The 71,038-nt window shown below is 45.4% G+C and overlaps 2 protein-coding genes across 4 annotated transcripts; both read right to left on the reverse strand.

The window, feature by feature from the left end:
- Window positions 1–16,950: 16,950 nt before the first annotated feature.
- Window positions 16,951–18,884, reverse strand: ACKR1 (atypical chemokine receptor 1 (Duffy blood group)). Its single transcript, XM_008524715.2, has 2 exons — window positions 18,410–18,884; window positions 16,951–17,973 (listed from the first exon to the last, which is right to left on the reverse strand). Exons 1-2 carry the CDS (start codon window positions 18,506–18,508, stop codon window positions 16,972–16,974), a joined length of 1,101 nt encoding a protein of 366 aa, XP_008522937.1. The 5' UTR covers window positions 18,509–18,884; the 3' UTR covers window positions 16,951–16,971.
- A 1,192-nt stretch (window positions 18,885–20,076) lies between these two features.
- Window positions 20,077–51,650, reverse strand: CADM3 (cell adhesion molecule 3). 3 transcript variants are annotated; one of them, XM_008524713.2, is made up of 10 exons: window positions 51,069–51,338; window positions 33,294–33,395; window positions 31,074–31,214; window positions 30,396–30,548; window positions 29,584–29,721; window positions 29,052–29,222; window positions 26,640–26,730; window positions 26,034–26,203; window positions 23,495–23,620; window positions 20,077–22,545 (listed from the first exon to the last, which is right to left on the reverse strand). In XM_008524713.2, exons 1-10 carry the CDS (start codon window positions 51,148–51,150, stop codon window positions 22,427–22,429), a joined length of 1,293 nt encoding a protein of 430 aa, XP_008522935.1. In that variant the 5' UTR covers window positions 51,151–51,338; the 3' UTR covers window positions 20,077–22,426. The 3 variants fall into 3 exon arrangements, with proteins under 3 accessions (XP_008522935.1, XP_070464344.1, XP_008522936.1); XM_070608243.1 differs by lacking the exon at window positions 51,069–51,338 and adding an exon at window positions 35,310–35,367; XM_008524714.2 differs by lacking the exon at window positions 33,294–33,395 and having other exon boundaries at window positions 51,069–51,650.
- Between the last annotated feature and the right edge of the window lie 19,388 nt (window positions 51,651–71,038).

Consider the following 71,038-nt stretch of genomic DNA (forward strand, 5'->3'; position numbering starts at 1 on the left):
GTGAACTGTACTTATATAAATATTTATCAACATCAATTATGTGGCAGACACCGTGCAAATGCCTTGTCACTCAGGCTGTAGACTCAGGCATCATCCTTGACGGTTCCATCTTCTTCCTCTGCCCCTCTCCCAATCGTGTCCTGCTTATTTTACCACCTAAATATTCCTCAAATCCATCCCCTTCTCCCCATCACTGCTATCACTTTCCTAGTTCAGGCCATCTTATCTCTTATCTGCTGATTATAGCAGCTTCTTATACAACCTCCAAAGTGATTTATTTACAATATCTAAAAAACAAACTAGATCATCTCATTTCTCCGTTTAAAATCTTTCTATAACTCTACATTGCCTACTGAATAAAAGGCATGCTCCCTAACTTGTTCTACAAAGTTCTCCATGATCTAACTCCTCTCTACCTCTCCTGTCACTCCCTGCCTTTCCCTTTTCTCCAGGTTGCTTCAGTCTACCTCCTGAGTACAGATTCTTGAGCTCTTTACCCAGTGGATGGTGATAGAAGAAAATTCAAAACAATCCTTCCATCACTTTGTTAGGGCGACCAGAGATTTTCTAAAAATTGGAAGTGTCCAGGAGCATTGCTTAGATGAGCCAAATGAGGGAATCCATGATATTGCTGGATCCACTGCATTGACTGAAGAATTGTGGATGACATCTCTGAGGTAGAGACCAGATTGTATGCAGTGATTCTGAGTTCCCAGAGAACAAGAATAGACAGGGTTCCAGATATGGCCCAGCCAAGTACCCTTCTGGGAGGTCGGTCCCCAGTAGACACTGCCTGTCCTCTAACGTAGGCACTACTTCCAGGCAGCCTCCTCCCTAGTCTACCAATGCTGTCCTTTCCTGGCCCATTATCCTGGCTCTATAAACTGCTCTCTCAGGGACTCAGGACTCTGACACTTCTCCCTCCTGTGTCTCCCTCAGGTTCTCTCACCTCTTCTCTCAGATCTTCTCCAGCGAGGGCTGATTCCACCCTCCTTACATAATAGGGGTGTTGGCCTGTCAGGGCCAAGCCATTTCCCGAAAGCCTATTTAGGAGGTTATGATCTGGGCCATCCACAGCTTCCTGACCAGCCTTTCTCTTGTCCAGCCTTTAAATCCAAAGATCATTTTCCCAGTAAGGGGAAGAAGGGATTCATTTTGTGCCACAATGTTATCTCTCTAATTAAAAAGAAATCAATCACCTTTATTTACAACAGGACATTTTGCTAAGCTCTAAGACTTAGTTCAGCATCACTGTGGACCAGACCAGAAGCCACTCTGACAAGCAGTATTTCCCCCACGCCTCTCCAGCTGGGCTGGGTGCCTCTCCTCTGTGCTCTGTAATAGGCAGAGCAATATCTCTCTCACTTCACTCAACACACTGTGTTGCAATAATCTGTTTATGTGCCTAGCTCCACCACGCCTATGAGTTGAAAGCAGGGGCTGTGTCTTATTTGTCTTTGCATTCTTTAGCCCAACAACAGTGCCTAACACATAGTAGGTGCTCAATACGTGATAGTTGTTGTCTTGCTGCATTTCACTGACCTCCTTTGACATCTGGAGTAAATCAGAGAGAGGATCCCTGCCCTCATGGAACTTACATCCAATTTAACCTTGATTATTACTAATATGAATAGCAATCTTTTCCTGATATGAGGGGTAGCTGAGACATCAAGAATTACTATGCAGATGGAAGACACAGAGAAATATATTTAGCAAACGAACAACCAATAGCTCAGATCAGCTGAATGGCCAGCTGTGGTGATTCAGCATCAATCAGAGGCCTATGATAAGAAGTCTACCACGAGCCCAGGTATTTTACATCTCTCCAGGGTTATGGATGCGGTATACACTTTGCGAAGAGGTGGTAAGTACTATGACAGACAGAGCACAGAGTCAGTTACCAAAGGGGTGTTTAACAGATAGTTCTTTCAAAGCAGCTCCACGTTGAGGAAAAAATCCTAAAGTCTAGCTAAGACTTGATTTAAGAAAAAAAAAAACAACCTAGCAGAGTCTTAGGAATGCACAAAATGTGTTTAGAATAGGGAGTCTTCTGGGAACTTCCATTCTTACAGAGGAGATGAGGCAGGCATAAATACAATAGGCCTACAGATATCTCTCTAACTTCTTTTCTCCGAATTGCAAAAATTGGCAGAGAGGCACGATCTAGTGGTGATGAGGGACTTCAGCTAGCAGGACATCTGCTGGAAGTCTCATGCAGAACAGCTGATGAATTCTTGCCTTGCCTTGCTGACAACTTAATCTCTCAGTAGGCAGAAAAAGCAGTGAAGGGAAACTGCTACCAAGGACTTAATTATGACCAGTAAGGAAGACCTGGATAATGACGTGTATGTTATAAGAAACCGGGAGGAAAGTGGCTGTGGCATTTTGAGAACTAATAATAAATGAAAAAGTGGCCTCTTATTTTAATAAAATATGACAACCATCTCAATTCCTTTTGGGAAACAGACATTGTATAAATAAATTCATTAAAATATTCAGATCAGTGTACCCCAGACTCCAGGAGAGCAGATTTCTAAAAGTTTGGAGCAGAGGATTATGATCTTGTGATCCGTGAGGCAAAATAGTAATGGAGCTCCACTCTTTAATGGGATGGGCACTTCTAAGAAATGAAATTCAAGGGGCTGGCCCCGTGGCCGAGCGGTTAAGTTCGTGCGCTCCGCTGCAGGTGGCCCAGTGTTTCGTTGGTTCGAATCCTGGGCGCGGACATGACACTGCTCATCAAGCCACGCTGAGGCGGCGTCCCACATGCCACAACTAGATGGACACACAACGAAGAATATACAACTATGTACCGGGGGGCTTTGGGGAGAAAAAGGAAAAAAATTAAAAATCTAAAAAAAAAAAAAAAAAAAAAAAGAAATGAAATTCAAATAAAATAATCATGAGTCATACTGATAAAAAAAGAAGGCAGCTAACAAAACCCATGGGGCTTCATAAAGAGCTCTCTGATGAGCTAAGATTGAATAAAGACCTGCACAAAAGATACAGGAGGAAAGCATAATTTGTAACAAACCCAAAAGTTCACATGATCTTATAAGGGCAGTAATAGTACTAATGCCCAGTATTTACTGAGCACTGACTGTGTGCCAGTTTCGGTACTTGGTACTTTACATATATTAACTCATTGATTCCTCAGAAGAACGTTATGATGTAGATGTAATATTTATTTTGCTTTTACAAATGGAGAATCTAAGAAACACAGTGGTTAAGTTACTGACCCAGGGTCGAAAAACCAAGAAGTAGCAGAGTTGGGATTTGAATCCAAGCAAGCTGGCTCCAGAGCAGTTTTAACCTCTAAGTGCTACTTCCCTCTGCTTTACACCACTTCTCAAGACATTGTGTGGCAGGTTAAGTATCAAAATGCATAGGTTTTTAGCAAAATAATAATTTCATGTGGCTTTTAAAGGGGGTATTCCATGTAATAGAAAGAAGAAGGAAACAACGGGCTTCATGGAAACAGATGTCAAAAGAAATGCGGTCCTATTAAATGCTTATTTTGTTGCCATCTTCTCCAAAGACAAGATTTTTAAGTTGTAAAGGTAGATTAAACATTGTTGCAATATTGAAGCCAAAAACAAGAGGAAAAGCTTCCAGTTGTTCCAAAATAATAGCTGTCCTATGATTCTGGGGATTTTAGCTGGCCAGAAAGGAAATAAGACACCCATGTGTGCTGTGATTGCAGCATAAGTGCCCAGGTCAGGAGCGGTAAAGGGGTGATGGTCATGGAACCCAAGACCCTAAAGACCACCCCGTCCAGCTCTTTGTCTCATTCTACTCCATATAGTTGACTAGATTATGCTCACATCCAGGCGTAACATTTCGTGGGAAGCATTTACCAATGCTTCCATTCCATCCCTATCTAGAGCAGTAAAAGCTGATGGTGATGAGTGGACGCTATGCCGTATGGAGATCTCCTGATGGAAAGGGACCTCTCCTGTAGCTAAAGAAGTAACATTTGTGTGGCACTTCACCATTTACAAAGTGCTTTCACAGGTGTTATCTTTCTTGATCCCCACAATATTCTTTAGTAGTAGATGCTCCTAGCTGATTCAACAGAAGTTTAGAGGAAGAAACCAACACCCTCACAGGACTGGAACTGAGTTTAAACCAAAAGCTCTGCCCACTGTACAGGCCCCCTCATCGTTGCTGTCTGCAAAGATCTGAAGGGTAGTCGTGTAGAAGGGGGCTTAGATTTGTTCTGTTGGTTCTATCTGGGCTCTAATGGGGAAGGAATTTCCTACTAGAGACAGAACCCTGCGCCTGGAAGCGTTCAAGTGGAGCCGAGAGATTGGTATGTAAGATTACTCTACTGGTTGAAGGTTGGTCTGATAGAGCAGCGATCCTCAGGCTTAAATTTCATGAACAAAACAACAATAATAACAAAGGGAGGGATGACATAGGATTAACAATCTTACCATCTGCCTTTTACCAGCTCATTAAAAAAAGGAAGCTGAACACCAGAGAAAGAGTAGTCTACTGCTAATTGTTCTTTTGTTTTTACGTTTTGCTGCAGACCGGTAAAAAATTTGTCACAAACTGGCAATAATCCACAGATTATTATTTGGGAAACATTGGATTAGAGGATTTTTAAGGTTCTCTCTAGTTCTGAAAATTGTACAACTCTAAATCATTTTGATACCTAATTATGTCCTTCTTGCGTTTTCACTAACATCTTAGAAGCTTACTCAGTGCCAAGCAATGTGTTAAGTTCCTTACCTGTCAACCAGTTTCATCCTCCAAATAACTTTATGTAATAAGTACTTGCTGGTCCACTTTCAATGGAAACCGAGACTCAGAGAGGTTCTGTGACTTGTCCCAGGTCACACAGCTGGGAATTCAACTTTGGTCTCTGACCTCAGTGGGTTTTCTCTCAGCGACTGTATTATACGACTTCTATGATTAAATATTAATAAAACATTTCAAGTATCTTTGTAGACTCTGAGCTCCTAGATAGCAGGGTCTGTACATTTTTAGTTTCTCAATTCTGCAATTGCAGTTAGTACAGTTCCTCTAGTGCATTCAAATGAGCAAGCATTTATTGAATGCCTACTATGGTTCAGCTAGTAAGCTCAGGGCTTACTGAGGCACACAGAAGATACTTGCTGATTAGTTGATCAGCAAGTTCATGTAAGAGAATGTTGAATCTATGAAATTAGTAAAATAGTATTCTCATTTAATTTATATGCCATCTGAGTAGTCAATATCAGCAAGGAGAGACTTTTCTCTGATTTAACAACCCAAAGCAGAAAAGTCCTAGTGTTCTTTAGCTTCTCAGACTCTTCCCGTCAGTGCAGAGAGAACGGCAAGGACCCTGTCCTTTATTTCCTGTGTTCTCCAACCACCTAGCCGTACTTGTGACTGTCTTACTGCCCGAAAGACCAAATAGGCTCCCCTCTGGGTCTTTTTGAACCTCTGCACTATTAAAAGGCTGTTGGGAAGAACTTGCTGTGAGCCAAATAGTAAGAAAAGCTGGTTCTGTGAGAAAAGGTGAGAGGATTTGGAGTAATATGGACAAGAAGAAAAGATTCTAAAGGAACTGAGAGCCTGGCGTTTGACTTCACAGTTTCTATTCATATAAAGCTCATCCTGTGCCCACTGTCCTGTGTGCAGAAGCTATTTTATTGTATTGCACTGCCACCTTAATAGCGAAAAAGCATGTAACTTGCCAAGAACATCCAATCAGCGTAGTTGTTATGTTACTATGAGCACAGCAGATGTGTCTGAGCAGCCTCCATTGGCATGTTTTTGAGGAGAGGGGCTCAGTGAGGCCGCTGGAGCTGCCCTTGCTGCCCCTCTCTCTGCCACTGTGCCAGGACTGATGCTCCCGTCCCCGGGTAAGCACTGCCCTTCCCACAACACTCGCACACACTCATCCAGTGCGGGGCTCAGGGGCTGTGGGCGGGTGAGAAGGAAAGTGAGAAGAGCAAAATCTATCCGTGACAACCTGAAGGTGGCAATAATCACATTTGCTTGAAAATTGCCTGAGAATGAACTACATGTTCTTGTGTGGATATGCAAACATATGCAAATGTATGTAAATGTGCGACCCTCTTAACGATTTTCTCCATCTGGATGTGGCCCCTTGTGGTAAGGCCAGAAGGAAGCGGGCTCTAAGTGATGGATTCTGTCCAGTTCTCCCTTTGGGCTGAGGGGGTGGCTGGAGAAACATATTATTCCTTCTCCAGGCCACCTTTCTCCCATAGCTGGGGTTTTGGGAGGGGGCTATGGCAGCTGGGTAGGCTTATGGTCAATAAATTTATATTGCTTTGATTCAGTTTGATCTGGTCTAGGGAAGGTGGACTTTCTGTTCTCTGTCCCCTTCCTTATCCCCAGCCCCTCCCATCCCACCTTGGCCCAGACTGTGATATGATAACATGACAACATTATCTGGTTGCTGTGGGGATCACAATAAATGGGGAAGCTTCCACACCCCTGAGCCTCAGCCACCAGCTGGAAAACAAGAAGGCTGAACTGATTCACTTTCAGGTCCCTCCCAGAAGGTCAGATCTGAATATCTGGAATGTATGATGGAAAATATAGCAACAGGGCTGTGCTGTTATGACTCACCACCAGCTGGATGTATGAGAGGAAGGAGCAATGGCTTTAAATTGTTCTAGAATACAGACCTGGGTTCAAATCTTAGATTTTTCTGTTTCCTAACAATTTATACTTGGACAAGTCAGGTAGTTTTTGATTGGAGGGCCCTAATTTTCCCTTCTGTTTAAAGAATACATTAGCCCCCAAAGGTTTTGGTGTTTAACCTCTGTCCTCCATACATGCATCAGTATACACAACAGATATTTAAAATGCATACTTTGTGTCCAGCACTAGGCCAGTTTTGAGAAATCAAAAAATAAGGAAGCCATCGATTCTGTCCTGAAGACACCTAGCCTAGTGAGAGCAACACATGAGGACAGAGGTCAAGTAACACGGGGTGATAACAATTATGCCCAAGATGCTTTGGGAGCACAGAGCAGGTGCACCTAACTCACCAACCCAGCCTGCAAGGGCACAGAGAATGATTACAGGTAAGGGGAGATCTGAGCTGAGTCTTGAAGGACAAGCAGGCATTGGCCAGACAAAGGGGGAGGTGTAGAGAGCTTTCCAGTCCAGTGGAGCAGCCCCATGCTAAGACACTGAGAGAAGGTGGCTTGTTTTTGGGGAGCAGCTTATCATGCACGATGTTCAGAACTCAGCATGACTGGCAAGGCTGGAGAGGCAGGATTGGGGGAGGTTAGGGAGGACTGTAGGTGTCATGCTAAGGCTTGGCTTTCCTCTAGGGCGATGGGAAGCCAGTGACACTGGGAGGAGAGAGGTAGACAGATCAGCAGGTTTCCAGAATCTCTCCGGCTGCAGGTGGAGTCGTTTTGGAGTGGGCCAGGCTGGGACCGGGGAGACCCATCAGGGGCTGGAAAATGCTAGTTTCTTGACTTGCCCCAGGAAAGCTGGATCTGTGCAGTCACAGCGAACATCCCACACTGTGGACCAGAGCTGCTCCTCAGCACAATTGTGAGGCAGGGAAAGTCTATCTTTGGGCTCCTCCCATCTCTACTCCTCCTTCCGTTTTTCTCCCTGTTCCTCCTCAGCTGCCTGATTTTCTCCTGTTGCCCTTGCCCCTCCTTGAAGCAACATTTCTGATAAATTAACTTGCACTTAGAATCTATTTAATTCATTGCCCCTCTTAGAGGAATTTCTATGTTAAACACAGGGTGAGGGCAATGTTTACCAATGAGAGAGAGATCTCTAACAACAGTCATTTCACGAATCAGCAGAGTGTAGAAGGGTAGCAGGGATTGGACTATGAGGGCTTCCCACCCCCCAACACAGATCACACAGTGAAGGTTAACTCCTGCTGCCCTGAGACGGCCTGCTGGGGTTAGGTCTGTGCCACCAAATGCAGACAAGGTCTGGCCAGTGGGAATGGGGTAGCCTGGCCTCTGCCTAAAGGACATGGTGCTCAAACACAATGTCTAGAAGCAGGAGACTGTGTGTGGCTGTGCACACATGCACGTGTGAGCATGTCTGCCTGCCCTGTGTCTGTCAGTGAGAGACCCTGTGTATGCTGTGACCCTGTGTGATCTCTCCACTACCTAGAGAGCATGATACTTTTTCATCCTGTGCCTTGTGACCAGCTCCTTGGTAACCGCTCGACACTCAGTCACTTCTGATGCTGTCTTACCTCACGCCTGATTTACTGACAGCTTCCCACAGTCACCCGTCCTGGAGAGCCCTCTCACCCAGAGCAAGAGAAGGAAGGAAAGGTAGAAAGGTTGTGTCCCTTTGCCTCACATCCCTCAGACTGTGCCATTGGGGGAAGATTTGAGGAAGGTCTTCACTTCCAGGGCAGAGGGAACCTGGGGATGGAACGGAGATGTGGATTTTCCTCACTTTGTCTAAAGTATGGGAACTAAGTGTGTGCAGGACCTGCCTGCGATGCATGGTAATTCCTGAATTTTGAAAGGGAGTCTGGAAGGCAGAGAGACTGGAGAAGGGAAAGGATCAGAGAGCCAGGGCCTTCCATCTGCTGTGGGTGGGGTGCAGGATGGGGGTCCCCGGATGAAGACAGAGCCCAGGTTGAATATTCAGCAAAGTAAGCAGTGCTTCTCAAACTTCAGTGTGTAAACGAATCACCTGGGATCTTGGTGAAAGTGCAGATTCTGATTCTGCAGAAGGTTTGGAGTGGGGCCTGAGACTCAGTATTTGTTATAAGCTCCCAAGTCTTGCCAATATTGTGATCCATAGCCCACACTTTGAGTGGCAAGGGTGTAGAATATGTGGCATTAACCTATTTTCAAAGAGTTAGGGGAAGCTCATGGGCTGCTGAGCAGACAAGTTCTTCTCGCTACTCCATCTTCCCACAACAAGGAACCTCCAAACGATGCCATATTCCAAGGGGTGGAAGCCACAGGAAAGAACATGTGAGAAGAGCTGGAAATGTGGTCATTTTAGGGTCCCTGGAGTAAGGTTAGGTATAATCAATGGCGTTGTGGAAGTACCACTGCTTTTGGCAGTCTAAGAACATTTTATGCTATGCTCTAAATAATACTGGAATGCAGCAAAAGCCAGCCCAAATGCCAGCAAAATGCCTGCCAACAGCTCCCATTACCACCACTACCATCACCCTCACTGGGTCGGCCTCTCCTTTAAAGGAATGCTTCCTGGGAGCCTCTTACTGAACTGTCTTCGGCAGATTCTGTTAGCCCTTTGGTCACAGGGACACAAGGACAGAGGTAGAGGGGTAACTCCTAGCAGTCCAGCTCCTTCCTGTGTACTACTGCCTTCATAAGAACTTGCATTTGGGTGGACTGGTCCAGAAGGCAATGGACATTTTCCCAATTGCCTGCAGGGCAAACCCTTTTTTAATACTCATTGCAGTGTATTTCCTTCCAGCTCTAACTCATTGTACAGCTTCCGCATTGTCAGTTCACTTAATCTTTATATTGTATCTGTGATCTGGGCAGGGCAGAAGGCATTACTTGCTTTTTCTCAAGTGAGAAAATGAGAAAACTAAAGCTCAGAAAGCTGGCAAATGGTGTAGCTCAGAATGCCATGGCCATGTCTCCAAACTCATCCCAATGCTCTAGCCAAACATCAGTTCTCACACATTTTGTATTTTCCCAGGGATTGGAAATGTCCCTTGGAATCCCTGACTGATGATGGAGTCTCCTGGGAAGTTGTCTACTCTGGTTTGTAAAAGTTGTCTAAATTGACATCATCCAAGTCATGGCAACAAAGGGCACGGGGAATTTGGTAACAATTCCTTAGTTCTATCTATTAACATTAATCTATTAACATTAATTCTGGTAAAAAACTTCCTAGACTATGTCGTTAGGCTTCTCTGCTTTGTTTTCACAGCGCTCCTTCATCCTCTTAGAGCCAGTATCAGCAAATAATTCTCTGGCCAAACCTGGGTCTGGAGAGTGGTGGAGCCGAAGTGACAACTTCTCACCACTAGAGGGAACCCAGGCACCAGCTACAAAATTTTTTGGCAGGCGTTGGTGTCTGGAATGGTACCCAGCTCCTGGAAAAATTCAGGTCAGGTGCATATCTGGCTAAGAATCCCTTCATTTTTCTACAAAATAGGTCGGGAAGAGACCAAACTATCCCAGCTCTGAACCAGAGGACTTTAATTCGAGGATCCAAGCAAAGAGATTAAAATCATCACAAGTGGGATCCGGACACCAGAATCAAAGAATATACATTTTAGTCTAGCTCTTTCATTTAACGTATTATCATAAGGTTTTCAGAGTCTTCTAGTCCCAAATATTCAGATTCAGAATATCCTGAATTGAGTCAAGGACTATTGGATATCTCTCCCCAGGCGATTCTGACGCACTGCCAATTTGGGAAAAAGTTGCTGGACTTGTCCTGGCTCTGCCCCAGTGCATGGGACGTCCTTCTACTATATTTTGATGATTTATTACAGTCAAGCCTCAGCTTGAGTCCCTTCTGTAACTGTGAACTCATAACTCAAATTAGTTTTATCCTCTCATTCTCTTCCATGGCACCAGTTCTTTTCTCTTATAACAGCATTTGTAATTTGTCTGTGTGTTTAACGTCTAATCTCTGCCTCTCATATTTGTATCTAAACAAGGGCAACACCCTCATCTGATATGTTCACCACTGTAAAACAAGAACACAGAGCAGCGTAGAGCCCATAATGTGTGTGTGTGTGTGTGTGTGTGTGTGTGTGTGTGTGTGTTTACATTGACAGCAATGCTACAGCCCATCCCTGTCATCTGTAATCCAATTGTGGAAAGCCTTTCCTAACATTCAGTCAAAATCAATCTGTGATGTCTCTCCGTACACTGTTTCTAGTTCTAAAGCTACAGTTACATACATGTCTAATGCTCCTTTACAGGACAACTATTGAGTTATATAGAGAGTGTATATTTTCTACATTGTTCTAGTGTCAGTGTCTCAGTCCCACTCCTGGAGCCCCTCCTTATAGAAGTAACATGGTCTCTAGATTTTTGTCATTTTGGCCACCCCCTTCTAAGAGCTCTGATTTGTCAGTGGCCCTTTCAACATGTGGTACCCAGAGCTGAGCCCTTTATTCCAAAAACGGCCTGTCTAGGGCAGGAGAGAGTGGTGTAGTGCCCTCCCTCGACCTGTACACTGCGTCTCCGAATGCAGCTTGAGTCCGCATTAGCTTTTTGGCCTCGGCACACACTATTGAATCATCTTTAGCCTGTGGCCAAGTGAAACCTCTGTCTTTTTTTCTGTAAGAACTTCTGTTGAGCCAGATCTCTTGCATCCTGTTTTTGTACAATTGATTTTTTAAAACACAGGTTTTGCTTTAACCTCTATTAAATTTTATTTAATTTCTGCATTTCTGCTATCCCAGTGACCTTCCCTCCAATTTGCTCCTTTCACACTCCCAGAGCATTCCATGGATCTCCTTCTGTCAATCAATCAAGAATGTGAAGTGAACAGCCCTGTTTTGGGGCTTGAAGCAGTGGATGTGGAGGAGGAAAAACATGGTCATGTTTTTGGAAGCTTCCAGGCCAATGGCAGAGACAGTCCACTTCTTCCTCACCTCTTTCTCAGGTCATGGACAGAACAGGGCCAACTAATTTATAAAGAGCTTTCTTCTCCAATGTTCCACACCCATTCCCTTTCCTCTGGGTAATTGACCTTCATTGTACTTGCTTCCAGAATCCAACACACTAACCTTGTAAGAGCGTACAACGAAAAATGTCCTTCATTCTTGTATCTTCTCTGCATCTGTACATAAAGAACATTCCTGGACATGACAAGGAGGCAGGGCTAGCCACTGACTAGTGGCTTTGTGATTCGCTAAGGGTCTTTAGCTGTGAAATAGAGGCCTGGACTAAGAAGTCTAGGTGACTGATGGCCTTGTGGATTTTCTGTGTGTCCTGGGATCCAAATATGTTCAGGGTTATTAAGGAAATCCTGAGAACCAAGGAAGGAAGGGAACAGGAGGGAACCAGATGGGTCCAGGGAGATGCTGATGTTTAGAATTGTGTGTGATTCATTTATGCACCTTCTGGTACTTCTCACAGTGTCTTGAACTTGGTAGGCACTCAATACATTCTTGAAATGAAATGAGTTGTATATCCCTATGTCCCTTATAGGGTTAACCTGACCAAGCGCCTAGAACTCCAGGGAAATAAATGTCACAGGGGGGCAACAGAGGCCAGAAGGTGAGGGAAGGAAGCAGAGTTGAGAGGCTGGGAAGGGGAAAGGAGCAGGGGCACTAAACTGGAACTAAAGAAGAGGATGGGGAACTGATAAGAAAAAAAGTCAACAGGGAAACCGAAATGACTTTTAGGTCCAGGAAGGGAGTGGGTTGTCTCCCTGAGTGTGATGAAATCTGAGGAGGTAGCTGGGCTCCAAATTTGATTCTGAGCCGATGGAAGACTGTCTCCTGGAATTCTGGGAGAGTCTCCTGGGACTCACTTTTCCTCAAGTAAAGATGAAAAATGACAGCCCTTCCCAGCTCTCCTCTCCTGTCCAAAGCCCACAGTGTCCCACAGGAAAGAAAGCATTGCTCCTCTGACGTGCAGCTCAGGAACTGTGGAGACGTCCCCCAGCTCTAGCTGGCCGAAAGTTGACCCAGAAAACAAGTTTACAGGCCAAAAATCATGTGTTGACAGTCCTCCAGTCTCTTCAGCCCCCAGACGATTGACTGGAGAGACAACCCAGAGAACTCAGGGAGAGAAGGTCCATTTTCTGGAAGTTATTTGGCACCAATTCTTTGCTAACCTGTTCCTCTTCGCCATGGGACTATAAACCCTCCCAGATAGGGCACCCGTTTTATTCATACAAAATTAATTATTTCATACATTTAGCACACAATTACTGGGTTATGACTATGTTCCAGTTACAAAAAAGAAAAAGGTGTTGTCCTCTTGGTACTTGTTTTCTAGTGGTGGGAGGAGGGGTAGATGAGCAATGAACTGGTAAGCAAACTGTTGAAGAAACAAGACAATGTCATCATGTGATCAATCCTGCACTGGGGACACCCCAGGTGAATTGATGGAGAATAATTGGGTGTTTGGGGTGCCTGAGGGCGAAGGTCAGCCTTGGAGGAGGAGATATTTGCATTGCGATCCCAGGGATGAGAAGGTGCCAGTCAGGTAAGGAGCACAGGAGAGAGCATTCCAGTCAGAAGAGATGTCAAAGGCAAAGACTCAGAGTGGAAGTGGGATTTGCTTGTTCGAAGAACAGAAAGTTCTTTAGGCCACAGGGCCTCAAGCTTAGAGAGTGAGAGGCAGACAAAGCCACGGTCTGATTATGGAAGTCTTGTTAGGCAGAGGGAAAACATTTGAGTTTAACTCCTAGTGTAGTCAGGAAGAACTAAATGCCAAATTTGGGGTGTAATATTATATTTTCCTAAAGAGAGGCTTCATCGCTTTCACCAGATTTCCCAGGAGACTTATGACCCCCTTTCTCTGAAAGATTAATAATACCTGATTTGGAGGGAAAAGACAAGGCCCAGGTCCAGGAGCCACATACAGTGTATTCTTTTAGCACACAGAGAACCACTCAGGAAAAAGGTATAAACAATAATCTTGGAGAAGGGAACGGGACATTATCTGTGAAATCTTAGGAAGGAGGCAACTTTAAGTGCTCCCTCAAACGTGGTAGAATATACGAAGAAAGGTGGCAGAATGTCACGATGGGCAAGTTGGACTTCTCACGCTAGAAACCATGTCGGCAAACAGCCAGACAGTGAATTAGAGAGATCTGGGAATTACAAGGACTTCTTCCTCTCAGTTATACAAAGGGGTCTAAACAGTTTCCTAAATCTAAGTGTGAAATACAGATGTCTGAAATCCCCCTAAAGTTATGACCCCAAATTCCCCTAAACCAATTTTTCAAGGGACCCTCTCCCCTGAAGATTCCTCCTTCCCTTTACCCAGTAGTTATAGGAAAGACGAAAGCTAACATGCATCTTTGCTGAACTGATTTCTAAATTCCCCCCACCTCCTGCCTACCCCACATCTCTTCTGCCCAATTCACCTAGAAGATGTGTAGAGATGATTTGGAAGGACTTGGACTTGTTAATTAACCTAAACAGTCACATTCGTCTGCAAGGTGCATTATTGTTAATTAAAATTGCTATTCTCCTTGTGCCCAGACGGCGGGCTGCTGTTGTCAGAATAATTAGATAGCATACGATGGTTTTCATGCAAATCCCTGGCAATTAGAGTTGGCGATGAATTCAGTTTGAAATCCCAGTGAAGTTCTCCATCGGAATTCCTCTGAGGGCGGCTTCTGGAGGAAGGTGATGAGAGGGTGGGGGTCGGGGGGTGGGGAAATAGGGTGGATAAAGGGGTGTGAGGACCAGGTATTTGTTTCCTAAATCCTCTGGGAGGCACCCCAGCCTGAAATGAATGAACTATGGGTATCAACGTGATCTTCAATCCTCCCTTAAGACCCAAGTCTCTCTCCTTAAAGAAGCAATGCAGACTGACCTTCCCCAGGGTGTCGTGTGTTCCCCAGAGCTTGCCTCCCTGGCTCTCATCTTTCCGAGAGGATTTTTTCTTTAGCCAGGAGACCCAATAACTCACACACAGCTAAAGTCCCTGCCAACCCTAAGATTAAATTCTCAAGGGTTCTAAGGAAACAGGATTTGTATTCCTGAAGGGTTGCAGAAAAGACGCCAGATTCAGACCAATTTTGGAGTGGTTGTTGCCATGTGGTGAGTTAAATGGACTAGGGTAACAGGACTCTGAGGAAACCCTTAAAGAAATGGCTGAGGTCAGGGTTAGACTTACAGAAGAGCTTACAGATAACACGGGAAAGGCGGGCCCCTGAAGGGACTGGGGCAAAGCAGCAGGGATGGAATGGGAGGAGATAACTGTGGGGAGGCGTCTCCAACCCACTCTGATCTCTTACCATCTGCTGCCTCTGCCTTTACTTTGTGAGAGAGGTGATAGCTGTGGAGCTTTCTGGGACTCTCTCTAACTGGACTGAGCAAGGAGGGATTTCTATCTGGAGGCACGGGCTGGAGGGTAGATAAGACAACCCCAGTGGTCTTAAATTAAGCCTCCCTTGCATCAGGTAGACACTGGAAGATTCATGAAGTGGAAAACACCCTCTCATCCCCCACAGCGAGGTCAGCCTTCCAATCCAGTCCCTCGTAAGGGAGTCGGGTGAGGCTGGTAGGATTGAGAGTGGTCAGAAGCTGGAGGGGGAACTATGAGAGGAGGCTGGAAGGAGAATAAGAGAAAAAGAAAACACTGGGACACATTCATGAACTGTGTTTGGAGACCTTAGCATAATTTAGGTTTGTAAATCATCCCTTTTTTCTTCATTTTCTCTCCCTTCCTTTCTGTTTCAGAATGTCTCCCCGTCTCAATCAGTCCCTAAATCTTGCCTTTCAATTTAGGATGCACCAATCAGCAGCAAGCCTGGTGGTTGCTAAGAGACAGGAGGTGGGGGATTTAGAGGCTTTGTCACCGTGCCCACCCAGGAAAATTCCCACAGCCTTTCGCACCACCTGCCTAGGATGCTCTAACTCATCTCTCCTCGTTTCCTGCACTCTCCTATTTATCTCCAAGCCCAGAGAGTCAAGCAGAAACAGTTTAGGGGAGAAACCAGGTAGAGCACATCTTTGAAAAATGGAAAGACCATATCTGGATTCAGACGGATGTAATGTACCCTCTCAAGTTTCCCCAGCTTTTAATTGGGTTGGAGGGAGAAGCTCATTTTTTCTGTGTGTGACATCTTGGGCAGAGGGTGAAATCATCGGTGGCATAGAAGTTGTTTCCCTAATCAAGAGCGGCTTCTTCATTATGCTTCCAATCATCACTTAAACTTGGATGTGTGGGCTTGAGAAAAAGCCTCCAAGATTAAGCAGCCAGAGAGTCAGGGGGTTTTGGGAGAAGAGGTGCCCAGGACATACGGGTACAGTGAGGAAGGTGGAAGGAAAGACTTGTGTCTGAAAGAATGGTTTATTTCAAGAGCTAAAAGGGCTTTGAAAAGGAAATTTAGGAGATTCTAAGCAGAAGATGAATCAGATCAGGCTCCTCCCCTTTAAGTTTCTCGTGCTTCACAACTTTTGATTTTCAGTTCCCTCTACACATCCTACACAGAAAAGAATAGGCACAGAACCAGGGTAAAGAAAACTCATTCAGGTAAGAAGTGAGTCGTAGATCCTGATTCCATATCCCAAGAACAAGGATGGATAGCAGAATGAAGTGGAGGGAGGGGCCTGAGAGAGGTCAGAGCACACGCATAGGGGTGTGCAGTTCAGACACCGACAGCACGTACGTAGGCATATGTTACTATATGCGTGAATCTAATGTGGATATGAGTTCTAACAGATGGAGACAGACAAATATACATATGCCCGTGCGCGCGTGCACACACACACACACACAGGGATTAGGGTCATGCTGAGGAATAAACCTTGGAGAGATGACTCCAAGGAAGTGGCTTTTAGAATTATCTTGATATGTTCCCTGGACTAAGTAAGATCTCCCAGGATCCTTCTCTCCACCTTCTCCACCACCCTCCTGATCTCTAAACAAAGCCAACCGGTGTCAGTGGGATAGAAGGTAGAGAGGAAGGCTGGCCAGGCCAGACAGGAAGGGGGTGTCAGGCTCTGGGCTTATCTTCACTCTTCTCCGTTTTTCTTTCTCTGGTTTCTATTCCTATTTCATTTGCCTTCTGCAGCAGCTTCTTGTCTTCCTTACCTGCTAAGTCATCGCTTCTAGTGTTTTAGGCTTAGCTGCTCCCCTCTTACTCTGGTCTTCCTTCTCTTCTCACTTGAGATGGCAGTAACCTCACACCTCAAGAGAACATCTGTGTGCCCTGGGGATGTTTGTACATCATTCGCATTCTCCCCAGGCTAGCTAGAGGAGCAGACGCTGGTAGGAAATTTTGGTGTGAAATCTCTCTCTCTATTCTCCTTCCTCTCCTCTACATCCACAGACAAAATAAGAAACCACCAGCTTCATAAAAGCAGCATAGAGTTTAATTCAGCTTGACAGGTGGGAAGGATTTGCCTCCAATGGTGTCCAGATGAGAAGACTCTCTTGCTGAGAGAGGCAGGGAGGGTGCGGCAGTGCGAGTGGCCTGGTAGCAGAACAGGGCTAGGAGGAGGGGTGTAGCCACACAGTGCAATATTGCCAGGGCATCTGTCAGTTCCAGCAGCAGGTCCAGGGCCTGCTGGGCCAGACATGTTGACAATTTCAAGGACTTGGACCTCACCAGGAAGTCTAATCCCAGAAACAGCCCATGAGGCCACCAGAAAATGAACCAGACCCACAGGATATCAACCCAGGGACATGGTCCCCTGCCCAATGCCTTCTTTAGCCCCTTAGCTCCCAACAAACCCAGTGGCAACAAGAAAAAGATGGAAAAACAGGCTGCAGCATGTATGGCTGGCAAAACCCCTCGGCCCCGGCTGAATGTCAGGGCGCAGAGTCCATGGGGCACATCATTGGCCAGGACAGGCAGCCCCAGTAGAGTAGCTACTCCCCAGAGACCCACAGTGAGCCCCAAGGTAAGGCATGGGACTTGGCTTGCACTCAGTTTGGGGCCCAGACAGGCACGGCACCCTATCAGCAGAGCCAGGGCAAAGGCTGAGCTATACCAGACCAAGTGGGCCAGGTGGCACAAGTGGGTGCTGTAGACTCCTGATAGCCCTGGTGCCACAATGGGCACCACAATGCTGAAGAGGGCACTGCCCACAGCCAGCTGTACCAGGATGGGCCGGTCAGGGCAGAGCTGCCAGTGGAAGAGAGGTCTGAGAAGTGTGAAGAGGAAAGCTCCACTAGCTAGGATGCCCAGGATGCTGGCGAGGATGAAGAAGGGCAGTGAGGAGTCATCAAGCAGGATACAGGAGTGGCAGGGGGCAGCTGCTTCCAGGTCGGTGTTGTTATATTCCAGTTCATAGGAATCATTAAACTCATCCAACATATCCCCTTCAAACACGAACGTAGTAGGGTTCTCCTCAGGCACCAGGTGGACACCCTGAGAGGGGGCAACCAGAACATCTAGTTACCCCACTGAAGAGTCTCCTCGAACTGAGGGAGAGAGTGGGGGAAGGACAGAAGGAAAGTGGGGGCTGGAGGAGTTGGATGCAGTGGGGATGGTGGAAAGGACAATGCAGGGAGACTCAGGGGCCTGTGGAGGAAGAAAGAGCCATGGAAAAGCAAGTGCAAGGGTAGTGGGGTAGTGGACAGGACTGGGAGAGCAGGGAAGGAGGAGGTGACAAGATGTGGGTCGAACTGACTGAAAGGCAAATAAGGAGGAAAATAATGGGGGACCTCGGAGAATGGGGTAAGGAGAGACAGGAAAAAAAGAGGGAAGGGATGAGAGAGGAGGAGAGAAGGAAAGAAGTATAAAGACCCAAGAGTCAGACAGAGGCACAAAAAGGTGGGGGCGGTGGGCTCAGTCTCAGACTCACCCCGTGCATGCAGTTCCCCATGGCACTGCTGGGAGCCGGGCAGGCAGAGAAGGGCAGGGACTGTTCTGTCAGTGGCTGTGGTTCCAAGATAAGTGCCATGGACTAATGAAGGCCATCAGTTCTGGGCAGGGCCATGGGGTGGGAGGTGGGGGCATTCAGGAAGCTGCTATCCCACGCCCACTGCCTGCCCAAGACTCAGGCCCACACGGGGCACTGGCCGGTTTCCTGTTATGTTTGTATTCCTCTGGTGGGGACCTGCATTTGAGAAAGGAAGAAGGTGGGGACCAGAAAGTGGGTATTTTCCCAAAGATGGAAAGGGAGGCTGAGAAACCAGAGGATTTCCCAGCAAGAAGGGATTCTTCAAGCACAAGGAAGGAAGAGGGGGCCAGAGGTGAAGTGTGAAACAGAGATGAGAGACCTGCTGGGAAATAGGAGGGAAAGGGCAGCTGATGACTTTCGCTGCTCCACCATTCCCTTCAACTTCATCCAAGGAAAGATGGTTCAAAAAGCGATGTGTTTGTGGGAAGGGGTGTCAGTGGTGCTTGTGGTTGGATCCATGTGATGCTGTCAACCTGAATGGTATGTGTGTGGGCGGGGCTCTTTGTGTAACAGAAGGGGGTATATAAACGTACTTATCTATCCGTGTGTGTGTGGCTGTGTGTTGTGTATTGTGTGCACACATCTGAGCGCTAGGCATTACGCAGGTGTCTAGGTGTGTCATGCTGTCTCCGGGTCTGGGTGTTTCAGTGTGAGAGGAGGGAGGGCTGGGGGTGACTGTCAAGGCTGCGTAATGAAGCTGCTTCAGGGAGCAGTTGGGCATTTGTCTAGCCACCTATGGGCACAGTGAATGCAGCTTCCATACCAAGCAGAACACATGGTCTGACAAGTTAAAGCAGGCTCTGGGGGACAATGGGACAGCATATTTTAAAGTGGGACTGTTGCCTATGGAGTAATCCCTATTCATATTTCTGTTGGGGGACATAAAGGCTCTGGAACTGCTACTTTGGCCTGGCATCTCAGCAATATGTAAAGTTTCTTATGAGGGGGAGAGCTTCTATCTCTCTCCACACCACAGAGAGAAAGGGCTTCCACCCTGCAGGCAGATCCCCCTAAGCCAACATCTCTGCTCTTTGGTAGCCCCTTCTCCACCCCGCCCCACCCCACCCCCACTGCTTTCACATGAGCTCTGCTGTTTCATCCCCACCCCTGCATCTTATTTCCTCTGTTGGAGAGACAGCCTGGACACTGGGAGGAGTGAGTCACGGAGTCCGAGTCAGAATGATGAGACAGAGAGGGCTGCTTAGGTGACACAGTTTCACTTGTCTAAGGAAGCATGAGATGTTTTAACTCCAGTTCAACCAAGTAGCTCTTTCCCATCACATAGGGGTTCCTGAAGGTGGAGTAGGAAGCAAAGATGCAAAAGGATGGGTACCCTACAGAGATTGTCCCCTTTTTTCCAGGACACTAGCTCTAGTGTCAAGTTCAGCATGAAGGGGGTTAGAGAGTTACTTTGGGAAAGGTATGTTGAAGCTGTCCTGGAGTGGTGTTGGCCTTGTCTCCACCTTCATCTCCACCTTCTCCAGCACTGTCTGGCAGAGGGCAGTGGGGCGCAGTCAGATGCCTCACCCCAATCACTCTCTGGAAAGCAAGGACCCAGCCAAAGGGGGTGAACACACTTCTCTCCTTTGGAGAGCTGTATTGTTTCTATACAGAGACACCCGTGGGAGAGAGGCATGGCAAGCCACACACCACCCCTGAGGGACCAGGCACAGGAGAGACCAGCAGAACAGCCCTTAAACACACGCGTCCCAAGAGGAGCAAGAGCAACAAGAAGGAGGCAGCTGAGCGACGTGGATAATCCAGATATATTGAGGGTGGCCCCTCTGAGATTAGCACAGGAGAGTTAGAAAGATTATAAAGATACACGATCCCCTCCCTGCTCCCTTCCCCCCTAACAGACGGACACACACAGCACAACAGCCCCTCTCCCCCCGCCCCCCGTACAAATATGGCTTCTGTGTAATATGGACAGAGTGGTTCAGCTCAAAGAGGAAAAGTCATTTTCCCAAAAGCGGGTGCTGGGAGACAGGAAGCCGACAGGCCTGGGGCCCTAGGCTGCCTTGCTGCTATAAGAGGAGGAGGCCCTGGCTTAGGTGGGGGACTACCTGTGGTGCCCAGGGCCCTAACCAGAGGCTGGAAGATTCACAAGGGTATTACCTGAACTGAAGGGGCGGGCAGACCTGCTGGATGCAGCTGCCCCAATTTTGCAGAGCCCTGGGTTGTCAGAGCAGGGAGGACATGCTGGAGGAGAGGGAGAGTGGCGCCAAGGGGTATCTGGGTCTGAGGCGAGGCGGCTGGCAGGGACAGGGAGGGTGAGCAACCTCATCGCCACGGAAACCAGCTTGGCCATGAAGGAAGACAGAAAATCAAAAGTGGGGGTGGAGATGGGAAGGAGACTGGAGGTTTCACTCCCAGCTCTCAAAGCACTGGGTACGGACTATGGGAAAAAGAAGTGACCGCGGTCATTCCAGGGTCAGTGCCAGGGAGAGGCCTGAGGGGTGCATAGCAAAGGCTGTGGCACTGACTCCATGGCTCCGAGAAGGGAAATCGAGGCAGGGGTTGAATGTTCTGTGTTTTAAGGGAGAGACGAGATGGACAACTGAACAAAAACGCATCCTGGAACTGTTTTCTCCACGAGAGATGGGCACTGGGGGTGGCACGGAAAATACGAGGATGGAGCAACATCCCAGGTGAGGTACAAAGCCTGACCAGGAATCCTCCACTCCCAAAGCCCTTCTTCACATGTCCCACAGCCCGCCCACCCACCCAGGACCCCCTCTCTGTCTCTCACTCACACACACATACATGCACAGGCACAGAGACACACAGATGCACACATTCACACACTCACAGAGTTCACATTATCCCTTCGTTTGGGCAGGAAACAGCTCAGTGCAGTGAAGCTCCTTTTAGTATTTTTGTTGTTATGTCTGCCTGGCTGCTGAAGGAGGGAGGAAAGACTAAGGGACGGCTCAGGGAATAGGAAGGGGCACAGGAGGGCACAAGATGGGAGGGGCAGTTGCCGAGCAATGCCATAAGAGGAGTGGTTGCCGTGCAACAGTCCAGGGCTTGGGTGAGACTGAGGGGCCCCTCGGCGAGGGGGAAGCAGATGCAGTTCAGGCCCCTGAGCAGCGCCTCTCCCACAGCTGCTGGAGCAAGGAAGGGCAGCCTTGCTCTGCCAACCCCCAAGGGCAGTTCCTGCGAAAGGGGCCTGGCTTCACTCATTGTAGGGGGCAAGGGTAGACGGGTCCAACTCTGCCATCCTTCCTCTCTAAATCTACCCTTCTTTATAGGGACCCACGTCCTTCCCATGTTGCAGCCCAGGGTCCCTGTATGGCTGCATGTCATCCGCAGGTCACATCTCTTCGGGGACCTCCATTCACCCCTTTCCCATTGTAGTGGAAGAGAGGTGTCAGGGTGGCACTTGTTTCTCTGTCCATAGCTCGAGGTGTGTGACTAGCAGATGAAAAGCCACCTCCAGCTCCTGCTCACAACCTCCCCATTTCCAGGGAAGTCGGGGAGCCCTCTGTTGTAGAGAATGGAGGGCTGGTGAGAGCCCCCCACTAAACCGGCCCTGTTCCTTTCCTGTCCTCACCCCTCCACCTTCATTCTCCTCCTAACACTCCAGGGTTTTCACTTTTCTCACCCCAGTGCCCCTGCCCCTCCAGCCTGGAGACGGATTTGATTTGGGGTTGTTACAAAAATAATAGTAACCCAAACGCAGAGAAGCCACGGAAAGGGCTGAGGGCAACCCTCCCTCCCCCCCGCCCTCCTCCCTCCCCATTCCAAACCGAGTACAAAACCGCACCCAAAGCAGACATTCTGTACAGGGGGTGGGGGGGCTGGGGAGCAAGCGGGAGGGGTGGCCCTGGGGTCGCTCTGTACAAGTCCGGGTTGGTGATGGCCCCAGCAGTCCCCACAGGGCCCCTGGGGGGCGCAGAAGGTGGGTGGGCACCCCTAGATGAAATATTCTTTCTTGTCGTCCCCGCCCGACTGCCCGCCTTCTGCGTTGATGATGGCCGTGTCTGCATCTGGGGCGTCATCAGAGCCTTTCGCCTCGTGGGTCAGGTAGGTTCCTGGGGAGAGATAGAGGCTGCTTCTTTCAGGAGCAGTTTCCAAACCTCTGAAGCCCCTCAACCCAATTTCCCACTCACCTACCCACCCACCCACATCTTGTTCCTGTAACTTTTCTCCTGCCTTTAGCTCTCTTCCTCCCCTCCTGACCTAGTTTGCATCTTGCTGCCAACATTCCTCACCTGACCGCACCCCTATGAATTAATGAATCTTGCCTTTAATTAGAATCTCATCCACAATACAGGCCAAAAACATGGTGTGCATGTATGCATATGTATGTGTGTGTATGTATGTGTGTATATGTATTGTGTACATGTCTATATGTATGTATTTATGTATGTATGTGTGTATATGCATGTGTGCGTGTCTATGTGCACACGTGTGTGTAAAGTGGTGATAGGGAAACCACTATGTCGGCTTCATGAGCGATGCATGGGTGAATGCAGATCTGGCTAGCATTTGATCAGTACATGTGGTCTGGTTGCTGGCTAGAAGTAATAACAGAGGGGACAGTCTGAAAGGAAGCACTGTGAGGAGAGGGTAGAGAGATAGCATGGATATAGGAGAGGAGATAAAAGAAAAGAGATGGTGTGGGGACAAGGGGTGGGAGAGGAGATCAAAGGACAAGGAAAATGAGGCTAAACAGAAAGGAAGAAATGGGGAGGAGAAGTGGAGTTGGGCAGTTAGACCCTGGAGGCAGAGCCACATGGGAGCTGCAGCTGACTGAATGGGAAGGTTTGCTTTTACTTGGATGATCAGCAACCAGGCTCCACTGCTGGCCTCGGGGTGCTCAGTTATCGCAGGGTTGGCTGCATTTTTTCTTTCTCAAACACACCAAGGGGCCAATCAAGTCTCCGAAGGCCCTTCCTGCAGCTGACTTTTTCCTGCCAGCCCTGACTGATCTCCCTACGGGCTCCCAAGTTCTCCTGTCACTTCCCTCACGTCTCTGACCTTTGTGCCGGATCAAGTAGTGGCCGAGGAAGATGAGCAGGATGAGTAGCAGGAAGACGATGAAAGCCACAATCCCGCCAATGATGGCGTGGTAGGTGCTGGAGGATGAGGGCACTGGACTGGGATCTGGAGGGAATGGGGGATGCACAGTCAGATCTGGGAAGAGCCCTGATCTTACAGCATTTCTGATCTGGCCATGGGTAATTGTACATAGCAGAGAATATGGACTAACATCAGGAGAATGGAGTGGCGTCATCCAGCAAAGGGGATATGCCTTATTTTGTACACTAGTTCTTGAACAGTGTCTGGAACATAGTAATTGTTTAAAAAATTGATGTATTCATGAATAAATAGATGAGTCTGCTCACCCTCAACCCTTTAAGGTGAGTTCATGGCATTGAAGCTTGACCTTGGTCAAAGATCACTGCATTAATGTCTAAGCATTAAACATCTATCTGTCTACCTGCGATCAGAGAGAGAAGGAGCATTGAAAAACTGGGTGGAGCCAAGAATTAGGCCCTCTGATAACATCTTCTGAAAGATGATAGGCTGTAACCCCTGTATAAAGAACAGCGCTCCATCTTGGCAGGGAGTTTAGAGTCCCAGCAAAACCCAAGTCCTCTAGCGTGTCTTATCACGGAGGTCCGGGACTCCGTCTCCACTTCCCCACCATCCAAGGGTTTGTGGTAAGGACAAAGACTGAACTGCTCTCTCCCATGATGGCCGATGTCTTGGCCATCAGATACAGAGAATCTGTCCTCCACAGTAGCATCCATAGAGGGTAGATTTCCACAGCAGACTGGGCCAGTCATGCCAAGGATGGCACCAGCCACAACCAGAGTCCCAAATATCTGAGGAGATAGTGCACAGGCCCAGGACACAGTCCTGATGTGTCCAAAATTACACTAGCTGTAGCTACAACTCTCCCACCCATGGGAGAGCTACTGTTTTTCCATAGACTCAGCTTGAGTCTTGATGCCTTATTGACTCCTTATACATTTTGTCTTTCCTACCTTATGTCTCCTCAGGCTTGACTGGGCCAGCTTTTTAGTCCCTTGCCTGTCTACGCCTTATTTGAAAAGAAAACATTTATACTCTGATTTTTTATGCTCTGCTTGGGAGGGAGTTAGAGGATGGGCCTGGAGGCTCTGTGATATGATGGGGTGGGTGCGATGGTGTAAGTTGGAGGAAGCAGAGTGAGTTTACCTACTATCTTTCTTCCAGGGAGTATGGGAGACACAGTCCACATTAAAAACCAATCCTGGATAATTATTGCAGAGACTATGGAAATTGAAATTCCCTAGAAAAGCAGAGGTTCCCATGGCCAAAATGACCTCTGGGGTCATCAGTTACAGGTTTCTGTCTCTAGGTGGAACTCCATTTAATTTCATTCCAGGCTGGTGGGTGTCAAATCTGCTTAGGGTATTCCGGAAGAAGATGCAGTAACTTATTCTACCACCGGGTGTCAGCACTGGAAGCCAATGCAGTCAAATAGGACTTGACTTTCTAGCACAGGACAGGAGGATCAGTAAGAGACCACCCACAAGGGCACAAGAACTTTCTCTGACTGCCAATCATCATCAGAGTTGGTCTGGAGAGATCTGGGGGCAGGAACCGTATTTCAGTGCATCGTCCTGGCTCCTGGCATCCTACAATAGCTTTGTTTGTTGTGCTGAGGCAGCTTGCACATGCTGAGGTCTGCCCCTGGAATCAGAATCACCCCATCCAGACACTCTGGTTCAAAGATCAGGTTTTTTATCCCTGGGCAGCCTGGCTGCTATCCCCTCACTGCTTTAATGGGCATTTCAAGTAAGGGAGCCTCTGATATTCCCCTGACAATGCATTTCCCTTTTTCTAAGGAAAGGCTTCTAAGACTTTCTGGCAGGACCCCACTGCTGTCGTGGTCTTCAAAATATCTCCTGCCAACTCCCCACAAAGGAGCCTCTGCGCTCACATGTCACTTCTCCTAAAGCTGGGTTTTGTGGTCACATATTTGGTAAGAACTTCAGAGAAGGATCATCACCCTCTAGAATATATGGCATCTGAGAAATGAGTCTGACTACCTCTTAGCATAGTACAAATGTATCTCTATGTTCTGCCTGGACCCAGTATAGTGTGTCCAAAGTCTGCAGAAAAGGAGATGACAGCAGCAACATGCATCCCACAGTAGTCACAGGAGAAGCAACCTTGAGGAGAGCCTGTCGTATCTACACTCACACTTGAGAGGCTGTGGGGCCGCTACACACAGAATTATTATTCTTGTTGCCAGGTAAGTGCAGGGATGGGAGGATGGTGTCACTTGGGTCACCAATGCTAAACAGAGGCAGATGAGAGTCTACCATTCTATTGATTTTTCCTTATTACACATTCCAGAGTGCACCTAGAGCCTAAGTCCTCAGGCTCTCCAGTGGTGGGTTGCTGTCCCTTTAGTCCACTCCCAAGCATGGTCTGGGATGCTACTAGGAGACAGAAATGAGAGTATAAGATGAACAGAGAAAGGGAGCAGGGGGATGCTGGAGGAGGGCCAAGGAGGGCTCACCATGCACATTGAGAATGTAGTAGGCCTTGTAGCTGCCCATGTTGCTGGTAGCTGTGCAGCCATAGGTGCCACTGTCACTCTTATTGAGGAAGGGGAAGATCAGAGCACTCTCCTGGGTCATCTTTAGTGGTGGCTCACTGCCTTCCTTCTCCCACAGGTACTGCTGCGGCCTGTGGAGGCAGAGAAATCCAAAGTGTTCAGGAGAGAGTAGGTCAGGGAGCTAAAGGGAGACAAAAATAACTGGGAGCAGGGAAGTCAAGGACTATTTGATGAAGGCTCAAGAAGTTATAGGGGCCAGAAACACTGAGCTGCTCAGAGATAGGGGGAGGGTGACCTCTAGAGGTTCAATTTGGGGATAAGGGAGATTTCCTAACTTGTCTGTTACTGTAACTTGGTTCCTTATGGGAACCTCAGGGACTCAGCCAGAGATCAGCCTCTCCCTACTTCTGCCGCTTGGGGAGAAACCATAAAGGATGGACAGTGATAGACAGTGTCGGGGAAAATGAGAGGCTCAGACAGTTGAGAAGGAAACGGGAAGATTTTAAGTGAGGGTCACAATCTGAGAGTATGAAGGGGCATGAGAAACCAGGAAATGGATCTTCTTACACGGGATTGCCACGACCCTCACAGTGTAGCAACAGCTTCTGGCCCTCGCGGGGTTTTGGAGGGTCTGGCCTAATCTCTGCAGTCGGTGTGTCTGTGGAGAAGGAAATGGTGTCAATGCCAAACTCCCACACCTTTTAGGAGATTGTCCCAATCTCAGAATCACCCAGTATGCATTACAGCTTCTACCCCTAAAAGCCTCAGGAGCCCGAGAGGCTGTGAACAAAGACCTTCCCCCGCCACCTCTTGTGAGCAAAGACTGCTATTGCCATTGAATGTGTGAGGGACTTGTACTGCACCCTGGTGGAGGGAGGATTCCAGCAGGTCTGTCCTTGGTGGAGACCCTCAGGATGTCTTAGAGAGCTGAGAAGAGGGGGGTCACTGGTTCATTTGTGCCTAGCACACTGCCTAGCACATAAAGGGGACTTAATACATATTTTTGGCAGAGCAGATAAACTTGAACTTGACCATTTACTGAGCTCACAACCTCTCCAGCCTCTCTGCTCTGCAAGGGAGCATAAACTGGAAGCAACGCTTGAAGACAAAATATCATTTTTAGCGGTCAGGCCAAAAGTGAAGTGAGAGCTTTGAAAGAGCAAGAGATTGGGGTCATATTTTGGCTGCAAAAAGGCACTGACACAATATAGATGGGCTCTGCGAAGGAAGAATGGCATCTGCGACCGACGCCAAAGGGCTGCTTAGGAGGCTGGGTCCAGATGGCTGCATAGAACAATACAACCAGATGCTGGTGTAGAACGACAGATAAAGAGGCCGAGCTTCCCCTAAGGATAGGGCCAACCTTAACAACCAGTTAATGAACGTGTTTCAGTCAAACCAAACAGGACAAAGAGAATCAGGCCAGGTGAGAGAATGGGTGTTCTGGGGCCCCACAGCCATAGAAACCTCTAGCACAGCGCCTGGAGGATAGCATTTGTTGACTGACTGCTGATCACAGTTGGGCCTCAAAGGCCCTGGAGAGTAATTGCCAGACGGTCTGGTATCTAACAGAGAAATCTTTGGGGATCAGACGGAAGGGCCACCTTTAGCTCTGGCCAGAGACCAGGCTCATGGGAAGGAGCCCAGGCCAGGGCCTCACTAAGAACTAATAATCAGAGAAACACCTTATAGCAATATAGAACTTTGAAGTTTACACGGTTCTTTGACATATATTATTTCATTTATCCTCACGAAAATTCAGTGAAGTAAGCAGGAGCCACTAAGAGATGAAATGCTTTGGTGAAAGTAACATGGCTATGAAGTAGCGGCAGTGTAGCTAGAATCCAGGTTGTCTGATTCCAGATGGAGAGTCTGCTAAACGGAAGGTGACGCCACCCCAAACCTACCTCATGGTCAAGTTTCAGCAATGCGTCTAGCAATTGATTTAAATAGCACTGAGGTCAGGCCTGGATCTTCCATAAGAAAGAGATTAAGGGTATTAGTTATTTTAGAAGAACATCCAGCCTGTAGATAAGTTAGGACAAAAAATGCATTATTTGATCACTCGTTATCTTCTATCTTTGTACTTTGTTTTCTTTTCCTTTTGATTTCTCCACTCAGAAAAGTTCTTTTTGAATATTTCCAAATTTCCTTAGGTGAGAGGGGAAGTTTCCTGTCTGTACTCAAGGCAGATTCCATAGAAGGATGAGGATCCTTGGAAAGGTTAGGAGTAGTGATCATGACAATGGCCATTTCAGGGTGGAATCCCAAGAAAAATCACACAGCTGGGGCCGATCGGGGACTACCGTGGCGAAGGATCTGAGAATAATGATGCCAGAGAGATTGTGTTTTCCTACCACCTGTTTTTTTCTTGAAATCAGGGTATCTTAGACCCAGAAGAGCCTTTGTGACCTCCGTGTTCATCTTCTCGTTTAGCAAATAAAGTATCCATCTCAGTGGGGTTAAGTAATTTTCTTAACAACATACAGCTAGAAGGTAATGGAGGGCAGACTAGAGCCTGTGTCTTCTGACTTCTGATTTGCGATGGTTACCACTACAATTTACAATCTAGCTGCATAACACTGGCTTAGTCTAGGAGTTGGTAAACTTACTTGTTGGGCTGAATCCTGCCAGCTACATGTTTACGTAAATAAAGTTTTATTGGAACACGTCCATGTTCATTTGTTTACATATTGTCTATGGCTACTTTCTTGCAGCAACAGCAGACTTAAGTAGTTGAGAAAGAGACCCTATGGCCATCAAAGCCTCAAATGCTTGTTCTTGGACCCTTTACATAAAAAGTTTGCTGACCCTTGGCCTAGTCCTGTCACCTCTTGCCTCATTGTTTTTTTTTTTTTTTTGTTTTTTTTACCTATTCACTTATCTGTGCCTGTTGTTTCATTAAATGTCAGTGGCACTTTCTTTTCCCATTCCCCATCTCATACCTGATCCTTCTTCACCCACAAGCCCAGGACATACATAATACTTCGATGCGTTGAGCGGTGGATCTGTCAGCTCCCTTAAGAGATTCATGGTTCACAGAGCATATGATGTCCGCCCCATCATCCTCCCGGGTAACTTGGAACGTCACTGAGCTGCTCACAGTGAAGGTTTTACCATTGGGATCTTCCTGTACTTGGGTTAGTTCTCCTAGAGTGCAGAAGCAGACACACACATGCACAGACACACAGACACAGAGTGAGCCCTAACATACAGATACTGTGTGGGCCCCACGTAGACATACAGATGGTGAGTCTCAACTTAGACAAACTTAGAAAGTTGTGAAATGGATATGTACAAATAGGGAGAATGTAGGCCCTAACACAGATACACACACACACACACACATACACATAAGTGTACACAGAATATCTGTCATTCCCCCTTTCTCCTTCTACACCACACCTTATGTGCACAAACAAAGATGTATAGACATGTACCCCTCTCTCAGCCTCTCTCCTCCTGACCCAGTACCACCTCCTCCCTTAACCCCAAGGTAGGAGGAACTTACCATGGAGCTCTTGGTCACCTTTCCTCCAGGTGAGCTGGGCTGCAGGCTTGCTACCAGAAGACTGACATTTTAGGGTGGTTGTCTCCTTTTCCCGTAATGATGACTTGTAGCCACTGATTGTGGGCTTCTGCGGGACTCCTGCCGTGGAAAGGGGATGGCCAGGATAGGAAGGAGAGGCACCATGAGGTCACATCTCAGCTCTCCCTGCTGAGACGGCCTCTCTGGGGTCAGGATACCTGGGTTTATGATGGGTAGAAGACTAAAGAAATCATCTTTCTCATTCGTCTCCTCCCTGAAGACCAGAGGGAAGACCTGGGGGGAGGACGTATGGTTGTGGGAGATATACCATACCTGAGATATGATAACCCACAGTGCAGCTGGGTGGCCACAGAAATAGTGTGAGGCTCAGGGAAGCAAAGAGGGAAGTTGAAATACAGGATCAAGATAAGAGCATGTAAGCAACTGGGGTACTCGTCTTGGAAATGATAATCATACACTGCATGCACTTCTCATGTTTCCATCTCACTATCTTGGGAGGTAGGTGGAATAGACATTATCATCCTTCTGTTGCAGCTTAGGAAATTCAGGCCAAAGAGAGTAAGAGATTTGTCCCAGAGCAAAACAGTAAGCAGAGGAGAAAGGATTAGAACCCAGTTGTCTTTGCATTGTATTCCATTACAAAGGAAACATAGGCTGAACTTTTCCAAAATGATTGGAGACTTGCCTGGCTCTAGGGTGCTTCAGGGGCCCACCTAGGGAGATTTGTTTGTGAGGAAGCATGCTGCAGAGACACTGGGGTTTGGGAGCCTCACCGAGCACAGTGACGAGGGACTTGGCAGTTCTCACGGGCATAGTGAAGATGGAGCAGGTGTACTCGCCCTCGTCCGCCAGGGCCACATTGCTGATGCTGATGCTGAGCTCATGGGGAGTAGATCTAACCAGCTGAATCCGATTATCTCGAAGGGCTGGGGAAATCGGGAGATTTGGAAGCAAGGCTTTTACTGGCACCTTTAACGTTTATCTTCCAATCCCAGGCCAGCTTCTTTGGGAGAAGGGGGTCTAGTGTGGTTTGGGGTGGGGGGAAAACTGCTCCTGGGTTTGAGTGGTCTTTAGGTTATTCAGTCACTTTCCTGAGCCATTGGGCACAGTAGCCTTGGAGAAACTCAGAAAAGTAGGTTGGATCTTGTGGGCTTCCTTGTGAGATATATGGGGCAATGCTGACATGCTGACATCAGCTATCTCTTAGGGCTCCTTTGGGGTGAATCAATCCAGGACCCTACAAGACCATGCATGGCCCAGGTCTTCCTGAAGCCATATAATACTGAAGTTTCTCTTGAACCAGTTGAGGAGCCCATGGCTTGTTGCTTCCTCAAATAGCATACCTTCACATTTCTCAGCCTCTGGACTACAGAGACGTTTCCCCTCGGACTCTGCAGTTCCCTTCCTGAGCCCATGGTTCCCAAGGACAGAGATAACTCATGGGACACTACCTCTCTTCTCCCCAAAGTAGAGAGTCTGCTGGGCAGGGTTAGACCACTGCAGGGATGAGTCCTCGTGATCTTTCACTTGGCACTTGAGCACCACGGTGCCACCAGCCACCACTGTCTCATCCGATGTCCAGGGCTGACTGTCTGCAGGAGTAGAATAGGGTTAATTTCCTGAGGAAGCTCCTGGTCCTCCACCCACTTCTGGGCCAAAGTCCACCTCATCTAATTCAGACCATCCAAGGCCCAGGTCTCTGTGTTCTTTTAAGGCCTCGTGGGAGAAGGAGTAGAGGTGGGGCGGGGGAGGCAGACAGACCTTATTTCCTCTCACTTTGAATACACAGAAAAACAGTCACTTGCTGAATCTTTGCTGAATGAACTGACAGGGCCACAAACATTTAGAGGAATAAAGGCACCCCAAATCTACACAGATCACTCCACATGTATCTTTTCTGATGCATTCTACCAGTCATCTTTGAAAACACACATATGCATCTGTCGTTCTGTGTTTTGCCTTCCTGCCACCACCTGCACAGAAGAGCAAGAACAGGAGAAGCCATTGTGACTAATAATCCTGAAACTAAAAGTGAGGGAAAGGTGAAGCCAGCCCTTGGGTTGCACATTCATTTACACAAGAGGTAGCTGTTAAAACTGCAAAAAAAAAAAAAACAAAACAAATAAAAAAGATAAAAAATAAAAACTGAAGCATTTTGACACAGACTTTTCAATTCCTCCAACAATAACTTCCCTTCAGTCATCAACTCCCTTAACATATTCCTTTTGGGATCAGCACCACCCATCACCTCCCAACACCCAAACCCAAATCACCATCCTGATGTTATCGTAAAGAGTAAAAGATTAAAGTTTTCCCTTCGATGTGATGGAAATATGTTTTCTAATCTCTCTCTCCTTAGTCAAGTTAAACAAACAAACAAAAAGGACGAATAAGGTATCATATGGATGAGCCATTGGAATACTAAATAGAGTTTCTAGTTAGGCCTAGCTATGAACCCCTCAGCCTGTGTCACGCCTACTTCCTCTACCCAGCATTGTTCCATGTTCCCCACAGCATGGATTCTGATTCCCAATATTGATTTCCTCATCTTCAAGACTGACTTTCTACGACCCAATAGCACTCACTTCCACAGAACTAAAATAAACAACACCTATCAGCTCTGAGTCTGAAACTTCCATAAAATTCCTTGTATGGTGCTAAATTACTTAACCAGCATTTTTCATCTCTGAATAGGACACCAAGAAACTTATTTCATACATTCCCTAATTGAGGAATTTAAAACAATCCCCATGCTCCCTGCGGTACTGAACTTACCCCTGCCCTGTCTGCTTATTCCTTTATTTCTTGGTCATCAGAGCTCCATTTCCAAGAAACACACAATGACCAATCCTAGCAGAGAAGAGTCCCTGAGGAGTGAAGGTGGCATGCGTTGGAGTTGATACCAAGCACCAATGCTTCAGGATGGCTGTCTCTGAATTGGAGCACAAAGCCTGGCTGCTAGTTTTAATGTTTAGAATCATAAAAATTAGAACGAGGGGGATCTTAGGGATCATAGAATCCAATTCCCTCATTTTACAGATGTAGACAATGAGGCAATGGAGGTGAAGTGATTGCTTAAGATCATTCTACTAACCAATGATTCTAGTTTAGACTAGAACTCCATTCTTCTGACTCTCAATGAAGTGTCCTTTTCACTGGAATGCTCCTCAAGCAATCATCTAACTTGAGAATTGAAACTATGATTTTGAGATTAGTGAGCCAGAGTCTGAGCTAGCTGAGTAAATTTGGAAGCGATATATTCCTTATATATCTCAACAAAAGATTTGGGAAACCTTTCATTTACCGCTAGCCACATACCAATTTTTGACTGGTAATTCCGTTGTCCCTGGTTCCTTTTGAAGAATTCTACCTCAGTTGTATCTTTCCAGAACCTCTTTATTCTGAGGAATACGCTCCTCCTGGAATCATTTTATTTTTGGAAAAAGGTGTAGGGGATACAGAGGTCTCTGTATTGGAGCAAGGGAAGAAGAAGTAGGTGCCGGAGAAGTTGGTGGTGTGGAACTAAGAACTACAATGTCAGATGGAAAGGAGAAAGAGTGCGTGGTAATGAGGGGAGTGAGAAGATGGGGTGGAGGCAACATGAGTGGGAGATGATGTGAGGATGGTTGAGGGAACTGAAGGACGTTGAGATGAGAGGCCTGGATTCTCACCTTGACTGGCCAGCATGTCAGGGCTGCTCCAGACTGTGGAGCTGATGGCCTCGTCGAGTGGAGCCAGAGTTCCCAGCTCCAAATCCTGCTCCTGCCAGTAGCCTGGGGAGAGAATCTCCATCAAGGATGAGCCCTGCATATATGGTGCTTCAGTCTGGGATCTATACTTTCATTGTTGGGGACAGGGGAGAGGTTAGGTTCCTATGGAAAGTGAGTTCACCAGGATACTTAAGAGAAGGTGGGTTTCTCACAAAGGGGAGAGACTAACTAGAGTCCTGAAAAAGGAAGCGAGCTCCTCCTTCGCAAGGGTGAATTAAAGGAGGATGCTAAGTTTTATCAGTCAATCACATGTTAGAGTCAAAAGAGATCTCAGAGATCATCTGGCCCAATTCTCCCACTTCACAGATGGGGGCAGTGAAGCCCACAAAGGTTAAAGTGACTTGGTGAAACTCACCACAGAAAAATGAAAGATAACCAGACTTTTCACTCCTTATCCAGGATTCTTTCTGCTACACCGTATTATCTGCTAAAATAATGACAGGTTGTTCACACACAATCCTTTTAACAAACCCGGTAAGCATGCTGGTATTATCACTCCTACTTTGCAGAGTGGAAACAGAATGAAGTGACTTGCCCAAAGTCATACAAAAAGAAGAACACGGACTGGAAACTAAATGCTCGATTCCAAATCCAAAGCTTTATTTGTTTCAAGGTAAGACCCCTAGCGTTGAAGATACAGACGCATTAGAGTTGCAAGTTGCCCCGTGCCTTCCCAGATTGTTGCCTTCTATTGGGGGCTTAAATTCTGAAGTTTTCCTCTCCACCCTCAGTCCCGCTGCCCACTTGTCCCTCCTCTGGCACAACAAACCCGCAAGACTTGAGTCACCGCCACTCTTCGGAGCAGGTAGCCTAGAAACCCTTTTGTGAAGTACTGGACAGTGTCAAAGGCCTATTTTGCCAACTCAACCTGCAGAGGCGGAGGGACAAAGAAACCGGCCCGCGAATCTTTTCAGGGTCTCCCGCCGTAAGCCCAGAAGTAGCGAATCAAGCGCGCAAAACTCAGTGAGGTCATCGGCTGCTGAGCAGAATTCGGAGACCCTACACTTCCCGGCCCTGGAGTCCCGGCCAAACTTGGTTAGTCGTCCCAGCGCGCTAGCCAAAGAGCCAGCGCGGGTGCGCGGGCAGGAGAGGAAAGGATGAAAAGGGGGCGCTGGGACCGAGAGTCGGGGTAGGGGAGGTTGGGAGGGTACGGTGTGGCCGGGGTGCGAGACTAAAAAGAGAAGTGGGACATGGGGTTAGGGTTCCTGGAGAACGCGACGAGGGGGCAGGGGGCAGAGAAAGAGAGAGAGAGAATTGCCAAATCAGAAGGAAAGAGGAGAAGGGAGGAAAGAAGGGGGAGTTGGGGAGAGTCCCAGCGACGCTGGGATAGGGCTCTAAGAGAAAGCTTCAGAGGTGCACTGGCCTCCATGGAGACGCCTCCTCTCCCCTCTTCCTCATAGACATCTTCCAGGACATTTGAGAAATTAATCTGTTCTCAAACAGGAGGATCGCTAATGCCCAAATGGGAGAGGGAGTAAAGCAGAGAAAACAGAAAATCTGTAACAGGTAGAGAGAAGTGTGCAGGAAAGGGGACAAGGAAAGCGTTGATGAAGAGAGGCAAGAAAGATGAAGATGGGAGAAGGAAAGGGGGCCAGGGAGAGGACAAGGACTCTCAAATCCAGCAGAGACTCTCCCTGGGTGCCAGGCCTTCACCCTGCTGCCTTCTGTGGACATCACGGATGGAGGCAACTTGAAGTTGGTAAGTGTTTCACATTATTTCCCAGGTTGTGTGTTTGTGGGTGCCTCAACACACAATAGCAAGCCAAATTGGTTGTGCTAAAGTTTGGGAGGGTGGAGGGACAGGGAGGAGCCAGAACAGGGATCAGTGCTCAGCCCCACAGTATTGGTACCCAGTGCACAAAGTAAGCTCTATAGAGGCCTTTGCTCAAATGAATGGAGAAAATAGCCGTGTCATACCTTGGCATAGAACTTTCAGTTTGCAGAATGGATTTTCAACCATGAATTAATTAAAGTCAAAACAAGCTTGAGAGGTAGGCAGCCAGATAGAATCGCTTCTTAGAGACAAGGTTTAGAGGTTCAGTGTCTTACGTAAAGGCACACAAATAGCACACCTCTCCAGAATCCTCTTTCTCTCTCTGGTGGCGCTCTCAAAGTTTTTTCAACAGCTCCTTTTTCTTATGGCATTTCACCCCATTGTGTTGCAATTTTTTTTGTTTAGTTATCAGTCTCCTCATCTAAACTTTGAGTTGGTTAAGAACAGGGGCTTTATCGTATTCATCTTTGTATCTTTAGCACTTAGCCCATGGTGGGCTCTCAGTACATTTAATTGTCTCTGGCAATTCATTCAGTCACAACTGGCACTGTGCTATGTCTATTCTTGATCAGGCAGAGAATGTATCCTGTCCAACAGCATGGATTCAGTGTTCACTCTCCTGCTCCCTCTTTTATCTGTGCTTTTTGCTGCATTCTCCTCAGTTGCTTTTCTCTTGGCTTATATTCCTTTCATCCCTCCTTTCCTCCTGCCTTTTGCTGGCATTTTTTTTTCCTGCATGGAATGAATAAGTGAAAGGATGATGTAAGTCATTCAAACCAAACTGAATTGTTCAGACACAGGGCTGATAAGTAAACAAATAATCTCCAATAAATGGCATATTTGGGATATACCTGATATATTGTCTCTCTCGGTTTACAGGGAACACACTCTGCTTTGTAGCGTTTTAAGAAACTGATGAAGAGGTAGCTGGGGTTTTTCCACTGGGGGTGACATTTCTCCCTTTAATTCTGAAAAGTACTTACGATCTCATGTGCCCTCTTGAGAACTGTCTGTTAATATGCCTGAAAGTTTTCTTGCTGCTTTTATAAAATTGTACACCTGTAATGATAAGTTCTGAATGACTATTCCCCTGGGAGTGGATGAGTGATTATAATGCTATCCACAGAAACATGGATAAGTAGCAGAAATTATAACCTGGGTTGTGAAAGGCTTGTGCCTTCTTTGGATTTAGATTGTGCCAGTCATTTATGACATCAGCATAAATTCCCTCAGTGGATTCAGACTGGAAAATAAAACTTAGAAGTTCCCAGAAAGGGCAGCATGGACTTTAAAGTGGATGGAAATCTTGAAAACTCTGCTCAGGTTTGGAGGGAAATGCAGACATTTGGACCACAGGACCGTTAGTGAAGGGAAGCCCAGGCTGCTCACATAGAAAAACACATGAAGAGAACTCTAGCCATATGGGTCATATTGTTTTCTCTGTTAGAAACCTTCACTGACTTCCTATTGTCTGCAGATAATATCTGGATTTGTTAGCCTGGCCTTCAGCATCCTGTACAGTCCGATGCTAATAAGCCTTTAAGCTTTGTCTTTTCTTTACTTCACTCACCCCACAGCCCAGATGCATGACGCTATTCGGAATTCTTTGTATAAACCCTTTGCTTTCCTGCGTACATTCCTTTTCCTGCAATGACTCTGTCGATATGCCTTCACCCATCTTCACACATATAAGCCCTATCCATCTGTAAAGGCTACTTTTTGTGGCACCTTCTTCAAGAAGTCTTCCCTGATTGCCTCAGATGGAAAGAATTTCTCATTTCTTTGAGTTACAACACTTTATCTGCTTTTCTTACATTATGCATCACTCTCTACTTTGTACTGCAAATTTGGCTTGCCTTCTAAATGATAAAGATTCTGCAGGTAGGGCTGAGATCTGATTCATCTTTGTATCCAATACTGGCCCTAATACAACATATTATACATAGAAGGTGCTTAATAAATATTTATTAAATAAATGAATCAAAGATGCTGAGCATCTTCTATTGTGAGAACTAGGCTTAGCATTTGCCAGTGAAGAGGAAATAGCAAACCAAACAGGATAAGAAGAAATAGCCCAAGGAAGAGAGTAGACCAACCAGAGGCTGAAGCTGTAGAAGTCTACAAGATGGTGGGAATCGATATTTATCAATCACCGTTTGTGTGTCAAGAAGTTAGGTGCTCTATACTCATTATTCCAGAACAACCCTTTTAATAGGTATTATTATGCACATGTTAAGGGTGAGTTAACTACGACTCAGAGAAGTTAAGTAACTCACCCATATGATGATCCAATAGGTGTTGGGATGAGACAGCCTTTAAATTTAGGTCTCCCTGACCACAAAGCGCAGACTTGCTGCATGTCTTCACTACACTGCCTCCTTCTGCAGAAGTGTGTCTTTTGTGTGTGTGGCAGTGGGGCAGGAGTTACCGGGGGAAAGGTTTCTTGCTGCATTGTTGGCCAGAGGTGGCTCACCTAAATGTGATTCACAACACTCATCTGCAATATGATTAAAAAAAATAACAGTGTAGCAAGTTGGAAATGGGTGCTTGTGGTGGTGCTGGTGTGGCGGTGGTGGGATTTGTACCCACTGAATTACGTTTTTAATTGGATTTCTTAATATGTCTTCATCTGTACCTTTGGGGGCTATTTCATGCACCACTAAGAGCCTTACAGTGTGATACTTTTCAGTTAACCAAGCAACAGGGGTGTCCAGTTAAAACTAATGGAATCCCCTCTTGTGTCCGTAGCACTCTAGCACCTAGGCTAAAAACTAAAGGATTATCTTCTTGTTTACCCTCAATTGCCTTGGGGGTTTCTTAACTCTTGGTTTATTTACCCACAGGTTCCGGTATCCTTAGGATTCCTAGCATTTTAAAGGACAAAATGGCCCTTTCACCCCTTATTTCCTTGTGATTGACTGTTCATATTAAGAGCAGCAGAGGTGGGAATTGGAGACTTCCTAATGTCCTCTTTAAAGCATATGCTGGCACCTGTGATTCAGTTTTTCACTCATAGCACGGGACCTCACACATAGTAAGAGCTCAATAAATATTTATTGAATAAATAAATGAGTGACTCAAATGAATAAAAATGTATTGTGTCCAATTTAAGTGACGCTAGTAGGGAAGTCTGTAAGCCCTGATGGCTCGGTTTATGTATCTTCCCTGCCTTGTCTGTTTTGGGAATCTACAACGCATTGGCCTTAGGGCTGTGAACAGGGTCACCGGTGCATATCTGAGATGGTGGCACAAAGGGACAGAGCTCTCCCACATGACCGCTGCTGGCTTTGCCAGTGCTTGGGTCCAGAGCCCCACTTCCAGACTATAGAGAAAACCAGCTCCCTGAGTAGGAGTTGATGATGATGGTGATGGTGATGATGGTGATGATTCAGCATTTCTCTAACGCCAGAGTTAAAAATACTCTTCATCCCAGCCTACTTGTTATTCCTCACGACTACCACAACAGGTGGGTGGAGGAGCGTTATCTCCAAGGGAAAAACACTGGGGGCTGTGGCCTAGAATACTGAAGGGCCCACTTCTAGGATGGTTTACTCACACCCATTGCTAGGCCTCCTGGCCAAGTGATCTCCCTCTAATTCTTCCCTGACCCTGGCTATGCAGTGAATTCTGTGTATATTGGGATCACACACAGAAGAGAACGGCCATGACAAAACCAGAACCAGAACTTAGCCCCTGGAGCTTTTCTATGCACAGAGCCCCATTTTTCTTTAACAGTGAATGTCTGATTCTGCATTTGGAGGAAAGTGGACCAATCCCATCTGAGTCCTGATTTAGGCGATAACTCCAAGATTTTGGGGAGTCACTTTGACCTGAGAGACTTAAGAGCACAACACCCTGATCAAAAAGGACTCTCTTTATACTAAACTCCTTACAGTTGCTCTTTGGCTGCCAGGAATTATGCTACTTCTACTGAGGTCACTGTATCATTTCCTAGTCTAAGACGTTCGGGCCTGAGTGTCAAAATGTTCTCTTACTTCCTGCCCTCCAGCCCTCTCTAACTTTGACCTCCCCTAAGCTTCCAATTCCCTAATAATCCTGATAGTGCAGTGCAACCACACAAAAGCTGAAGCCTTAAGAGGTGGGAGTCATTCTGTTCTCTGGGACTGTCTGTCTTTTCAGGTGTACTTCGTCTCTTTCTGCTGCTCCTCGGGGATAGGTCTCTGTCCCCTTACAGGCAGCAGGATCTCCTTGCTTAGCTCAGATATGCTCCAGCTCACATTCACTGTGGACCTTCAGAGCTCAGTCATGCTTCAGCTGCCTACCCACTCGACCTAGGCCATCTCTCCATCTCACTGCCCCCTCCACCCTCTTTCTGGCTGGGCTACTGAGACCTTGTTCCTCCTTGTTTGCTCCCTCTGTTATTTCTGTTGCTGTCTGGTTTTTCCTCCTGGAGTCTTGTTTATCTACCTTCCTTCTGGCTCCCAGCAGCCTCTTGGGCCCCATGTCACTACTCTCCCAGCTTTGCTTTACTTTCCCAGGAGGCATCAGGATACAAATGAAAATAGATGGTAAATAGGGGTGGGGAACAGAACCTTCACTTTAAGACGTGCCTCATATGCTGATTTGCCTTGTAGCTTGGTAAAGTGTGGCAAATAAGTCCAGATTTATAGAACCATGGATCCTACACTATTAGGATTTAGGTTTGGAAGGGACTGATCTGGGCTCACTCAGGTTTATTATTGCGTGTTGCGCACACCTTTTGATTCCATCCGAAGCAGGTTGTTGAAACTGAAAGCCTTTTGTTTCCTGGGCTTGGAATGGTGTGTGGCTAAGCTTTTCCAGGCTGAATGAGGAGGAGGGAATCTTGGAGGTGGTTGGCTACTTTGCCTGTGGTGGGCGTGAAGGTGGGGTTAAAACAAAAAGCTTATCTTGGTGTTAACTCTCTTTTCACTGAAAAAAACAAAACCAGTTATTCCAAATGTTTTCCCATATCCAAATACTAAAAAGAATATGTATCAAACTTTAATGTCATGAATAAATATATTTTGTATATTTCCCAAAACCCTGCAATCAATTTGCATGTCTAGTCACTTTCTACTGACCTCTAATGGCCAGAAGTGTTTATTTCTCAGATCTTTTTGATTCTACCAGACAGATGATGGAACTGATGTCCTTTCTGACTCCTGTTACCAAAGTTCAGTAATTCTCCTCCTCTTTCTGTTACACCTCATTCTTCCAAAAACATTTTCCCTTCTATGATTCTTAGAAGCACACACTTTTAGAGTTGACAAGAATCCTAAGTAGCATCTAGTGCAAACCTCTCAGTTTAAAGAATAAAAACCAAGGCTCAGAGAGGTTTGGGGACTTGAACATAGTCACACAGGCAGCTAGTGGGAGCTGTAGTTATAAGCCTGCCTCCTGTACTCATTGTCTTTTGATAGCAGCCCTGTGGACTACCTAATTCAGAGATTAAGTTGCCATTTAGTGTGATCCTTCCTGCTCCCCATCTCCCTAGGTATCATAGTGAGGAACCCCAGGACCCTCCACCTCAAGGGAATTAACTCTACTGCATGCTGGGCACATTAAAGACTTCCGGTGAGATGAGGAGGTGGTCCCTGACAATGCGAAGAACGGCATCTTCACAAACTTCAGGGCCTTACAGGCAGATTCCAGTTCTAACAAAAGAGGAGGCCAGGGAGCAGAAGCCATTTCCATGCCCTTAGGAGTTAAAAAGGATGGTTATGAAGAGAGGCCCTGTGTGTGTGTGCGTGGTAGCATCTGCATGGTGGAGAGCTGGAAGAATGCTAACCTGCTTGTGAAGTGGGAGACAGACTAGAAGAGACAAAAAAGCAGAGGAGCATGTCCTATTCTGGAACTAGAGAGAGAAAAAATCTGGAGGCAGAAGTGGGCTTGCGGTAGGCTGACGGAGGAGGGGAGCCCTCAGAGACTTAGTTAAGATTCCGAAGAGCAGAGACTGGGAAGTGGGTGGCAGAGAAGGAGGTGGGGACAGCTGTTGCTTTGATTTGCTATTGAGTCAGTGTTCTCTGTGCATTAGCACTGGGAGGGAGCCCTGGGCTGGCCCCCAACAAAAACAAGCCCCTCTGTAGCCAATACTGCCTTGTACCAAGAACTGCATTTGGGAGACACAAAGGAAGGGGATCTGATTCCCAAAGAGCCCCTTCCTAGCATTAGTTCCTTCCTTATAGGACTGGGCTGTGCGCTCTAGACAAGCATCTAAGCTTCTGTACTAAGAGGCTGGGAGGGGACATGAAACAGAGCAAAGGGGATGGCTAAGTAAGAGCTTCTGGGATAACTGGTTCTGCGCAGGGATCTGACTCTTATCAGTTGTTTCTCAGGTAAGCCCCTAAGGCCGGGCACAAAATCACTCCAGTTGATGACAGCCCTGAGACATTTTAGGAGTGTCCATTTATCCCCATCTCCTCATTCCCTTCCCACCAGGCTCACGTACTCAGAAATCAAGACAAGTACAACCTGCCTGGGATCTGCATTCTAATGCAGTAGAGAGTCAGGAGGCCAGACTTTGTCTGAACTCTTAGATGTCCCTTGAACCAAGTGTAGGAATCTTATACTCTTTCCTTACATTTATCTTGCTGCTTTTGCACGTATGCAGTAGAACTGGGAAAAAATCCCCCATCTTAGGAAAGTACTTGGGAAAGGAAACATAACAGAGTCAGTGTGGAGTAAATGAAAGCAGAATTCAGTTTAGCTCATTGGAAAATACGTTTAACATGGCAAACTAGGGACTAGGAATGGGCAAGAAAGCCCAGGGACATTGGGGAGAAGGAGAGTATAGATTCCCTAAGGATGAGAAGTGTGAGCCCAGGTTCCAGAGCCTTGCTCCCACCCTCCAGAGCCTCAATACCTGTTTGAGTGCAGGGATGAATTCCCTTCCTCAACAGGCTCTATCTTATTCTCCTTTGCTCTGTATGCCGCACTTTAGATATTTCAGGCTGATGGCTTGGTGTGGTGGTATAACAATGCTGTGAAAAAGTTTAATTTGTTGGATGTCAGGCAAGAAAGCATTCGTCTTGGCTGATTCTGATTTTACTGACTTGTTTGACTGCTTCCCTTCACTAGGTGGCCACGAGTCAGGGGGTGGATGACAGGCTCAGGGCAGTGGTTAGGAACGCTACATGAAGAGAAATGTGTTCAGCTCCACACACCTGCAACGCTCCAGGTTCCCCTCTCCCCAATCCTAACTGAGATCTAGTCTCTTCCCTTCACTTTTCTTGCTTAAAAAATGTATTTTTCAGGGGCTGGCCCCGTGGCTGAGTGGTTAAGTTTGCTTGCTCCGCTTCGGCAGCCCAGGGTTTCCCTGGTTCAGATCCTGGGCGCGGACATGGCATCGCTCATCAAGCCATGCTGAGGCGGCATCCCATATAGCACAACCAGAGGCACTCACAGCTAGAATATACAACTATGTACTAGGGGGTTTTGGGGAGAAGAAGGAGAAGGGGAAGGGGAAGGAAAAGATTGGCAACAGATGTTAGCTCAGGGGCCAACCTTTAAAAAAAATGTATTTTTCAGAGTGGCACATTGTTCAATTAGCCTTACTTTGTGCCTTTCTGGGAATTTAACTCTTCTATGAAACACACACATTCTTCCAAGTCTACAGACCTCACAGTTCCCAAAACAGCAAATAATACTGTCCTGACCCAAAGATGTCTTCTTCCCCTCTTAAACCATCGAGTGTCTCTCCTTTGATGCAGGTGTACAGGTGTACACTTGTTTTTGTTTTCCAAGATGCATATATATTCCGACCTGGTTACCCTCTTTCTCTGCTTCAGCATGTATCCCTCAACACGCACACGCACACACACCCAACATACTACAATTTTCACTATTCATATGGCTGTTTTTTTTTTTCTGACATAAACACTCCGTTTTTCTTGTGACCCAGATACAGAGCCCTTTTCACAATGCCATTATTAATCAGAACCCCTTACTTCCAGAAAACCATATGGCTTAAACTCAGAGATTCTCCCCAAAGCAGAATTCAGGCTCTCTCTTCTGCTCATACTCCCCAGGAGAGGACCAGAATCCTCTCCTCCCCAGGGCTGAGGCTCAGTCCATCTGTCACTGACACTGGACTCCAGGGCTTGGAAACCAGAAAAGAGTTGGCATAAAGCAGCAGTTGAGGATAAATGAGAATATGTGAGGCCCAGAGGCTTAGTGGTGGTGGTTTTTATATTTGTTTGAGATTATAGGATAGAGATTAAGGGAGGAAACATATAATATGTGTTTGGAAAGATTTCATCCTTAAGAACTAGAGTAAGAACTAGGAAGAATAAGTGAGTACAATTGTCCCACTGTCATTTTTGCATTTGCTAGGGGACAAATGATTAGGAGCAGATGGTAAAATTGGCCCCTTATTTTATAATAATGAAAGAACTTGGCCCCGGGCTCTTCAAAGGCTGACCTAGGCTATGCTAAGTCTCAAGTTACTTGTCTTCGATGTACTTATTAGAGTCTTGCTGGATTTCTAAGAAGTGTCAGATATTTAAGTCAGAGACTCAGTAAACCAGCTCACCTTCTGGAGCTTTTTACTTTGAGGCTTTGGCTGAAATTCTAGAATCAGAATTGCAAGCAAAGAGCCAGGGCATAGAAGAAGGAAACTAAACAAATGAAGCCAGGATCTGCATATTCTCAATGGAGTCTGGTATTGAAAGTCCCAGTTCTCCATTCTACCTTGCCACTATCTGGGACTATATGAAGGACAGGGAAAGCTAAGTCATAGTTAGTTTAAACATCAGTGGCTGAGATATCAGCCTTCATTTCTTTTTCTTTTGTTCCCTAGGGAACGGTGATGTATCTGACCTTCCTGACCCTGAGCTGGAAGTAAATGAGCCAAAGGTACTTATAATTAGCAATCAATACACAATTAGTGTAGGTCTAGCTGGGGCAAGGAAAAATAAATCCGTAGAGAAGACAACACTTTAATTCTTTATATTATTTAGCTTTCTTATCATTCTCCTGGAGACCTCTAGGAGAATGACGGAGAGAGATGACATGGTTAAAGAATCCCAGAGGTAGGAGCTCACATGGAAGAATGATACACATATTGAAAAAAATGTTGAAATCTCTGCATTAGAATCTTTTCTGAAACATGTCTGCTCTTCATGAGAACAGGAGGTTCAGGGAGATAGATAGATGGGAGATACTCCAGCTGTTACTGTAACCCTAATTCTGTCTTCCTGAAGGCTCGCTCATGGAAATAAATCACTTTCATTACCTGTCCTTGAGGAATGAAGTTTCTCCTTGTTTCAAATGAGGAAATGGAAGAGGGGTCTTGGAAATTCATTCTGGAAGTCCGCCTCCTTAACTAGACTCTGCTATAGGTCATTCATAAGCGTTAACTATTATATGAACTAGTGTGCAGAAATTGACATGGGGAAATCACCATTTAGGGGAAGAGAAGCTTGCGTAGTTTTGATATGATGAGACGAACAGGCTGTCTAGTCTCAGACTGGCAGGGGCTGAGCATTCTCGGCTCCTTGCCGCACTTGACATCATCGTTTTATTGGCAGATACGCCAAAAGAGTAGCAGAGTCCAGTTTAAAGATGCATCTCCTGAGATCTGGCTAATGACTTGGACTCTGGGATAGGATGGTTGTATGTAAGGTCATTTAGTTCTGTACAAGATGGTTTTAAAGATGGGGCACATGAGTCAGGGTTTTGATATTTGTTTTCTATGCCTCTCATATATTGAGTTCCTCCCTTATCTGTTCTTATAACCCATCACTATGTATTGTCCTTGCAGTTACTGCTAAGGTTGAGGGAAGAGGGAAGATAAGCATCAGGCTCAGGGTGGTGTTAAGAGGTGCATGCTTATAAACTGAGTAGGACTCATTTTGCATTCCACATTTATGTGTATATGAGGTCATGGTATATGAGCAATACTTTCTCAATCTAGGACATAATTATTTGTAGCTCTGTTTTAAATCTATAAATCCACATATGGCAAAACATAAAGTTATTTTGAGGCCATTTGAGGTCACTCTAGGCCTTAGTCTCCTAAGCATTTCAAACAACACTTCTTTTCAACTTCAGAATTACTTGCTTTTTCTGTCCTCTTCCTACAGTTGATTAGATGGTTGTGAGGACTCACCAGATCTATATCTCAAGGTTTTATTCCTCTCTTCCTAGTGAGGCAGGTCAGGGATCATAACCAAGATCATGTGTGTGTTTGTGGTGAGAGGAGGGAGATTCCAACCGTGTTCTGAGTTCTCTGCTGTGGAGAGTAAAGCGATTATGAAGCTTGGAGGGAGAGCAGGACCATGGAGAGCAGCAAGAAGAGCCTGGAGTGTCGCCATCAGAGGCTAGCACCATGGAGAGCTCAAAGCACAGGTAGTTTGTTCTACAAAGAATAGGGCAACCAGGATCATGGGTTAAGGCAGCCAGCTCTCAAGCAATCAAACTGAAAGAACAGACATCAGGGTTTCTGTTAGGATCATGCTACATCCATCACTAGTTCTCTAAAAGGCCTTCTGAAATACTTTGTTAGAACCAGTCACACACACACTCAAGAGTTTATAAAAAGTGAGGACCACCACCGAAGTGAGTTTGTCAACATGAGCCTCAGTAATTATGTCAATTACTTAAGTTATTAGTGGTGGTGATGGTGATGGTGGGGTTAATTTGCTGCAACCAATTATGAATAAAATTATGATTATCTTCTAACGAGAGAAACAGTGCCACAGAGACACTAGGGCATGAGGAAGCCAAAATATGTATTACTATCGGATAGGGTGTGAGATGCAACAAAGTCAGAGTGTTTTAAGGCACCCCAAATTGCTGTGAATAGTTCGGTCTTGATCATACATGGAAAAGAGGAATGGATCATGCCTCTTAAAAAGGGTATTGTGCTCAGGACTCAAAGGTCTCTGTGTTAGTTGGAACATTTGGTCACTGTCTTTAGTCTTAGGGAAATTTTGGTAAAGGGACAAATAGTTCTGTTTTCAATACTTATTGCTTCAGTGAAGGATATGTAGCTTTACTGAACCTCTATTTTGCAAAAATCTCAAAGCTCCATGTATTCAAGACTCTTGAGAGCATGACTTTCCTGTGCTAGAAGGGATGGATCTCCCTACTATAACAGTGTTGGATTGAGTTTTACTCAGGTTATAGGAACCCTGAGCATCAGCTAGTTTTGACCTCATAAAGAATTATCATTGCTGCTGATCCTAGAAGAAGAGGCAGGTCTTTGGCCCCAGGGACTTATTCTTCCCCATTTTCCAATTACATGGAGTGTTTATTCTTAATGTGACTGAGATCTTAGAGACCTGAATCTTTTTGTGATGGCTTGCTTCACCAGGCTCTTTTTCTGATGGTTTGTTTCTCTGTATCTCTTATAAGAATTCCCATGGGGATTGCTCTTAGAGTTTATGGATGAACCTCTAGGACATGACCTCATCTAGGAAGCAAAATGTTCCAGTATATGGACCTATAGTCAATGGTTAAACAGGAAATAGTAAATTTTAACATGGAAAATGAAGGGAGAAGATATAATTACCAAAATTTCCTAATACCTTGGAATTTTCATTTAGTAGTCAGTAAGGAGCTAGTCCAGTACACAGCTTGCTTTCATGGAGAATCTGGAACCAGCCTTAGGTGAAATTCCATTACCAAGAAGTAGATGACAACAAAGGGGTTGTTGAGTCTGTATACAGTTCTACTGGAATAGGAAACAACAAGAACTGTGAATAGTCATAGCCCCAGGGGCTTTAGTTCTCTGGTGATGACTGTGAAGATTTTTTTCCTAGCATGTGACTTAAGGACAGGCAGCTTTTGATCCCATTCTGCATTATTATTTTGACTGCAAGAAAGTAGTAACAGCAAGGAATATCAAAATCAAATCTAAGGATTTACAGAGCAATGGCACAACTACCCAGTCTGCTGTTTCAAAGTGACCAGAACACCAAAAAGATGCCATCTGTGGAATTTTATGGCTGCAGAATTATGAGTCACTCTCCAAGTGAATAGTGAATGTCTCCAACAAGGCACTCTTGAAATGAGATTTGGACCTCCTTTCTTCCTCAGTCGGAAGAGGAAGGAGAGAGAGACAGAGCCCAAGGGTAGTGAGCTGGCTCATTTACTGTCAGTCTAGGGCAGAGGATGTCAAACTGCATGTAGCAGAATGCTAGATTGTGCCTTAAGGATTATGGGGTGTGTGGGGAAGCCAAGAAGAAGTGTGAAAGGGCTACAGGTCTTCTCTGTTTCAACAAGAGTACTTCTCCTTTGATCTGTTTTATTTATTTGATAAAGAAGTTTCACATTTTTAAAAGAAAGTGTGAAAACCACTGCCCTAGAGGAAACCACTAAAACCAACAGTTTTCCCCAGCCCTAGAGAGAGCTTAGGATAAAATCTTTGCTGTAACTCCTGAATAGGCAGTTAATATGCCACAGCTTGAGCCCTACAGACTGGGTCTGCATGGAATTAACTAAACTCTACTATACCAGTGTCTTCTGATGGTCTCAACTTTTCTGTGCAAGAAAATGCACATCTCTGAAAGGAAAGTATATCCTTCCCAAAGGTTACAGCTGCAACTAGGAAGAGAACAGGAACAGAAACAGAACAGAACAGTTACAGCTGCAACTAGGAACAGAAACTGGATGGAGTAGGTCTGCCAAGCGGATCTGTGGGCAGCTCTAGAGTGAATGCCTGCTGGACTTCTCCGGCACATTGGGCATGATCTCTACACTGGGCACCTGGCCAGGGGGCTGCAGAATGGACGGCAGTGGGCAGAAGGTCACTGGAAAAGGAAAGACATTTGTGTGTGGGGCAGTGCAGTACAAGGTTAAATTGCTATAACCTGATCTTAAGCAAAGTATCTATAGTTTCTATGCTAGATCAACTCACAGAGTGCTGGAAATAACTTGAAAAGGAAGAATCCAAGGAAGGCTGGTCACAGCGTTGAATGTCGAGCTGCTCATCACAGAGATAACCACAGGACACATTAAGTTCACAGAGCTTTTATCCCCCAAACCTGGAATTTCCAACTTCTGCCAGTACTATTGGGGAAATGTGAAAAGGAAGGTGCAAATGGCAAACTCTGAATGTCTAAACCATTCCTGAGCTGCTAGCTTACAGCACTAATAGCCAGGTTCAGGTATCCCTTGCTTGCCCTTTTCCAGCCTCTTAGTCCCTGTTCAGCTTTATGAAGCCTAAAAAATGTATGCTGTATTCCAGGGAGCTATGTACCTCAGCAGCACATGAAATTTGTTTTCCTTATTCTAAGTGAAAATAGCTGCTCTACCACATACCCTCGATCACTCAAGCATCAGTCTTTTAGGGTATCTTGTCCTTAAACTTTCACACACATCTCTCCTTGTTTTGGTCAAACATTACCAGGTAAGCTATGTACTGCCTAGTTCCCTGCTCAGGGGCCGCAGGCCAACTCAGGGGCCCTAGACACACCTTCTGCATGATCCTGGTCAGAATGGCCTTCAGGATCACCATCCATGAGCATTAAATCTACGCACCCACCTCCCACTATCAGAGCTTGCTTTCAGCTCTGATCCAGAAACTAAGAGGTAAAATTAATTTAAATAGAAGATCGTATGTGCTTGTGTTTCTACTACATCAGTGCATCTTGAGACGTTGCACCCCAGGCATGTGTTCACTGTCTGGACAGATGATGCTCTACAAGGAAAAAGATGCTTGATTTGACTCTTCCTAGGGAACACACCTCATAGCCGACTTCCCAAACTCTCCTCTAGAAATTCTCCATTTAGAAGTTAGTGGCTTCCACTCCTTTCCTCAAGCCACTATTCTGAGACATATTTATAAATAAGGATAGAGCATTTCTCTTCCTCTCAACCTTAAGCCTGAGTAGGGGCTGGGCCCCCAAGTTGAGGATGAAGAAAGAATAGTATAGTTGGTGAAGAAAGACTTGGCTAATATATAGATTGACTCTGTTCTTCAGTGTTTACATCCTAGACTTGAAGAGCTCACAGCTTTCTGGGACGACTTCTTTCTGTTTAGGTCCAAGCCTGGTGCCATCAGTTCCCATTGCTGAACAGGTACAGTTTGGGTCACACTTGTCTCTGTTTAACACAGCTAGCAGGATGGGAAGGCCAGGGGCTGCAGTTGAAAGTCAAAGCCTAGTAGAGAGTTGTCACTGAGGCATGAACATCCAGCACTCTCCTTGCCTTGCACTTAGCCTGCCCTCCCTCAGGACTCTCCTCACCTCCTCAGTGAGTAGGGTCATGAGTACAGTCCTCTGGGGAAGGGGGATTCCACATAGGGTAAAGGAGGAACTGCTGTCTCTGTGCTGACTCCAGCAGGACCTCCCTTTGGGGAGTGTTGATAGGTACAGGGGTGGAAGGAGCCAGCCAGCCAGCTGTGAGGAGGGGAATCCCCAGTGTCCCCATACAGATGAGGCTCTTTTATCATGATGGAGACAGGGCTGGGGGAGGAGGTCAGGTGAGATGGAGTGATTATTCCTCCAGCACCCTGCTCTTTGCCTATTTTCTTCAGATGAAATTCTCTACATCATCTTCCCAGTTTCAACCCCTCCCCTCTCCACCCCCGCCCCGCCCTGTGCCCATCCCTGCTGGCCACTGGGTCCATCGCCCAGGAGCCGCCTCCCCTTTCTCCTCCCCTGCGGTTCTTTCTGTTTTTCCTTGGCATCTGGCCGGGCATAGCCACCACCCTCCCTCTCACTCTCCCCACATCCCTCTGCTCCGCAGAGGTCCCGTTTCCTCACCCCCCTCCCCCAGCCCAGCCCTCCTCTGACAGGCGGAGGAGACCGGAGGGAGGATGCATTCCTTTAGTCCCTTCATAGCCTGCCCTCCCTCCTCCGGGGACCTGAGGCTCTGAGCTGTGGCTCCCTTCCTGGTCTCCCTACAGACTGCCCCCCACCACCCCATTAACCGTCAGCAGCCTTTAAGAAAGCTGAGGTGCCCCTACAGCGCTGACCTACATAGCCGGGTCCAGGGCGGGAGGGGCTCTACCCCAAGTCCCCTCATTCCTGGCCCCGCCTCCTTTCTCCCCCCACTCTCCCTTCATCTCTCTACCATTACAAACCAAAGAATATTTGAGTTCCAGACAGGGGCAAAGAGGGCCAGGCAAGCTACCCTACCCCAAATTTGGGAAAAACAATATTTAGCCCAGGAAAGCTTTGGGTTTTCTATGCATCCTCCTCCCCAAATACCTTGATCCTTCCTTTTGCCCAGCCTCCCCCGACCTCCTCACTCCTGTCTGGGTTTCTTTTCCCAGCTTCTGCCTCCACTAGGGTTATTGCCCTAGTGCCCTGGGGCCCCCTCCGCCCTGTGTTGTTGTTTTGCTCCAAGGAGAAGCCCCCCTTCTTTGCCCACGCCCCCCTCCACAGCCTCACCCAGGCCCCCTTCCCTGCCCACTCCGAGCCCCGCCGCGGGTGTGGGGACAGGCGGGGGAGCAGAAATGTTTGCATACAGCAGTTTGGGGGATTGCACTGGCTACCCAACCCCTCCAGACATACATACACAAACACCCAACACACGCCCTGACTGAAACAGCGACAAATCTCACTCCGCCCCCAACACACACTGACACAGACATACACACAGATACTGACACAGAAACGCAGAACCAGACACCAACACAGACGCGCACACCCAGACACACACACGGACATCAACACATCCAGACCCCGGGCTGCTTATAATAGACCCAAACCCCGGGTGCACACGCAGACACACTCGACAGTGTACAAGGAGGGTGCACACCCGGCACAGCCCACGATCCACATAGACACGGATGCCCACGATCCACAGAGACATGGATGCTCAGAGACAGACACCGGGTTATTAGCAGCGGCTGACGACTTTAACCCCGGTTCCAAACAAAGCCAACAGGCTCCCTCCGCCCGCACTGCCCATCGGAACCCCCGCCCCGGTCACTCCCCACCTCCCCTGGCGCCGCCCCCTCCCTCACTCACCGTCCTGGGAGAGGTTGGCTCCGCCGGGCGCCCAGCAGCAGGCGAAAAGCAGGAGCAGGGGCAGGGCGGAAGGGGCCCCCATCGCGCTTCTCGGCCGGCTCCCTTGCTGGGCGCTGGCGAGCCTGGGTCCCCAGAGGCTGGGGCTGGGGAGGGGGTAGACTACGACCCTGACCGAAAAGGCGCCCCGGAGCCGCTTCGGAGCCCGGGGCCGAGGCGGGGACCGGGAGGGAGCTGGCGCTGCTGCAGTCGCCGGGATTAAATAGGGCGCTCGGAGCAAACCATTCGGTTGGAGGTGGAGGGGGGGTGACGGGGGGCTGGGCTGGGCGCGGGGGGGCCAGGCTGCCGCATTCCCCACTCCCCCCGCCTCCCACACCCCCTCCGCGCCGTCGTGGTGCCTTCCACCTTCTCCCCCGGGAGCTCCGCCAGCCGGGCGCGGGTGTGGAGCAGAGGGAGGGAGCTGGCTCAGCAGTGGGACCCGGCAAGCACCCCTTTTAGGCTTGGGGTGGCGAGAGGGGAGTCGGACAGGGCCTTGGGCCAGCTGGCGAGAGCGGCCACTGCAGGCCTGGGCAAGGGCGTGCCCACTAGCCCGAGATCCTCCAGCCCCGCCCTCCCTCCTTTGGCAACTGGGGATCCCCGTGAGCCCTGGAGTCCTTCTATCAACAGTGTGCCCAGGGCCGTCTCCCCGGGGATAACCAGTAACCCTGACCATTTTCCTAAACGCTAACATGTTCCTCTGACCCAAGAGCCCCTAGTTATCTGTCCAGCAACAATTTGTGACCCCAGGCAATTTCCCTTGAAAAGCGTCTCCTAGCAAACCCCGAGGCCAGGGGGATCAACATTTCCCTTAATCCCTTGTCCAGGAAATTCTTCCCCCTCTGAATCAGTGATTTCACTTCAGACTTTTGCCCAACCAAGCAGCCTACAGAGCAACACTTAATCCTTCCTATTCCCCACCTTTACTCTCAGTCCTTCCCCCCAATATTTTTCTTCTTTCTTAATCTTTCAGAAGATCTTGTCCTTTCTCAAGTTTTAGGGAGTAGGATTCCTGGGTGAAGGGTCTGATCTCCAGACCCTCAGGAAGCTGTCATCTTAAGGACCAGTGAATCTGTGACTAATACAGTTCTTGTTCCTGAGGCCAGATAGAAGATGGATGAGAGAGGCAGGGTGTCTGTACTTGCTCTTGGCTCAAGAGTCCCAAGTCCCTGGGGTTTGCTGTTCTTTGTGATGGAGTATCTCTGGAAGAGTCTTGGTACATCTCTTAAAGGGATCCTTCTGAGCCAATTTGCTCAAACTTAGCTTTTGGGAATAAATTTCTAAATTTTAGAATCTTTGAATCAAAGAATTTTACATGTATAAGGATTCTTAGAAAAGATGTGGTAGTCCAACTACTTGTTATATAGGTGCAGTTGAGGTCCAAAGGGTGTTAACTGACCTGTCCAAAGTTATTTTTGTTTGTTGTTAGTGCCCTCGAGTCTATTCTGACTCCTAACGACCGACCAGACCTGTGTACAGCAGAGCGGAACCCCGCCTGGTCTTTTTGCACCGTCCTCTCACCGTGTGGTGCTCTATCCAACAATGCTTCACTGCTATTCATAGGGTTTTCATGGCCAATTTTTTTCAGAAGTCGGTGGCCAGGTCCTTCTTCCCAGTCTGTCTTAATCTGGAAGTTCTGCTGAAACCTGTCCACCATGGCTGACCCTGCTGATATTTGAAATACCAGTGGCATATCTTTTAGCATCATAGCAACATGCAGCCACCGCAGTATGATGACAACCAACAGACAAGTGGTGGGGTTCTATGACCAGAAAAAGGACCTAGGCCATGGTGGAGAGATCATTGAAGCTTAACCACTAGACCACCAGGTCTACCCAAGGTTACACTGACAGTTAGTAGTAGAAGGCATAAGTGTTGACTAGCACATGGAACAATATGATTTTTAAAGTGCCTTCCAATTCTGTGAGACCATATTTTGTCCCTAGATGAGGGATTTGGGTGCATGTCTTCTAACTCCGGGACCAGTCCCCTTTCTGCTCTCATGACTGTGCCTCACTATGCTAATCTTTAATGTTTGAGTAGTCTTTTCCCCTTTTAGACAGGCTTTTTCAGCTTTCTGTGATGGACTCAATGTCTCTGTCACCTAGTAACTCAAGGATGAGGATGTGGAATGTACTTGGTAATCAGTAGAGCTCTATATAAACGTTAGTCACTGATGGAGAAGCCAAGAGAGAATATTCTTTGGGAAGATCCTTCAGGATGGTCAGAAGGCTGCCCCATTGTTTTTCTCTCACTGTTTCTAGAATTTATCTATGGTTTCTGGAAGAAGAGCTCTGCCTGCCTCTTGAAGATTTTGTGAGTGTCTGGGTAGTTATTAAGAATTATTTGCAGGACAGTTTTTGACCACTTTGGGTTGCCTGACTTGCCTGCTTGACATATCTCAGCGACTCCAAACCATTCTGCCTCCTTGGCATTCTCTGACATCTTGAAATCTCGGAGAGGCAAAGATGGAGGGAGTAGTGTGGTTGAGGGATATGAAGACCTGGATGTGAGAGAGGCGAGAGTCTGGACCATGGAGTGGGAGAGGAGTGGAGATAAGGGTAAGATTGGGGTTTCTGATGGAGTTGATACCAGGCTGGCATGAGTTTAGTCATGCAGAGAAAAAGGAGTGGGTGTGTTTTCAAAGAATGGAGCATCAGAGGGGAAGGATCAGGCTATCCTAGTTAAGAGTCTTAACGGATAAGGGGTATTATCTTAGGAACTAGAAGAAGCCTTGGAGATCATCTAAGTGGGCTTAAGAGAGGAGCAGTTAGTGACTGATGGGGGGTGTGGGAGTGGGCATGGGTGAGACGGGGACGGCAGGATGTGGGATTAGGTCCCGAGCTCCTCTAAAGAATCCTCTTTTCCATCTGCTGCTCTGCAGTGATCCCCTTCTGCCTATCCTCTCTGAATTCCCTGGTGACTCTGCTGGTCTGGCCCCACCATCTACTGTAGCTGCGTGGGACAAGAACCAAGGGTGGCAGGAGAGGAGGAGAGCTGTTTTGGAGAGAGTATTAAGAGCTAGCAAATGAGACTCTGGAATGCTCTTTTCCTACTGGCTCCTTTTCTCTTTTCTGCATCATCAGCATCAGTTTGGCAGCACTTTAGGCCGTGGGAATAGGAAGCAGTCATTGGCTTTTAAAATTATAGAATAAAAGCGTATTAGAGTTATAAGGGACCTTCAAGATGACCTAATTAATACCCCTTGTTGAACAAATGAGGAAAATGAAACTCAGAGAAGTTAAGTGGCTTTCTGTGTTCACACAGCTTTACAGTAAAAGGACGAGCTGTTGGATAGGGGAGGCAGATAGCACGCTTGGGGCCAGAGGAATAAGGAGAATCATTCCCAGGTCTCTTGAGCAGTGTCCATTTTGAGGAATTCCTCACTCCTGCGTAACTCAGAGTGAAAGGGTAGTTCTTCCTACAGATGCAGATGTCTCCATCTCAAATAACTCCTTGCCTATAATCATTCTAATGCCCTTCGTACCCGTGCACCCAACATCTTACAGGCACCCTATTCACTAGAAATAGAATTTTGCAAAGAAAAACTGACCTACAAGGATTATCCCCATCATGAAAATAGGTAAAATAAAAAAGTATCCATGTTGGATTGTGATCTCTATGGTTACTTTCCACTCTGAAATGCTCTGACATACAATATGCGTTTCCCAGAGACTTGCACAAAGTCTGGAGTAGGTTGTCTGTGGGATTAAAGAACTGGTAGCTACAGTGAAAATTGCAGGGAGCAGAGAAGGGGAGGGGAAAGAAGGCGGGTCTTGGCTCCTAGATGCCCCTGTCCACTCAGCAACAGCCTGGGTAGCTGGGGGTGTGGAATGTGGTGCTGGCACTCGTGCTGGGCTAGACGCAGCTGTGTGGGCCTGGGGCATTCCTTGCCCCACGCTATTCCTCTTGGGAGGGAGAGGAGAGGGAGCGAACTCAGCCTGGGTGGGATGAATCCTACATATTCATCTGGAAGGGACATGACAACACCTGTGGGAAAAAACTCAGGAGACTTGGCTCAGTTCTACTTTGCCCATCTAACCCTTCTTCTCTGTATGGCTTTTTCTTTATCAGTAAATTCTACACAGGTTTCCACGTTGTTTTCCTCTTTAATTTTCCACCTTGCTAAACCAGTACTCCTCATACTTCTTTCTACTTCTATTAACCAGTTTTAATTAACCCTATCGTTAATAGTAACCTCTGCATGCATTTTAATTCCAACCTTAATTGAATTCTAATTTTAATCCTAACCCTAATCTATTACAGACTCTAACTACTAATCCTAATACCAACCACAATTTAATTGTCAATCTTAATTCTAACCTGTTATAAACCAGCAACTAGGACAGCAACCTGCATGAATAAAAATGATCACAGGTACAATTTATTGAGAACCCATTGTATGCCAGACTTTGCGCTGGGTACTTCACATATATATCTCATTTAAGTACCTAAAAGTACCCTAATGTGGTTGGAATTATTAGTTGTCCTACAAATATGAGGAAGCAAAGGCTTAATGAGATTATGTAATTTGTAAACAGTGGATCTAAATCCACTACTTAAGGTCTGCTTGACCTTGAAGCTTGTGATGATTGCTCTTTCTGCCAACAAATACTTTTGATTAGCCTTTTCCTAAATCCTAACTAATTCTTATCGGAATGACTTCTAACATACTGAGTTTCTTGAAAGTATGTTATTAGGCATTTTTAAAAAATAAATAGTAGGGCAAAATAGAAACTAAACAAACAAACCAACAACAAAGTTCAAATCTCCCTGCCCAGAAACCCCATTGACACTTTAAAACATTAAAGTAATATATTTATAAAGTTAAAATAATCAAACTATAGAAATAAACAAACTGAAAGGAAAAGCCTCTTTCTCCTTCCCAGACTCACCATATTGTGCCTCCCCTGGGGGCCTCATTTGCGCTGAAGTTCTGCAGCACAGCTGCCTTGCCTCCCACAGCACATCAGAAAGGCAGATAAAGTCAAGGTAAATATCTGCCAATGAAATCACCCTGTGTATGTGTGTGGTGCAGGCATGAGAATTGTTAGACAATTTGAATTTATGATTAACAATAACTATTAAAGGCTAATGATGTGCTAGAGTCAAGACTAAGTTCTTTACATTTCTTATGTCTTTTCATATTCACAAGCTCTCTGTGCAGTGTTCGTTATCCCTATTTTACAGAAGATGGCAAGGCCTGGAGCAGTCAAATGACTGGCTCAAGGGCATAAAGATGGCGAAGGAGAGACCCAGGTTCCAAAGACAGATTTGTCTTACTCCAAAGTCTAAATTTTTAACCATTAGACTTAGCCAGAAAAGCTTCTTAGAGAAGAGGTCATTTGAGTTTGATTCTGAAGGAGAGAAGGGGAGTTGCTTGTTATTAGAAAGGAGGATGACCTATGACACTGTAGATGGACTCAGATCGATATGGGAGGAGACCATACAAAGGGAAAAGGAGCAAGATAACTAGAGTACAGAGGGAGATGAGAAAAAGGTAGGAGAGTATTAGGGGAATAGAACAAATATGAGCAGAGACTTGAGAAATTTTTTGTGATAAATTCAGGCAAAAATAAAATCATGTAGTAAATATATGTGCCACTTTTGCAAACAAGCTGATTGATGTATTTTGGAAAGACAGTAGGCACACATAATCATCTGCAAACAGAAATACACTTACTCAGTTACATGGGTATCTGTAACCTCTCCAACAAAATATCTCCACATTCCTCCCCTTGCATTCCGTGCTCCAGCAATATCAAATGGCTTGTAATTTCCCAAACACGCTATGTTGTTTCATGCCTCAGTGTCTTTGCACATACTATTGGCTATACCTAGATTGCCCATCTCATTAAGCTTGATGAAACTTGTGCTTGTGTTTATCCATCCAAACTTTGATTAGGTGTCACCACCTCTGTGAAGCCTTCTACCCAGAGATAATCACTCCTTGCTAGGTGCTACCATGATATTGAATAGATACTTCCACTGTGACAGAGCTTTCACTGTATTGTGATGGTTTGTCTATATGTTTTTCTCCTCTAACTGTGAGCTCTTTGAGGGCAGGAATGATATTTTGTGAATCTCATTATTCTCACTGCTTAGCGTAGAAACAGAAAAATAGTAGAGTCTCAGTTAATTCTACTGAATTAAACTGAAATGGTATGTGTATATACTCACAGTCTTGATAAACCATTTATTTCCAGAAGCACATCCATGTATATAAGCTCATTTCATTAGCATACTCCCTGCAGGTATGTACATATTCATATAAATACAATGTGTCCAAAATAAGTTGAATGAGTCTAATATACATGTACACATATTTTTATCCATTTATTCAAGATACCTTTTGTAATTCTTGGAATTGACTTTAGAGCCTGCCACATCCTTTTGCATATCTTCAACTGTGGAAAATTTTCATCCTCTGAAGTTGGCTTTTAATTTTGAAAATAGCCAAATGTCTTTGGGATCCAAGCCTTATGAATAAGTGGCAGTTCATGATGGGTGATACAAAAACAAGATTTAGCTGTAAAGTAATAGTAAATGGCCTATCAGTTGACTAATACATTGGTTCTTAAGGCAGCTCCCAAAGAGGAGTTCTAGAAAATTCCTGAGCAGTGGCATTCTGGTTTATTTGTTAATACAAACAAAGCAAACAAGAGTTTGCCATTTTATAGTCACACCTGGTGAACGTACATGCTTGAGTAAAAGAACACAAAAAAATCATATGTCCAGACTAGAACTCCCTGATCATTCATTCATTCATTTATCATTTATGGAGCTTTTATGTGCAATGCACAATGCTAGTCGAAATTGGGCATTTTGACCCGGCTGTTTTATTGAAGTCTATAAAAAGAACCTATAAACCCCCAGGTTTTATTTTTTTTAATTACAAAATAAAGTGATAGGTGGATGCTCTTACTCCATCCTCAATTCCTATTTTTAAGCCTCATTTTATCTGTGGGGAATAATGCAAGGGTCAGGGATAAGTAATATTCAGAGGTGTGAAATACTTGAAAATTAAGACCAATCCGATAGTAATGATTCACTTTTTAGAATTATAAAATGGAAGTGAATGTTAAAAAATGCTACAACAAAATGTCAGTGTCTGGTACTGGGGTCTTGAGAATACAAAGATAAGTAAGTCACAAAACTTCAAGGAACTCATAGTCCAGTAGGGAAGGCGGGCAAACACAATTACTACACCATGTGATAAGTGCTACAGTACAATTATATATAAAGCACTGTAGAATCAGAGAAGAGACAGAGATTAAATTTGTGGAAAACCTTAAGGAAGGACTATGAGTTGGCCAGCAGTAAAAAGGATGAAAGACATTACAAAAGAGGGAACAGCGTATGCAAAAGTAGAAAGCAGGAAACAGTATAGTCAATTGTCGTGAGATTGTGGAGGGAGGTTATGCTGAAGATTGCGTTTTATGATGCAGACAAGGAGTCATTGAAGGGTTTTAAGCAGGGACATGAGAGTGCCAGATTTGCATTTTAGAGCGATAACTCTGGCAGTTGTGGATGGATGGACTAGAAGAGACACATCTTTAATTCAGAAGCCTGACCCTTCTAGGGATCACAAATTTAGTGCCGTGACACTGAATAGGACCCACTGAGTGTTGTCTTGTCTGATCCTATGGGTAAGGTGGAGATAACACCCAGAGCACTGTTGTAGGACCCAGACATCAATACATAGTGTGGACAGAGCTGTGGAGCACACAGGTGCAGACAACGGTGCACAGCAACATAGAACTGTGTAGAGTAAGGGCTTCGGTACAATGACCAACTGTCCCGACTTGCCAGGGACTGAGATACTTTCCAGGACTTTCAGTGCTAAAATTGGGAAAGTCCTGGACAGACTGGGATGGTTGGTCACCGTAGACAGTTCCTGACATAAACAGCCTGCACTCAATGGCACCTGTTCCCCAGACCATCTCCTTGGCAACCAGCTGGGGGGCATCTCCAGGGCAGAGGGAGGGGGAAGAAAGCTGAGGGACTAGTTTTGTGTTTTAGGGGAGGCTAGAGGTGGGAAGGGGTCGTGGCGAGTCAGAATAGCTAGGCCTCTTGAATGGGAGGCGAGAGAATAAGAAAGGCTAAGTAGGAGACAGAAGATGGAGGTTGGTTTCTGGTCCAGGATCCCACCCCACTCTCTAAGATCCTGGGCTCTCTGCTGGTGGTAAGGAATTTGGCAGGCTCAAAACAGCGAGCGTTGCAAAGAGTGAGTGCATATATTTAGCTTGTCCTTCCTTCATAGGTTTCGTATATTCCTGTGTATATTTATTCATGCAACATTCACAGAGTGCCTGCTCCGTGCCTGGCACTTTGCATATGCTGTATTGTTTAGTCTTCATGCATGGACCTATGACTTGTAGGTAGTATTAGTCCCATTTCACAGATGAGGAAAATGAGGCTCTGGAAATGTGGTAACTTCCCACAAGTCACACATTAACTGGTGGAGTTGAGATCCTAATTTAGGTGTGTCTCTGCAGTCCTGGTCATTCCAGCAAACTAGTGTATCCATCTGTGCTTGATCTTAAGAGTTACATGGGGGACATCTGTTAAAACTAATACAGGGAGCCAGGAGATTCTGGTCCCATAGGTTAATAATGATTCATGACCTTGTTGTTGACAGGCGCTGCCACACGATATCTAGGCCCTGACCATCCTGAGAAACAACACACCATGGCCTGTGTTTCCTCCTGAAGAGCTCACTGACTCCTGAGAGACCCATGCGTGTACATAGTTCGTTAGAACACAGTTGTGTTGTTTTAAAACCAAAAATATCAGAGTCTTCCAACAAATAGTGTTCTTGACTCTTCCTCTCCAGAGATTGCTACCCTTGTTTATAAAACCCTATGCAATCTGGCCTCTCTCTGACTTCTTGTAACCTCGTGGCCACACTATCTGCCCCACACTATTTTTCCTTTTGTATCTCTAACTCACCAAGCTCATGCCCACCCTGAACTTCTCCACTGGCTGGTCCTTCTGAACTGGAACCTTCCCTCTCTGCTGTATGCAAATTGCTCTTGCTTGCACATCTCAGCTTAAAGGTAACCCCTTCAGAGAGGCCTTCCCATTCTCCTGCAATCACTTATCATTTGCTGCTATTTTCTTAATAATCTATCTTTTGTATTTTTTTTATTTGTTGTTTGTACCCCTTCTCCCAGTAGGCGCAAACTTCCTGAGAAAAGAAAGCTTGTCAATTTTGAGCAAAGTTGTGCTGCCAGAAACTGAAAGGATTTTGCACATAGCGATGCCTGGCACATAATATGAAATATTGTTTGAATGAACGTATGAAAAAGAACACGCTCACCCATCATGTTTGGAGAAGAGTGTCCACATTCTTTAACTTTACACTTAGATTTTACAATTAAGAACTTTTTTTCTTAAGCCCAAAGTAAAGCCTCCCACTGCCATTTAAGGCTTTTCTCTCTGATTCATGAAAGAAGATGCTTCTTTCTCTTTACCAGCCTCTGTATAATGTCCCTCTAGAGGCTTTAAGACTGTTATTAAATTGCCCCTCAACCTCCTGTATATCAGGTGAAGTGTCCTAATTCTTAACCTTCTGCCACTTCTTTTATCATTTCAGAACCTCTTCTCTGATCCTTTTCTCTTATATAGTTGGGTTCAGAGCAGGTCCTGGTAGGTGAGTAAGGACATGGCCGATTTTTTTGAGTTGAATATGAGATGTTATTCCAGGCTCTCTTCTATGTTTTTCTGTTATTCTTGATTTTTTAAACTGTCTTCTTTGGCTCACTCATGGCCACTTGTGGTCCATTTTGGTCCTCAGATCTTTTCAAGCCCTAAAATTCTAGAGCTTGCTATTGCTGGGGTAGTATTCCCTTGCCAAGTGGCACCTGATGAGATTTGCCACAGAGCTTCCAATCTCAGGGCTCCTACTTTGTGGGCTAGTATCCCCGTGTGCAATACCTGTCAGGTTGACCATTGCTGCTGCTTTTCCTGTGGCTAAGCCAGACATGGGGACAGAGATATTTAGGGTATTCTTGCTACATTCATGTGAAGCTATGGCTAATGTTGATGTGCACTGTGAAGGTCCAGGAATGACGGTGTGTTGTGCTCTAAGAAAGTTAAACCGGTTCTAAGTCCAGCTGTGAGAAGTCACTTCTGATTCATTGAAGAGATAGCACAAGACAGTGAGAAAGCAGGGATTTTGAAGTTGGACTCACCCGGGCTTAAGTACCAACTGTGCCGCTTCCTTTGTTTAAGATCAGTCTTTTCATTTGCTAAACACTAGACATTCTTATTATCTATCTTGTAGGCTTGTTATGAAGATTAAATGAGGACAGTTATGCAAAACTCCCAGCTAAGAACTCAATACATGTTAGTAACCTTTCTCTGTGCCCCCTTCACTGTGGAGTAGATGTGTGAGGCTGTTTCTCTGTTCTTCCTGGGTGTACCGGTAGAATTGTGCTCTGTGCCCGTTGTCTGAATGTAAAGTACTACTTGGATCTAGATTTTCAGTTCCAGTTCCCTGATCATCTTACCCAGGTCTCTTCTGCTTGGCTTACTCTCTGCTACCCTCGTGTGGCCGCCCTGACCCCTCGCCATTCCTGATCCTCTGCTCCCTCGGTGTGGTTGCTTTGCTGTAATGCAGCCTCATCCCAGCTTCTTGGCCGAACTAGCTCCCAACTCCTGTGAGTTTAAATGTGTACATAAAACATTTTTCTGTTTAATTTCAGTCTTCTCTTCTCAGGTAGTATTATCTAAGTTCTAATCGTTTTGAATATTTGTCTCATCTGTCAGAGATTCTGTAGGGAATGTATCCTCCATGTTGACAGTTGGGGGCCAGTAAGGTTTTTTCAAGTTTCAAATCCCATTCAACACTAAGTTCTCTGTCCCATGAATGCTGAAAGAACAGTATGTTGCCATATATTATTTAATCATAGAAATCCCCTCTTTTTGCTCTCAAATTCAGATTTAAGTCAGTAAGGGGAAATACACCCATTCTTGCCTTGCCAAAGAATAATGGTGTGCCTTGGATAGAGTGCAGGTGTGTGGGTAAATGCTGTATCTGCTTTCTCCCTCTAATTCACAGCATTTGTAGCAAGGGGAACGAGGGATTATTTAGGATACACTAAGTATACTAGTTTGTTCAAAAAACTTTCTGGATGAGAATAAAGGGAAATCAATTTGGTGAGGTGGTTTTAAACCAAATTTGAGTGGGTAAGGCTTGAAAATCTGACACCGAAGAGTTTTATCTTTACCCCAATGTCAGTGGGAAAAATTTTGTGGCAGGATGTTATGTGATTGAATTGATATTTAAAGATTGATCCTCAGATTCAGTATGGTAAAGATGTTAGTTCTTTCTTCCTTTTAATCTGTAAATTCAGTGCAATCCCATGCTACATCCCAATATTTTATTTTACAAAACTTGACTAACATTCTCTAGGAAAATAAAGTCAAGAATAGCAATGATTTTTTTTAAACACATGGGGTTGGGGATGTGGGGAGAGGGTTTTCCAGTTATCCTAGGTTATTTTAAATTATGGCACTGAGAACATTGAAGTATTGCAAAGGCGTACACAAGTATTTCCATGGAACAGGAGAGAGAGAATAGTCACAAGCCAATGTGGAAATTTAGTGTATAAATAATCCTGCATTGTATACTTTATTTCTAATCAGCAACTAAGGGTTGGACTGTTTGATGAATTGGTATTAAAATAATTGATTACCTGTCTGCCTACTGGGATGGGGTAGGTCGAGCCCTCCTGTATGCCATATACAAAAATAAATTTCAGATGGATTGAAGTGCTAAATTTCATAAACAAACAAAACTAACAAATTGTTAAACACTGTAGAAAAATATATTTAATCTTGGAGTGGGAGAGGCCTTCCTAAGCAAAACACAAAACTCAGAATCCATAAGGGAAGAGACTCACAAGGTTTACTGCGTGAATCTTTAAAATTGACATAATTGTAGACACCATAGTCAAAGTTTAAAAGTTAAGTTACAGACTGGTAAAATTTTATTTACGACATATAGAACAAAATATTAAATCGATAATATGCAAAATATTCAATAAATGCACATAAAAAGACAATCCAATAGAAAACTGGACAAAAGATATGAGTAGGAATTCTCAGAAAGAGTATAGCTGTCGAATGAACTTCTGAAAGATGGTCTACTGCCTGTGAATTTTGAGAAATATAAGTTAAAGGAACAAAGATACCCTAGATTGTTAAAAAGCATCAGAGACCATCAGATCGTTAAGAATTAAAATGATGGATATCCAGTGTTGGCAAGCGCTGGGGAAACAGGCACCTTCATTTATTGTTAGTGAGAATGAAAATCTCTGCAGCCATTTTAGAGATATTTTGGCAGAATCTATCAAAATTAAAAATGAAAATATGAGCAGTGCTATTTCCACAAATCTGTGCTATAGATCTGTTCACACATGAGTGCCTTGATTTATGTACCTAGATGTGAATCACGTCGTTGGTTCCAGTAGTGAAAAATGGAGAACAACCTAAATATCCATCAGTAGTGAATTGGTTAAATAAATTATACTATATCCATACTTCATAATAACACATAACAGTTAAAAAAGAATGAGGTAAATTTATATATACCAACATGGAAAGTAACCAAGATGTATTGTTAAGTGAAAATACGAAAAAATGCACATACTATTATCTCCTTTGTGTAAAATAGGAAAAAAGCTTAAAACAATATATGTGCATATGTTACATTTTATATGTCTATAAATGTGTGTCTAAGTAAATGAATAGCTACTTACTGGCTCTATGACCTCAGGCAAGATGCTTAACCTCTCAGTATTTTCCTTGTATGGAAAATAGAGAAAATAATAGTATATAACTTCTAGGGTTGTATGTTATGAGGCTTAAATAAGTTAATCTATTTAAAATGCTTTGAATAGTGCCTGGCACATTGCAGGTGCTTGAGTGCTCCTATTATTTAGGTACATGTTAAACCTGAAAAATTATTATTTCTGGTGTGGAAATGAGATTTATGGCATAAAGGGGGGACTATAGCTGTTTATATTATATACTTAATTATTTTACAGTGATCATGTGCTTATGTGTTGAGTGACTAAAGAATTAACTTTGAAAGCTTGTTCTAAGGAGGTCTGTTAAAAGATGATTGTAGAAATCTAGGAGCAAAGTGAAACGGTCCTGAGCTAGGGCAGCAGCATTGGGAATAGAAAGGAGGTGCCACATTCGATGTTGTTTATGGGAAGCAGGAGAGAGATAGAAGGCAGAGGTGGCTCTCAGTTTGGGAGTTTGTGACTGACTTGGAAAACACTGAACCAAAGAGAGAAACAGTGGAGTCAGGAGAATCTTTTTGTGGGGTGTAATATTTTGGGGTGGAGGAAGATTGATTTCGTTTAAACTGTATTGAGTTTAAGCTTATGGGAACCCATTTAATAGGAAATATTCAGTAGACTAGCTATAGCAACTGGAGCTCTGGAGAAAGTTTAATGTTTCAACTTCCATTTTGAGATAGAGCAGCCAAAAACGTCTCAAGTCCTCAGGTCCCATTTTAAGAGTTCCCATCTAATATTTTCATTATAAAAATAAATAATTTTGGTTTTCTAGAACAATCTCTGGGTTATGGGGACAGAGAATTGTTCTAGTCAATTTGTTTCTTCATTCGTGTTTTTTTTTTTTTTCAGCAAACATGTATTGAACACATTGTAGTGTGCCAGGCACTGTTCAGACTGAAAAGGGTAGAAAGACTCAAGTTTCTCACCATCTGGTGGGAGACAGACATGGACAAAACTGATTGCAGTACAGTGTGCTCAGTGCTCCAGCAACCATATGCACAGGGTGCAGTCATGGTGTGAAGATGGGTGTGACCCAATCTGCTTAGGGTTGTGGTGAATGTCAGGGAAGATATTATAGAAAATGAGGTAACTGAGCTGAAACTTCAAGGAGGAGGAGCAGTCTTCCAGGCAGATGTGAGGGTGCGGAGAAGAGAAGGGCATTTCAGAAAGAGGAAACATTGCATACCGAGGCATGTTAGTTAGTATGGAACCATAACTTCTTGCATTTTTTTTATTTTAGGGAACTATAAGTACTTTGGCATTTCAGAACATAAGGCCAGGGGTGGTGATGGGAGGTAATAGTAAGTGAAGTTGAGAAGAGGAACATTTATCAGATCATAGATGGCCTTTAGGCTCTTCTCTAGTCAATAGAGAAACATTCATGGGTTTTGCCTTCCAGAAAAATCACAATTGCTCTGTTGGTGGTGTGGCAAATGGATGCAAGGGGAGGAGGAATGGCTGCAGACAGACAAGTGAGGGGTTATTGAAATATTCAAATAGTTTCAACTCTTTAATCCATTTTGAGTTAATTTTTGTGTATGGTGTAATATAATGATCTACTTTCATTTTTTTTGCACGTGGCTGTCCAGTTTTCCCAATACCGTTTATTGAAGAGTCTTTCCTCTCTCCACTGTATGTTAAATTTGAAATATAATGACGACAGCTGAAATTTATATAATGTTATAAACCAGTGTTACTGCAATAAGAAAAATAATTTTTAAAAATATTCAAGTAGCCCTGGTTACAATGGATGCACTATCTGAACTAAGCTAAAAGCAATAGGAATGGACAGGGAGGGATAGATTTGAGAGCTAGTAAAGAGGGAGCGCTGATAGAACTCAGTAGATGATTAAATTTGGAGGATAAAGGTGAAGGAAGGAGTCTTGACAGACTCCAGGTTTCTAGCATAAGTGACTGGATGACCAGTTCTGTCTCCTCAATACTGTTTTTATCAAATCAGTCTTCTTTCAACTTACTATTTCTGTAGCCAGTTCTATTCCTGGGGTTCAGATCTCCATTATAACTTATCTTGATGACTGCAAAAGACTCCTCACTGTGTCCTCTTAAAATTACCCACCACACAGCAGCCAGAGCGATCTACCTAAAATGCAAATCAAATCATAATTCTCCTTTACTTAAACCCCTTCACTGCCTCTGTGTCTCCTGCAGGATTAAAATCGAAGGTCTTTAACACAACATACGAAGGTTTCCATGATCTGGTCTTTCCAGCCACATTCTTTGTCACCCCCTACCTGGGACTTTGGACTTCAACATCCCCTCATTTCTCATAATTTCTTGCATAGACATGGTGGCTTTTGGCTATATCTTTACCCTTGCGCTCCCTGCTTTTTAGAGTGCCTTTCTTCTTCAGTTTCCTCAACACGCACATGTGCATGTGAGCACACACACACACAGACACATGCACACTCTTCACACCCCAACCGCTTTTTTGCTCAGATTAACAAGTGTTCTTCCTTTAAACCTCAGCTTAGATCTGTAGTTCCAGAAAATGTTCTTAGACTCTCCAGACTGGATTAGTTTGCCCATATTCTTTGATTCTGTAGCATGCTGGATGTATCTCTACAGTTGGGTAACTTTGTTTTATGATTCTGTTTATTTTCTGCTTCTGCCTGTGACTTTATCGAGGGCGGATATGACGTCTGCATTATCTTTGTGTCTCCAATGCCTAGCACATTTCTTCATGTATAGTGCATGTTTATGGGTTTGTGGAATAAATAAATTAATGAATGAGTAGGTGGATGGTGCTACTATTAACTAAACTAGTGGATTGTGAAGAGCAGAGATTTATGGCGGAATATAAATTCAGATCTGTACATTTTACAATTGAGATGCCTGAGTCATACAGGGATGGTTATCTAAAGGCAGCTGAAACAGTAATCTGGCTTTCAGGTGAGATGTCTGGTTTTAAGATAGGGATATGGGAGTTTTTGCTCATAGTTGGTAGTATGTGCTACGGTGCTATTTAAGATCATTCAGGGAGAAAATATAAGAGAAGAGAGCCAAGGCACACTTTAGGGCAGTGTTTTTGACCACAACCCACAGAAGAAATTAATTAATTTTTTTTATTATGACCTAGAACACACATGCCCACTCAAATACATGTATGTGTACCTGAAAAAAAATTTATGAAACAACACGTGGTCTAATTAGAGGGTGATGCCTTTGGATATTTTCTTTTTCATTCTGTCTTGCCCTATCCTATCCTGTCATTTCTTTTCTCTTTCATTTTATTATATAAAAATACTGCTAACATTCTGACTGGTGGTCTGATAAACGCTGCTCTTTAGAACAGCGATGTTTAAGAAGAAAGAGGAGGGGCTGGCAAAGGAGACTGAAAGGAGGGGCCGAGAAATAGGAGGCAAGTTAGGAGAGAGTGCTGTTTCACAGAAGCCAGAGGAGTGAAAGTTTCAAGAACGAAGGTGTGGTCACTAGTGAAATGCTGCGAAAACGGAAGTGAGATATTGGATTTGATGATTAAGAGACCACAAGTGACTTTAACGAGAACATTTTAGCATTAGCTAGGCTCTCAGTCAGTTGAAGAATGGGTGGAGAGTAAAGGAAGAGAGCCTGAGCTTAACCTATTGTCTCTGAAAAGAGAGACTGCTGGGCGGGAGTCTACTAAGGATTTTCTCATCCTTTATCTCATTTATCCCTTATAATGACCTTACAAGGTAGGCATTATTCCTTGTGTGAGTTTTTAAAATCAGACGAGTAACCTGAGTCTCAGAGGTTCCTTTAGGTGTCCTTAGGTGCCCATCATCACACAGTACATTGTGGAGCTGGGAGTCAAACCTTGGTCGATCCTGACTTTAAAGTCTGTAGTTTTCCAGTTGGACCATAATGGTTAGTCTATTTTTGTAATATTGGATAAGTAATTTAATTTCTATGGGCATGAGTTTACTAATTTATGCAATCACAGATGGAGAGGGTTGACAAAAATTATAGACTACAGAAATATAGAAAATAAAGAGCAAACATTCACCCACTTAGCATTATCAATTTAATCTTCAAATTAGTTTTTTTAATTTATAAAAATAATAAAATCATATGGTAAAAATTCAACTGATGCGTAAAGTTAAAAATGAGACTTAATTATCTTAAAATCATTTTCCATTTTGAGCATTCACTGATTCCAGGAAAGGAAGAAGTTATTCGATCCTTTTGCTTTTCTAATTTGTCAGTTAAGACTGAATACTAAGCATTTTGCTTTCTCCCTTCCTCCCCTTCCCCACACTCTGCAGAAAGACTATATTGGGGATTCAAGAGTGATTTGGTGACACTACAGTGGAGTAAAAAGAGCACTGAAGTAGGAGTCACAAAACCTGGAACTGAGGACCAGCTTTGTGAACGACTAGCTGTCATTTTATTTATCTGGACCTCAGTTTCCTGTGCTTTATCTTAAGGTAACTGAATGGAGAATGAGCCACTGAAGTGGAGACCATAGAGAGCTCCCTTACCAAATGCTGCTGTTTCTGTCTGCCAAGCACCACAGTTTTTTACTCTGCCCTTTGGCCCTTCTGAGACCTGCCTGGTCCTCCTCTCCTATCCCTAGGGCACCACCCTACAATTGCAAAGGCAGGGAAAAGACTTGCAGGGAAAACTCTCAGGACCTCTTTTCCTGGGACAAATCTTTTTTTTTTTTTTTGAGAAAGATTAGTCCTGAGCTAACTACTGCCAGTCCTCCTCTTTTTGCTGAGGAAGACTGGCCCTGACCTAACATCCATGCCCATCTTCCTCTACTTTATACATGGGATGCCTACCACAGCATGGCTTTTGCCAAGCGATGCCATGTCTGCACCTGGGAGCCAAACAGGTGAACCCTGGGCCACCGAGAAGTGGAACGTGTGAACTTAACCGCTGTGCCACCGGGCCGGCCCCTGGGACAAATCTTAATGGGCATCCTGTGCCTCTCAGCAGGTACTTTCTGTGGAGGCCTGCCTGGAGTCGTGACAGAGGTCAGTACACTGTACCAGTGGGTCTCCTCTGGGCCTGCGGCCCACTGCTTCCAACTTGAGTGACTTTGGGCAAGCCACTTAATGTCTTTGATCAAGGTTTTTCTTTGTAAGAGGAGGATAATGATAATCACTCTTTCTGCAATCTATCACAGTTCTGATGATAAAATAAGATAAAGAATTCAAAATACTTTTATCATCATTATGACTACTGTTCATACTGTTTCTTAGAATCATAGACAGTTAGTGTGAGGAAGGACCTTGGAAATTCAGCTACCACCTTTAAAGGAGGAGAATCTGAGACTGCAGGAGATTAACTGACTTACTCAAGGTAAAGTGCTTCCCCTTATCTTCACTGTGGAGACTGAGTGTTCTTTGGGACAGACTTTAGAAGGGCCAGTCCTGTTTAGGCAATGACTGACTGTTGTGTAAGGATAAACTGTGTATAGACCTTGCTGTGATATGTCAGACAGGAGGTCCCTATGTAAGGACAAGTTTAGTTCCTGGGATTGAAACTTTCATGGTCGTAGTTTTCTGTTTAATTAAACTGATGCATTGTAAAAGATGAACATAGTTTTCCTTTTGCCATTGTGGAGTCTGCTTTGCCATGTTCATCTTAAGATTCCTTCCAGGCTGAATGGGAAGTGGAGCTGAGGTAGGAGAAAGATGAAGAAAGCCCAGTTTACTCCTAATATTAAGCAAAACCGATGTTCTTGAATCCCTTGGCCAATGACTACAGAATCATTGACCCTTTAAGGATCCATCTTCTCATTTTTTGGCCTTTTGCCTAGAGTATCTGGCCCTTTAAGGACCAGAAGCCTCATGATCACTGTGAACGTTAAGGAACCTGGTTTCTAGCCCATCCCCATGGTAACTCAATGCCGTGGGGATTAGCAGGACCCTTTTCAGGGCCTCCGAGTTGTAAAGCTAGTGGTGCATAGTGTCCCAGGCAAAGAAGTAAAACAGACAGAAATGTGTTGTAGATCCTGGAAGATCCCAGGATGTCTGGAGGTGAACATGGGAAAGAAGGGAAGGAGCAAGTTGTTCTGGACAACCCTCAGGAATCTGGTACTGTACGGACTGGGTAAAAAGAGATTCAGCAGAACTGGTACTCTGTATTGAAGATTTAAGAAGGAGGAGAGATTTGGACTAAAAGGATGAGGGGAAAGTGAAGAGATGTAGAGAATGAAATCTGAAGAAAGGAAAAAGAGGGCCTGAGGATGAAGGAATGAGAATACCAAGACTCTGGAGCCAAGTGACAGAGTATAATGATCAAGGGTGATGGTAGAGGAGCTTGGAGTCCTGGGAAACTCAGAGAGCCTTAAAGGTGATGGCCAAGGGGGACAGAGACAGAGAGGAGCAGTGGGATGAGGGGGAGACCAGAAGCAGTGAGTTTGGGCAATAATGTTTAGAATAGATAGATCTTAGGTGAGAACAGAAGGGGATGTGTCCAAGAAATTAAGCATTGCAGAGGATAGGGACTGGATAGGAAAAGATTAGGGAATGCCAACTGCAGTGGAGAGAGGTGAAATGAACATGAATGAGGAGAGGTATGCACAGAGAGAGGGGCATTTTAAATTGGGAAATAACTAAGGGTGGTGTACCCAGAGGAAGAAGGAGAAATGATGGAGATGGCAAGAACAAACAGTAAGAAGACAGGACTGGGGAGTTAGTACTGAACAGACAAGAAGGCGATGGCTTGGGGTTAGGAACTGAGGCATAGAGAGCCTAGATTCTAAAGAGAAGAAAGGGGGTTGAACTAGAGAGGTAACATGAGAAATTAATTCATTTTGGGGGGAACCTAAGTGAAGCAGAGAGAATGTTTCCCTGCAAACTCCCGGAAAGATCTGGTAGGACATGACGGTCCACTTCCTCTCCTTTTGTTAAACACTGCCGGCTTCCTCGTCCTTCTTTACCAAACAGAGAATTCCTATCCTTGGAGACACACTCTCTAAAATTCTCTTTATAGTTGCTTAGAGAAAGTTGAGAGAAGTGGGAGATAGAGGCAGCCAGGAAAGGGAGATTCTATCTCCAGATTCTTCACTGTTCCTGAGACTCCTTTAGGGGATTGGCCTTTGCATGGACTCCATTGTGAACTTGACTAGCCAATTGTCAAGATAGATTGGTTCTAGGTCTACTTTTGGGGAGG

The sequence above is a fragment of the Equus przewalskii genome, unplaced genomic scaffold (assembly GCF_037783145.1).
Source record: "Equus przewalskii isolate Varuska unplaced genomic scaffold, EquPr2 ChrUn-6, whole genome shotgun sequence".
Classification (NCBI taxonomy): domain Eukaryota; kingdom Metazoa; phylum Chordata; class Mammalia; order Perissodactyla; family Equidae; genus Equus; species Equus przewalskii.

Bases quoted from the DNA above. Each gene is read 5' to 3' on its own strand.
- ACKR1 (XM_008524715.2), bottom strand. From the start codon at position 18,508: ATGGCACTTATCTTGGAACCACAGCCACTGACAGAACAGTCCCTGCCC. The intron at 17,974-18,409 runs GTGAGTCTGAGA...GCCCCCTCTCAG, and splicing joins TGGGGAACTGCATGCACGGG to GGTGTCCACCTGGTGCCTGA.
- CADM3 (XM_008524713.2), bottom strand. From the start codon at position 51,150: ATGGGGGCCCCTTCCGCCCTGCCCCTGCTCCTGCTTTTCGCCTGCTGC. The intron at 30,549-31,073 runs GTAGTGTCCCAT...CGATTTCCCCAG, and splicing joins CTACTTTGGGGAGAAGAGAG to CCCTTCGAGATAATCGGATT. The intron at 26,731-29,051 runs GTATGTCCTGGG...CCTTCTCCACAG, and splicing joins TCAACGCATCGAAGTATTAT to ACACACCGACTGCAGAGATT.